The sequence below is a fragment of the Mizuhopecten yessoensis genome, unplaced genomic scaffold (genome assembly GCF_002113885.1).
Source record: "Mizuhopecten yessoensis strain PY_sf001 unplaced genomic scaffold, ASM211388v2 scaffold8037, whole genome shotgun sequence".
In the NCBI taxonomy this organism is placed as follows: Eukaryota; Metazoa; Mollusca; class Bivalvia; order Pectinida; family Pectinidae; genus Mizuhopecten; species Mizuhopecten yessoensis.
Window position 1 is genome coordinate 248,486 of NW_018407347.1, and position 72,089 is coordinate 320,574.

The window sequence follows — 72,089 nt, forward strand, 5'->3', positions numbered from 1 at the left end:
TAAGTATAATTGTGTTAGTATGACCAACACATAGTGTACTGTGACAACAGTATAGTGGTTGAATGCTGGCCAAGATGAGAAGAGGACTGATAGAAGCGGGGATCGTCGCCATCTGAGTCAATATAGAAAAAAAAACCCGAAGGAGTCACCGCCTTCAAAACCTTGGACAAGATTTTCCCTACTTGCTCTGAAAAATAAATATCGTGTTGTGTTATTCAAGTAGCATTTTATGTTTTCGATTCCATTTTCAGCAGAGTGGTTTAAGTAACTCCAGATGACTGTTACGTTAATAAGCCAATACAGTGTTACGTAGTAAATACTTTATGATATCAACAAATACCAGAATTTCGAAAATAAGGTTGTTCGATAATATCTGCATATAGTGGTGACACGGTTTATATAGATATTAATGTGTTTTCCATTTCATGAGATTTATATATAACGAGTCGAACTTTTTCCCCCATTTTAGCAGCCTCTGTTCAATCCGTTAATAATACACTGTTGTAACTAGATTCTACACCAATCATTTGATGGCAAATAGCATCAACAGGTAGACAAGAACATTTGTATATCATCACGACCCTTGTATGAAAAGAAAAAGTACACAGAGCTAAACATGTTCCACGTAATAATTACTTGAAATAGATTCTAGATATGAATGTTGTTTTCACATTATTAAAAGTTGTCACTCGACAAACAATTTTTTGGGGACATACTACTGTACGCATCATTTAGCTCGTCCTCCTGATCTACAACGGAATGCTCATGACACACAGGGACCTGAGAATTTGTTACAGCTATATTTGGACCTAAAGTAAGGTGTTCTTTTTTACCGAAAGCCGATCTAAACCACTGTAAAATTACTCTGAACACCTTTGTTTCGGTCCAAATATAGCTGTAACAAATTCCCAGGTCTCTGTGGGTGCTACGGGCGTTGTCATAGTTGCAACATCTTCGGTAACAATAGCGATGTACAAATTTCTCCGAGTGCAACAACAAGCACGCAGAAAATACTGCATATAGTCAGAGGACTTCTGCATTTAAAGGATGTGCATTTATCATTTTTTTCTTTGTCTACAGAAGACGTATATATGTAAATTTACGCTCATGTTATTGATATATTGAAGTGACATCGGTAGGGTGTCGGATCAGTAATGAAATTGATCCGAGTACAGATATATAATTGCCAGGGCACATAAAATGACATATACAACTTGAATTATGCCATTCTTGCAATCTGATCGAGATAAAAATTTGCCGAAAATTATATTTAAGTTGCCGATCAACTTTTTTTGTGTAGACATTTTTGCCAATGAATGATTTTTGACTACCAATTATCAAGTGAAAGAATGGAGATAATACAAATATTGATAGGGATGTTAAATTCCTAAATTATCAGCCTTTGGTTTTGGTGAAAAAGATTTGCTCCAATATGGATAATGCATGTCCAGTTCTCTTATAAATATGTTTCTTCATATTGAATTATGAAATATCTCATCCTGGCACTTTGGCAACAAGGAGCAGCCTGTTTGAATGTAGAAAGCCTTGAAGTTGGGATGCGCGCCATCACACGCACTTGTTTGGGACATATTAAATTTGGGCGAAACTGAATCAAGACCCAGAGCTAGCCCTGACAGTATTATATAATATCATACATTATGAAAAACATTATTATACAATGACATACATTGTAATATTACATCATATTAAAGTGAAGTACATTATAATCGATGTGTAATCGAATGTGCATTTTAATGTATTGCAATGTCATATATTGTAAGTAATGGTAGGAAAGTATACTACAATGAAAATGTATTATACAATGACATGCATTAACGTTTTCAGTATTTTTCAATGAGATGTATTGGATTTAAGCACAGTACATTTGCAATTGCATACCTCATTTAAGTTCAGTTAAGTAATGATAATACTACAGGAGCATTGAGTATAATATACTACAATGTTATACATCTGATGGGCATGTGAAGAGAGTAACGATTGCACAGTATGACATATATCATAGTAATACCGTAAAATACACACACACACATAAGTAAATGATCTGATATGGGTTTCCATTTTATATGAGATTTATGAAACTCGTCACGATTTTTTCATTTTAGCTCATTAGACGCTCGCCAAATTGAAAAATTCTTAAGGTTCGTTTCATAAATCTTCAATTTTTGATCGAGTTTAACATCCTTCGTATCACATTTGTGGCATAATTATTCCTCCAACGACACTTTTAATGCAACATTGAAATGTAAAAAGACGTCATTTAGTTGGCGTATTGCAAACTTGTATGTTTTGTCAGATCGTCTTCGGAATTCACCTGTACTTGCAACATGAATGATGTAAGGTTAAAGATGGACTGCACATGGAGCGATGATGCCAAAGATCGATTCACGGGGAATAATGCCAGGGTCCTTTATTAAATTGAAATATTCAGTACTTTTACATTCAATACTTTTACTCAACTATGTGGGTAATTATGAACTGTTAAATTCAATTGAATTATCAAAGAGCGATTTGACACTTTTAGTACCCTTGTGCACTTTGTATCTAGATTCCAGTGATCAGTTTGAGAGAATAACATCTTTGTCATTGTCATTGAAGTGAAATCAAGTTACATTTGTCTCTAATTTTCTTAATGGTCATATACAATTATTGTAGTACATTCAAACTGATGTGAACACTTTAAAGATATGATGTACTTATGTAATGAATGAAAATGTTGTTATTTTTCAATACGGTTTTATTCGAGATTTCTTTTTAGAAAAAGTCACTGCGAGTACATAAGACAAATGTACCAGAATGTGCCTAGAACTACGGCCCGTGATAATTCTTGTCAATCAAACAACAGCGGAGCATCGACAAGAACATCAACCAATCACCGCGAGTGCCCACCTCTCTACCGCGCCTGATTGACAGGTATATCAAGCAATGAAAATGTGCCATTTTCGTGTAAGGTCGGTGCACAGAACGCATCTTAACACATTTGAATCTACCTGAAACTAATCAACACGGCGTTATATTTTATCTATATATGTATTTGATAATGATTACTAATACTACTGGAACTATGAGTGAAATGTACTGATACCTAATATATTACGTTAATACAGAGAAGGTCTCTGGTTATGATATAAACGAACCAAAAACAAAAGACCTTCAGTTTATATATTATTCTCATTGTCATGGCTGACCTGAAGCAGAGACGTATATACTACGTACGGCTTTATATGTCTCTGTCTGAAGACAGGTAATACAATATTCAATATTAATTCAGATAATTCAAATATTTAACAACGTGATCAGGCTTTACCTTTTAGATAAGAAGGTTCTTAATTTTAGTAGTCACAGGTTCGTTATACGAGAGCAACTTTTCAGACTATACACCAAAGTCGTATACATTGTATCATATACTTCTCTGGTTAAGAATAACGCTCTATTTTTTTCCATTTTATTTTATACAGTTTTGAAACGTGGGAAGTCCAAATTGATATTAAATACAGTCGAAACAGAAAATAAGGTTCACAAGTCCCATCACGTTTATGATTTTTTTGTTTATTTAAAATTTAAAATGAGCGAAATGTTAACATTATGAACACCCTCATTACTCCAAAGAGGTTACAATGGCTATCGAGATCACGACAAACCTCAGAGACTAAGAAAACCGCCAGCAGAGAAGTTCACCTTGTAGGTTATTACATTCCTATAAACTTGACTCCCCGCTTTTACTCCTAGGATCATTAACTACGGAAAGGTTTTGTACTTTATTCACATCCAGCGACTGCTTTGATACCTATTAATAAAACACACATATCTGTACTTACCTTTGTTGTTTGTTGATATTACAATATGTTTATGTAGTTACGGCTTGCGGCATGACGTGCTTACCTTTGCATAGCTATAAAATATGAATGACTGCTGTTGACGATGGCAAGATATCCTATTACGATTTTGCATTGAATATGAACAAACAAGCTCAATTCTATGGTCAGCTTTTATGACAAGTTTGTAATTATTAACACTAATGATCCAGAATAGCTGTTACATGCTTCACGCTTTGATGAGTTGTATCACTAGGCGTAGACAGTGAGACGTAAAAACACTATGTTCCATACACACTCCATACGTTACAATACCTCTTAGTTATGTTATGAAATTAATAGGAATACAATGTTATTAAGTAGAGCGTCAATTTCATCGACATACTTTTTCATTTTTCGTAAATCGCATATTTCGTCGTCTGGTTGGCTCATCAGTGTCTTTTTTATGTCTTTCCTTTAGTTAAGTTGTCTGCTCGGCTCCTGTTCAGTTGTCTTTCCTTTAGTTAAGTTGCTCGGCTCCTGTTCAGTTGTCTTTCCTCTAGTTAAGTTGCTCGGCTCCTGTTCAGCTGTCTTTCCTTTAGTTAAGTTGCGCGGCTCCTATTCAGTTGTCTTTCCTTTAGTTAAGTTGCTCGGCTCCTGTTCAGTTGTATTTCCTTTAGTTAAGTTGTCTGCTCATTTGTCTTTCCTTTAGTAAAGTTGTCTGCTCGGCTCCTGTTCTGTTGTCTTTCTTTTAGTTAAGTTGCTCGGCTCCTGTTCAGTTGTCTTTCCTTTAGTTAAGTTGCTCGGCTCCTGTTCAGTTGTCTTTTCTTTACTTAAGTTGTCTGCTCGGCTCCTGTTCAGTTGTCTTTCCTTTACTTAAGTTGTCTGCTCGGCTCAGATTTAGCTGTCCCTGCTTTGTTCAGTTGTCATAACGACTTCTGTTTCGTTGCCCTTCTTTTCTTTCACTGTCTCATCATCACCCTTTTCGTTGTGTTTCCTTTGTTTTGTTGTATCCTCTGCTCCCTTTCGTTGGTTTCCTTTTGTTTTGTTGTATCCTCAGCTCCCTTTCGTTGTGTTACCTTTGTTTTGTTGTATCCTCTGCTCCTTTTTGTTGGGTTTCCTTTTGTTTTGTTGTATCCTCAGCTCCCTTTCGTTGGGTTTCCTTTTGTTTTGTTGTATCCTCAGCACCCTTTCGTTGGGTTTCCTTTTATTTTGTTGTATCCTCAGCTCCCTTTCGTTGTGTTCCCTTTGTTTTGTTGTATCCTCTGCTCCCTTTCGTTGTGTTTCCTTTGTTTTGCTGTATCCTCTGCTCCCTTCCGTTGTGTTTCCTATTGTTTTGTTGTATCCTCAGCTCCCTTTCGTTGTGTTTCCTTTGTTTTTTTGTATCCTCTGCTCCCTTTCGTTGTGTTTCCTTTGTTTTGTTGTATCCTCTGCTCCCTTTCGTTGTGTTTCCTTTTGTTTTGTTGTATCCTCAGCTCCCTTTCGTTGTGTTTCCTTTGTTTTGTTGTATCCTCAGCTCCCTTTCGTTGTGTTTCCTTTGTTTTGTTGTATCCTCTGCTCCCTTTCGTTGTGTTTCCTTTTGTTTTGTTGTATCCTCTGCTCCCTTTCGTTGTGTTTCCTTTGTTTTGTTGTATCCTCTGCTCCCTTTCGTTGTGTTTCCTTTTGTTTTGTTGTATCCTCAGCTCCCTTTCGTTGTGTTTCCTTTGTTTTGTTGTATCCTCTGCTCCCTTTCGTTGTGTTTCCTTTGTTTTGTTGTATCCTCTGCTCCCTTTCGTTGTGTTTCCTTTTGTTTTGTTGTATCCTCAGCTCCCTTTCGTTGTGTTTCCTTTGTTTTGTTGTATCCTCTGCTCCCTTTCGTTGTGTTTCCTTTTGTTTTGTTGTATCCTCAGCTCCCTTTCGTTGTGTTTCCTTTGTTTTGTTGTATCCTCTGCTCCCTTTCGTTGTGTTTCCTTTGTTTTGTTGTATCCTCTGCTCCCTTTCGTTGTGTTTCCTTTTGTTTTGTTGTATCCTCTGCTCCCTTTCGTTGTGTTTCCTTTGTTTTGTTGTATCCTCTGCTCCCTTTCGTTGTGTTTCCTTTTGTTTTGTTGTATCCTCAGCTCCCTTTCGTTGTGTTTCCTTTGTTTTGTTGTATCCTCTGCTCCCTTTCGTTGTGTTTCCTTTGTTTTGTTGTATCCTCTGCTCCCTTTCGTTGTGTTTCCTTTTTTTTTGTTGTATCCTCAGCTCCCTTTCGTTGTGTTTCCTTTGTTTTGTTGTATCCTCTGCTCCCTTTCGTTGTGTTTCCTTTGTTTTGTTGTATCCTCTGCTCCCTTTCGTTGTGTTTCCTTTTGTTTTGTTGTATCCTCAGCTCCCTTTCGTTGTGTTTCCTTTGTTTTGTTGTATCCTCTGCTCCCTTTCGTTGTGTTTCCTTTGTTTTGTTGTATCCTCTGCTCCCTTTCGTTGTGTTTCCTTTTGTTTTGTTGTATCCTCAGCTCCCTTTCGTTGTGTTTCCTTTTGTTTTGTTGTATCCTCTGCTCCCTTTCGTTGTGTTTCCTTTGTTTTGTTGTATCCTCTGCTCCCTTTCGTTGTGTTTCCTTTTGTTTTGTTGTATCCTCAGCTCCCTTTCGTTGTGTTTCCTTTTGTTTTGTTGTATCCTCTGCTCCCTTTCGTTGTGTTTCCTTTTGTTTTGTTGTATCCTCAGCTCCCTTTCGTTGTGTTTCCTTTGTTTTGTTGTATCCTCTGCTCCCTTTCGTTGTGTTTCCTTTGTTTTGTTGTATCCTCTGCTCCCTTTCGTTGTGTTTCCTTTTGTTTTGTTGTATCCTCAGCTCCCTTTCGTTGTGTTTCCTTTGTTTTGTTGTATCCTCTGCTCCCTTTCGTTGTGTTTCCTTTTGTTTTGTTGTATCCTCAGCTCCCTTTCGTTGTGTTTCCTTTGTTTTGTTGTATCCTCTGCTCCCTTTCGTTGTGTTTCCTTTTGTTTTGTTGTATCCTCAGCTCCCTTTCGTTGTGTTTCCTTTGTTTTGTTGTATCCTCTGCTCCCTTTCGTTGTGTTTCCTTTGTTTTGTTGTATCCTCTGCTCCCTTTCGTTGTGTTTCCTTTTGTTTTGTTGTATCCTCAGCTCCCTTTCGTTGTGTTTCCTTTGTTTTGTTGTATCCTCTGCTCCCTTTCGTTGTGTTTCCTTTGTTTTGTTGTATCCTCTGCTCCCTTTCGTTGTGTTTCCTTTTGTTTTGTTGTATCCTCAGCTCCCTTTCGTTGTGTTTCCTTTGTTTTGTTGTATCCTCTGCTCCCTTTCGTTGTGTTTCCTTTGTTTTGTTGTATCCTCTGCTCCCTTTCGTTGTGTTTCCTTTTGTTTTGTTGTATCCTCAGCTCCCTTTCGTTGTGTTTCCTTTGTTTTGTTGTATCCTCTGCTCCCTTTCGTTGTGTTTCCTTTGTTTTGTTGTATCCTCTGCTCCCTTTCGTTGTGTTTCCTTTTGTTTTGTTGTATCCTCAGCTCCCTTTCGTTGTGTTTCCTTTTGTTTTGTTGTATCCTCTGCTCCCTTTCGTTGTGTTTCCTTTTGTTTTGTTGTATCCTCAGCTCCCTTTCGTTGTGTTTCCTTTGTTTTGTTGTATCCTCTGCTCCCTTTCGTTGTGTTTCCTTTGTTTTGTTGTATCCTCTGCTCCCTTTCGTTGTGTTTCCTTTTGTTTTGTTGTATCCTCAGCTCCCTTTCGTTGTGTTTCCTTTGTTTTGTTGTATCCTCTGCTCCCTTTCGTTGTGTTTCCTTTTGTTTTGTTGTATCCTCAGCTCCCTTTCGTTGTGTTTCCTTTGTTTTGTTGTATCCTCTGCTCCCTTTCGTTGTGTTTCCTTTGTTTTGTTGTATCCTCTGCTCCCTTTCGTTGTGTTTCCTTTTGTTTTGTTGTATCCTCAGCTCCCTTTCGTTGTGTTTCCTTTGTTTTGTTGTATCCTCTGCTCCCTTTCGTTGTGTTTCCTTTTGTTTTGTTGTATCCTCAGCTCCCTTTCGTTGTGTTTCCTTTGTTTTGTTGTATCCTCTGCTCCCTTTCGTTGTGTTTCCTTTGTTTTGTTGTATCCTCTGCTCCCTTTCGTTGTGTTTCCTTTTGTTTTGTTGTATCCTCAGCTCCCTTTCGTTGTGTTTCCTTTGTTTTGTTGTATCCTCTGCTCCCTTTCGTTGTGTTTCCTTTGTTTTGTTGTATCCTCTGCTCCCTTTCGTTGTGTTTCCTTTTGTTTTGTTGTATCCTCAGCTCCCTTTCGTTGTGTTTCCTTTGTTTTGTTGTATCCTCTGCTCCCTTTCGTTGTGTTTCCTTTGTTTTGTTGTATCCTCTGCTCCCTTTCGTTGTGTTTCCTTTTGTTTTGTTGTATCCTCAGCTCCCTTTCGTTGTGTTTCCTTTGTTTTGTTGTATCCTCTGCTCCCTTTCGTTGTGTTTCCTTTGTTTTGTTGTATCCTCTGCTCCCTTTCGTTGTGTTTCCTTTTGTTTTGTTGTATCCTCTGCTATCTTTCGTTGTGTTTCCTTTGTTTTGTTGTATCCTCTGCTCCCTTTCGTTGTGTTTCCTTTGTTTTGTTGTATCCTCTGCTCCCTTTCGTTGTGTTTCCTTTTGTTTTGTTGTATCCTCAGCTCCCTTTCGTTGTGTTTCCTTTGTTTTGTTGTATCCTCTGCTCCCTTTCGTTGTGTTTCCTTTTGTTTTGTTGTATCCTCAGCTCCCTTTCGTTGTGTTTCCTTTGTTTTGTTGTATCCTCTGCTCCCTTTCGTTGTGTTTCCTTTTGTTTTGTTGTATCCTCAGCTCCCTTTCGTTGTGTTTCCTTTGTTTTGTTGTATCCTCTGCTCCCTTTCGTTGTGTTTCCTTTTGTTTTGTTGTATCCTCTGCTCCCTTTCGTTGTGTTTCCTTTTGTTTTGTTGTATCCTCAGCTCCCTTTCGTTGTGTTTCCTTTGTTTTGTTGTATCCTCTGCTCCCTTTCGTTGTGTTTCCTTTTGTTTTGTTGTATCCTCAGCTCCCTTTCGTTGTGTTTCCTTTGTTTTGTTGTATCCTCTGCTCCCTTTCGTTGTGTTTCCTTTTGTTTTGTTGTATCCTCAGCTCCCTTTCGTTGTGTTTCCTTTGTTTTGTTGTATCCTCTGCTCCCTTTCGTTGTGTTTCCTTTGTTTTGTTGTATCCTCTGCTCCCTTTCGTTGTGTTTCCTTTTGTTTTGTTGTATCCTCAGCTCCCTTTCGTTGTGTTTCCTTTGTTTTGTTGTATCCTCTGCTCCCTTTCGTTGTGTTTCCTTTTGTTTTGTTGTATCCTCAGCTCCCTTTCGTTGTGTTTCCTTTGTTTTGTTGTATCCTCTGCTCCCTTTCGTTGTGTTTCCTTTTGTTTTGTTGTATCCTCAGCTCCCTTTCGTTGTGTTTCCTTTGTTTTGTTGTATCCTCTGCTCCCTTTCGTTGTGTTTCCTTTGTTTTGTTGTATCCTCTGCTCCCTTTCGTTGTGTTTCCTTTTGTTTTGTTGTATCCTCAGCTCCCTTTCGTTGTGTTTCCTTTGTTTTGTTGTATCCTCTGCTCCCTTTCGTTGTGTTTCCTTTTGTTTTGTTGTATCCTCAGCTCCCTTTCGTTGTGTTTCCTTTGTTTTGTTGTATCCTCTGCTCCCTTTCGTTGTGTTTCCTTTTGTTTTGTTGTATCCTCAGCTCCCTTTCGTTGTGTTTCCTTTGTTTTGTTGTATCCTCTGCTCCCTTTCGTTGTGTTTCCTTTGTTTTGTTGTATCCTCTGCTCCCTTTCGTTGTGTTTCCTTTTGTTTTGTTGTATCCTCTGCTATCTTTCGTTGTGTTTCCTTTGTTTTGTTGTATCCTCTGCTCCCTTTCGTTGTGTTTCCTTTGTTTTGTTGTATCCTCTGCTCCCTTTCGTTGTGTTTCCTTTTGTTTTGTTGTATCCTCAGCTCCCTTTCGTTGTGTTTCCTTTGTTTTGTTGTATCCTCTGCTCCCTTTCGTTGTGTTTCCTTTTGTTTTGTTGTATCCTCAGCTCCCTTTCGTTGTGTTTCCTTTGTTTTGTTGTATCCTCTGCTCCCTTTCGTTGTGTTTCCTTTTGTTTTGTTGTATCCTCTGCTCCCTTTCGTTGTGTTTCCTTTTGTTTTGTTGTATCCTCAGCTCCCTTTCGTTGTGTTTCCTTTGTTTTGTTGTATCCTCTGCTCCCTTTCGTTGTGTTTCCTTTTGTTTTGTTGTATCCTCAGCTCCCTTTCGTTGTGTTTCCTTTGTTTTGTTGTATCCTCTGCTCCCTTTCGTTGTGTTTCCTTTGTTTTGTTGTATCCTCTGCTCCCTTTCGTTGTGTTTCCTTTTGTTTTGTTGTATCCTCAGCTCCCTTTCGTTGTGTTTCCTTTGTTTTGTTGTATCCTCTGCTCCCTTTCGTTGTGTTTCCTTTTGTTTTGTTGTATCCTCAGCTCCCTTTCGTTGTGTTTCCTTTGTTTTGTTGTATCCTCTGCTCCCTTTCGTTGTGTTTCCTTTTGTTTTGTTGTATCCTCAGCTCCCTTTCGTTGTGTTTCCTTTGTTTTGTTGTATCCTCTGCTCCCTTTCGTTGTGTTTCCTTTTGTTTTGTTGTATCCTCAGCTCCCTTTCGTTGTGTTTCCTTTGTTTTGTTGTATCCTCTGCTCCCTTTCGTTGTGTTTCCTTTGTTTTGTTGTATCCTCTGCTCCCTTTCGTTGTGTTTCCTTTGTTTTGTTGTATCCTCTGCTCCCTTTCGTTGTGTTTCCTTTTGTTTTGTTGTATCCTCAGCTCCCTTTCGTTGTGTTTCCTTTGTTTTGTTGTATCCTCTGCTCCCTTTCGTTGTGTTTCCTTTTGTTTTGTTGTATCCTCAGCTCCCTTTCGTTGTGTTTCCTTTGTTTTGTTGTATCCTCTGCTCCCTTTCGTTGTGTTTCCTTTGTTTTGTTGTATCCTCTGCTCCCTTTCGTTGTGTTTCCTTTTGTTTTGTTGTATCCTCAGCTCCCTTTCGTTGTGTTTCCTTTGTTTTGTTGTATCCTCTGCTCCCTTTCGTTGTGTTTCCTTTGTTTTGTTGTATCCTCTGCTCCCTTTCGTTGTGTTTCCTTTTGTTTTGTTGTATCCTCAGCTCCCTTTCGTTGTGTTTCCTTTGTTTTGTTGTATCCTCTGCTCCCTTTCGTTGTGTTTCCTTTGTTTTGTTGTATCCTCTGCTCCCTTTCGTTGTGTTTCCTTTTGTTTTGTTGTATCCTCTGCTATCTTTCGTTGTGTTTCCTTTGTTTTGTTGTATCCTCTGCTCCCTTTCGTTGTGTTTCCTTTGTTTTGTTGTATCCTCTGCTCCCTTTCGTTGTGTTTCCTTTTGTTTTGTTGTATCCTCAGCTCCCTTTCGTTGTGTTTCCTTTGTTTTGTTGTATCCTCTGCTCCCTTTCGTTGTGTTTCCTTTTGTTTTGTTGTATCCTCAGCTCCCTTTCGTTGTGTTTCCTTTGTTTTGTTGTATCCTCTGCTCCCTTTCGTTGTGTTTCCTTTTGTTTTGTTGTATCCTCTGCTCCCTTTCGTTGTGTTTCCTTTTGTTTTGTTGTATCCTCAGCTCCCTTTCGTTGTGTTTCCTTTGTTTTGTTGTATCCTCTGCTCCCTTTCGTTGTGTTTCCTTTTGTTTTGTTGTATCCTCAGCTCCCTTTCGTTGTGTTTCCTTTGTTTTGTTGTATCCTCTGCTCCCTTTCGTTGTGTTTCCTTTGTTTTGTTGTATCCTCTGCTCCCTTTCGTTGTGTTTCCTTTTGTTTTGTTGTATCCTCAGCTCCCTTTCGTTGTGTTTCCTTTGTTTTGTTGTATCCTCTGCTCCCTTTCGTTGTGTTTCCTTTTGTTTTGTTGTATCCTCAGCTCCCTTTCGTTGTGTTTCCTTTGTTTTGTTGTATCCTCTGCTCCCTTTCGTTGTGTTTCCTTTTGTTTTGTTGTATCCTCAGCTCCCTTTCGTTGTGTTTCCTTTGTTTTGTTGTATCCTCTGCTCCCTTTCGTTGTGTTTCCTTTTGTTTTGTTGTATCCTCAGCTCCCTTTCGTTGTGTTTCCTTTGTTTTGTTGTATCCTCTGCTCCCTTTCGTTGTGTTTCCTTTGTTTTGTTGTATCCTCTGCTCCCTTTCGTTGTGTTTCCTTTTGTTTTGTTGTATCCTCAGCTCCCTTTCGTTGTGTTTCCTTTGTTTTGTTGTATCCTCTGCTCCCTTTCGTTGTGTTTCCTTTTGTTTTGTTGTATCCTCAGCTCCCTTTCGTTGTGTTTCCTTTGTTTTGTTGTATCCTCTGCTCCCTTTCGTTGTGTTTCCTTTTGTTTTGTTGTATCCTCAGCTCCCTTTCGTTGTGTTTCCTTTGTTTTGTTGTATCCTCTGCTCCCTTTCGTTGTGTTTCCTTTGTTTTGTTGTATCCTCTGCTCCCTTTCGTTGTGTTTCCTTTTGTTTTGTTGTATCCTCAGCTCCCTTTCGTTGTGTTTCCTTTGTTTTGTTGTATCCTCTGCTCCCTTTCGTTGTGTTTCCTTTGTTTTGTTGTATCCTCTGCTCCCTTTCGTTGTGTTTCCTTTTGTTTTGTTGTATCCTCAGCTCCCTTTCGTTGTGTTTCCTTTGTTTTGTTGTATCCTCTGCTCCCTTTCGTTGTGTTTCCTTTGTTTTGTTGTATCCTCTGCTCCCTTTCGTTGTGTTTCCTTTTGTTTTGTTGTATCCTCAGCTCCCTTTCGTTGTGTTTCCTTTGTTTTGTTGTATCCTCTGCTCCCTTTCGTTGTGTTTCCTTTGTTTTGTTGTATCCTCTGCTCCCTTTCGTTGTGTTTCCTTTTGTTTTGTTGTATCCTCTGCTACCTTTCGTTGTGTTTCCTTTGTTTTGTTGTATCCTCTGCTCCCTTTCGTTGTGTTTCCTTTTGTTTTGTTGTATCCTCAGCTCCCTTTCGTTGTGTTTCCTTTGTTTTGTTGTATCCTCTGCTCCCTTTCGTTGTGTTTCCTTTGTTTTGTTGTATCCTCTGCTCCCTTTCGTTGTGTTTCCTTTTGTTTTGTTGTATCCTCAGCTCCCTTTCGTTGTGTTTCCTTTGTTTTGTTGTATCCTCTGCTCCCTTTCGTTGTGTTTCCTTTTGTTTTGTTGTATCCTCAGCTCCCTTTCGTTGTGTTTCCTTTGTTTTGTTGTATCCTCTGCTCCCTTTCGTTGTGTTTCCTTTTGTTTTGTTGTATCCTCTGCTCCCTTTCGTTGTGTTTCCTTTTGTTTTGTTGTATCCTCAGCTCCCTTTCGTTGTGTTTCCTTTGTTTTGTTGTATCCTCTGCTCCCTTTCGTTGTGTTTCCTTTGTTTTGTTGTATCCTCTGCTCCCTTTCGTTGTGTTTCCTTTTGTTTTGTTGTATCCTCAGCTCCCTTTCGTTGTGTTTCCTTTGTTTTGTTGTATCCTCTGCTCCCTTTCGTTGTGTTTCCTTTTGTTTTGTTGTATCCTCAGCTCCCTTTCGTTGTGTTTCCTTTGTTTTGTTGTATCCTCTGCTCCCTTTCGTTGTGTTTCCTTTGTTTTGTTGTATCCTCTGCTCCCTTTCGTTGTGTTTCCTTTTGTTTTGTTGTATCCTCAGCTCCCTTTCGTTGTGTTTCCTTTGTTTTGTTGTATCCTCTGCTCCCTTTCGTTGTGTTTCCTTTGTTTTGTTGTATCCTCTGCTCCCTTTCGTTGTGTTTCCTTTTGTTTTGTTGTATCCTCAGCTCCCTTTCGTTGTGTTTCCTTTGTTTTGTTGTATCCTCTGCTCCCTTTCGTTGTGTTTCCTTTGTTTTGTTGTATCCTCTGCTCCCTTTCGTTGTGTTTCCTTTTGTTTTGTTGTATCCTCAGCTCCCTTTCGTTGTGTTTCCTTTGTTTTGTTGTATCCTCTGCTCCCTTTCGTTGTGTTTCCTTTGTTTTGTTGTATCCTCTGCTCCCTTTCGTTGTGTTTCCTTTTGTTTTGTTGTATCCTCTGCTATCTTTCGTTGTGTTTCCTTTGTTTTGTTGTATCCTCTGCTCCCTTTCGTTGTGTTTCCTTTGTTTTGTTGTATCCTCTGCTCCCTTTCGTTGTGTTTCCTTTTGTTTTGTTGTATCCTCAGCTCCCTTTCGTTGTGTTTCCTTTGTTTTGTTGTATCCTCTGCTCCCTTTCGTTGTGTTTCCTTTTGTTTTGTTGTATCCTCAGCTCCCTTTCGTTGTGTTTCCTTTGTTTTGTTGTATCCTCTGCTCCCTTTCGTTGTGTTTCCTTTTGTTTTGTTGTATCCTCAGCTCCCTTTCGTTGTGTTTCCTTTGTTTTGTTGTATCCTCTGCTCCCTTTCGTTGTGTTTCCTTTTGTTTTGTTGTATCCTCTGCTCCCTTTCGTTGTGTTTCCTTTTGTTTTGTTGTATCCTCAGCTCCCTTTCGTTGTGTTTCCTTTGTTTTGTTGTATCCTCTGCTCCCTTTCGTTGTGTTTCCTTTGTTTTGTTGTATCCTCTGCTCCCTTTCGTTGTGTTTCCTTTTGTTTTGTTGTATCCTCAGCTCCCTTTCGTTGTGTTTCCTTTGTTTTGTTGTATCCTCTGCTCCCTTTCGTTGTGTTTCCTTTTGTTTTGTTGTATCCTCAGCTCCCTTTCGTTGTGTTTCCTTTGTTTTGTTGTATCCTCTGCTCCCTTTCGTTGTGTTTCCTTTTGTTTTGTTGTATCCTCAGCTCCCTTTCGTTGTGTTTCCTTTGTTTTGTTGTATCCTCTGCTCCCTTTCGTTGTGTTTCCTTTGTTTTGTTGTATCCTCTGCTCCCTTTCGTTGTGTTTCCTTTTGTTTTGTTGTATCCTCAGCTCCCTTTCGTTGTGTTTCCTTTGTTTTGTTGTATCCTCTGCTCCCTTTCGTTGTGTTTCCTTTGTTTTGTTGTATCCTCTGCTCCCTTTCGTTGTGTTTCCTTTTGTTTTGTTGTATCCTCAGCTCCCTTTCGTTGTGTTTCCTTTGTTTTGTTGTATCCTCTGCTCCCTTTCGTTGTGTTTCCTTTGTTTTGTTGTATCCTCTGCTCCCTTTCGTTGTGTTTCCTTTTGTTTTGTTGTATCCTCAGCTCCCTTTCGTTGTGTTTCCTTTGTTTTGTTGTATCCTCTGCTCCCTTTCGTTGTGTTTCCTTTGTTTTGTTGTATCCTCTGCTCCCTTTCGTTGTGTTTCCTTTTGTTTTGTTGTATCCTCTGCTATCTTTCGTTGTGTTTCCTTTGTTTTGTTGTATCCTCTGCTCCCTTTCGTTGTGTTTCCTTTGTTTTGTTGTATCCTCTGCTCCCTTTCGTTGTGTTTCCTTTTGTTTTGTTGTATCCTCAGCTCCCTTTCGTTGTGTTTCCTTTGTTTTGTTGTATCCTCTGCTCCCTTTCGTTGTGTTTCCTTTGTTTTGTTGTATCCTCTGCTCCCTTTCGTTGTGTTTCCTTTTGTTTTGTTGTATCCTCAGCTCCCTTTCGTTGTGTTTCCTTTGTTTTGTTGTATCCTCTGCTCCCTTTCGTTGTGTTTCCTTTTGTTTTGTTGTATCCTCAGCTCCCTTTCGTTGTGTTTCCTTTGTTTTGTTGTATCCTCTGCTCCCTTTCGTTGTGTTTCCTTTTGTTTTGTTGTATCCTCAGCTCCCTTTCGTTGTGTTTCCTTTGTTTTGTTGTATCCTCTGCTCCCTTTCGTTGTGTTTCCTTTTGTTTTGTTGTATCCTCAGCTCCCTTTCGTTGTGTTTCCTTTGTTTTGTTGTATCCTCTGCTCCCTTTCGTTGTGTTTCCTTTTGTTTTGTTGTATCCTCAGCTCCCTTTCGTTGTGTTTCCTTTGTTTTGTTGTATCCTCTGCTCCCTTTCGTTGTGTTTCCTTTTGTTTTGTTGTATCCTCAGCTCCCTTTCGTTGTGTTTCCTTTGTTTTGTTGTATCCTCTGCTCCCTTTCGTTGTGTTTCCTTTTGTTTTGTTGTATCCTCAGCTCCCTTTCGTTGTGTTTCCTTTGTTTTGTTGTATCCTCTGCTCCCTTTCGTTGTGTTTCCTTTTGTTTTGTTGTATCCTCAGCTCCCTTTCGTTGTGTTTCCTTTGTTTTGTTGTATCCTCTGCTCCCTTTCGTTGTGTTTCCTTTTGTTTTGTTGTATCCTCAGCTCCCTTTCGTTGTGTTTCCTTTGTTTTGTTGTATCCTCTGCTCCCTTTCGTTGTGTTTCCTTTTGTTTTGTTGTATCCTCAGCTCCCTTTCGTTGTGTTTCCTTTGTTTTGTTGTATCCTCTGCTCCCTTTCGTTGTGTTTCCTTTTGTTTTGTTGTATCCTCAGCTCCCTTTCGTTGTGTTTCCTTTGTTTTGTTGTATCCTCTGCTCCCTTTCGTTGTGTTTCCTTTTGTTTTGTTGTATCCTCAGCTCCCTTTCGTTGTGTTTCCTTTGTTTTGTTGTATCCTCTGCTCCCTTTCGTTGTGTTTCCTTTTGTTTTGTTGTATCCTCAGCTCCCTTTCGTTGTGTTTCCTTTGTTTTGTTGTATCCTCTGCTCCCTTTCGTTGTGTTTCCTTTTGTTTTGTTGTATCCTCAGCTCCCTTTCGTTGTGTTTCCTTTGTTTTGTTGTATCCTCTGCTCCCTTTCGTTGTGTTTCCTTTTGTTTTGTTGTATCCTCAGCTCCCTTTCGTTGTGTTTCCTTTGTTTTGTTGTATCCTCTGCTCCCTTTCGTTGTGTTTCCTTTTGTTTTGTTGTATCCTCAGCTCCCTTTCGTTGTGTTTCCTTTGTTTTGTTGTATCCTCTGCTCCCTTTCGTTGTGTTTCCTTTGGTTTTGTTGTATCCTCAGCTCCCTTTCGTTGTGTTTCCTTTTGTTTTGTTGTATCCTCTGCTCCCTTTCGTTGTGTTTCCTTTTGTTTTGTTGTATCCTCAGCTCCCTTTCGTTGTGTTTCCTTTGTTTTGTTGTATCCTCTGCTCCCTTTCGTTGTGTTTCCTTTGGTTTTGTTGTATCCTCAGCTCCCTTTCGTTGTGTTTCCTTTTGTTTTGTTGTATCCTCTGCTCCCTTTCGTTGTGTTTCCTTTTGTTTTGTTGTATCCTCAGCTCCCTTTCGTTGTGTTTCCTTTGTTTTGTTGTATCCTCTGCTCCCTTTCGTTGTGTTTCCTTTTGTTTTGTTGTATCCTCAGCTCCCTTTCGTTGTGTTTCCTTTGTTTTGTTGTATCCTCTGCTCCCTTTCGTTGTGTTTCCTTTTGTTTTGTTGTATCCTCAGCTCCCTTTCGTTGTGTTTCCTTTGTTTTGTTGTATCCTCTGCTCCCTTTCGTTGTGTTTCCTTTTGTTTTGTTGTATCCTCAGCTCCCTTTCGTTGTGTTTCCTTTGTTTTGTTGTATCCTCTGCTCCCTTTCGTTGTGTTTCCTTTGGTTTTGTTGTATCCTCAGCTCCCTTTCGTTGTGTTTCCTTTGTTTTGTTGAATTCTCTGCTCCCTTTCGTTGGGTTTCCTTTTGTTTTGTTGTATCCTCAGCTCCCTTTCGTTGTGTTTCCTTTGTTTTGTTGTATCCTCTGCTCCCTTTCGTTGTGTTTCCTTTGTTTTGTTGTATCCTCTGCTCCCTTTCGTTGTGTTTCCTTTGTTTTGTTGTATCCTCTGCTCCCTTTCGTTGTGTTTCCTTTGTTTTGTTGTATCCTCTGCTCCCTTTCGTTGTGTTTCCTTTGTTTTGTTGTATCCTCTGCTCCCTTTCGTTGTGTTTCCTTTGTTTTGTTGTATCCTCTGCTCCCTTTCGTTGTGTTTCCTTTTGTTTTGTTGTATCCTCAGCTCCCTTTCGTTGTGTTTCCTTTGTTTTGTTGAATTCTCTGCTACCTTTCGTTGGGTTTCCTTTTGTTTTGTTGTATCCTCTGCTATCTTTCGTTGTGTTTCCTTTGTTTTGTTGTATCCTCTGCTCCCTTTCGTTGTGTTTCCTTTGTTTTGTTGTATCCTCTGCTCCCTTTCGTTGTGTTTCCTTTTGTTTTGTTGTATCCTCAGCTCCCTTTCGTTGTGTTTCCTTTGTTTTGTTGTATCCTCTGCTCCCTTTCGTTGTGTTTCCTTTGTTTTGTTGTATCCTCTGCTCCCTTTCGTTGTGTTTCCTTTTGTTTTGTTGTATCCTCAGCTCCCTTTCGTTGTGTTTCCTTTTGTTTTGTTGTATCCTCTGCTCCCTTTCGTTGTGTTTCCTTTTGTTTTGTTGTATCCTCAGCTCCCTTTCGTTGTGTTTCCTTTGTTTTGTTGTATCCTCTGCTCCCTTTCGTTGTGTTTCCTTTGTTTTGTTGTATCCTCTGCTCCCTTTCGTTGTGTTTCCTTTTGTTTTGTTGTATCCTCAGCTCCCTTTCGTTGTGTTTCCTTTGTTTTGTTGTATCCTCTGCTCCCTTTCGTTGTGTTTCCTTTGTTTTGTTGTATCCTCTGCTCCCTTTCGTTGTGTTTCCTTTTGTTTTGTTGTATCCTCAGCTCCCTTTCGTTGTGTTTCCTTTGTTTTGTTGTATCCTCTGCTCCCTTTCGTTGTGTTTCCTTTGTTTTGTTGTATCCTCTGCTCCCTTTCGTTGTGTTTCCTTTTGTTTTGTTGTATCCTCAGCTCCCTTTCGTTGTGTTTCCTTTGTTTTGTTGTATCCTCTGCTCCCTTTCGTTGTGTTTCCTTTTGTTTTGTTGTATCCTCAGCTCCCTTTCGTTGTGTTTCCTTTGTTTTGTTGTATCCTCTGCTCCCTTTCGTTGTGTTTCCTTTTGTTTTGTTGTATCCTCAGCTCCCTTTCGTTGTGTTTCCTTTGTTTTGTTGTATCCTCTGCTCCCTTTCGTTGTGTTTCCTTTTGTTTTGTTGTATCCTCAGCTCCCTTTCGTTGTGTTTCCTTTGTTTTGTTGTATCCTCTGCTCCCTTTCGTTGTGTTTCCTTTTGTTTTGTTGTATCCTCAGCTCCCTTTCGTTGTGTTTCCTTTGTTTTGTTGTATCCTCTGCTCCCTTTCGTTGTGTTTCCTTTGTTTTGTTGTATCCTCTGCTCCCTTTCGTTGTGTTTCCTTTTGTTTTGTTGTATCCTCTGCTCCCTTTCGTTGGTTTCCTTTTGTTTTGTTGTATCCTCTGCTATCTTTCGTTGTGTTTCCTTTGTTTTGTTGTATCCTCTGCTCCCTTTCGTTGGTTTCCTTTTGTTTTGTTGTATCCTCAGCTCCCTTTCGTTGTGTTTCCTTTGTTTTGTTGTATCTTTGACTAGATATATATAACATTAACAGGTAAGCTGTATAGACATTCCATTAACTAGATATATATAACATTAACAGGTAAGCTGTATAGACACTCCTTTGACTAGATATATATAACATAAACAGGTAAGCTGTATATACACTCCTTTGACTAGATATATATAACAATACAGGTAAACTGTATAGACACTCCTTTGACTAAATGTAAATAACGTTAACAGGTAAACTGTATAGACAATCCATTGACTAGATGTCTATAACATTAACAGGTAAACTGTATAGTCAATCCATTGACTAGATGTATATAACAGAAAAAGGTTAGCTGTATAGACACTCCTTTGACTACATATATATAACATTAACAGGTAAGCTGTATAGACAATCCATTGACTATTTATATATAACATTAACAGGTAAGCTGTATAGACACTCCTTTGACTAGATATATATAACATTAACAGGTAAGCTGTATAGACAATCCATTGACTAGATGTATATATAACATTAACAGGTAAGCTGTATAGACACTCCTTTGACTAGATATATATCATATTAACAGGTAAGCTGTATTGGCAATCCTTTGACTAGATGTATATAACATTAACAGGTAAGCTGTATAGACACCCACTTCACTAGAAACATATAGCATACACAGGTAAGCTGTATAGACAATCCACTGACTAGATATATAAAATAGAAAAAGGTTAGCTGTATAGACACTACATTGACTAGATATATATAAAATTAACAGGTAAGCTGTATGGACAATCCATTGACTAGATACATATAACATGAACAGGTCAGCTGTATAGACACTACATTGACTAGATATAAATAACATTAACAGGTATGCTGTATAGACACTCCATTGACTAGATACATATAACATTAACAGGTAAGCTGTATAGACACCCCTTTGACTAGAAACATATAGCATAAACAGGTAAGCTGTATAGACACTCCTTTGACTAGATACATATCACATTAACAGGTAAGCTGTATAGACACTCCATTGACTAGATATATATAATATAAACAGGTAAGCTGTATAGACAATCCATTGACTCGATGTATCTAACATTAACAGGTAAGCTGTATAGACACTCCATTGACTAGATATATATAACATTAACAGGTAAGCTGTATAGACACTCCTGTGACTAGATATATATAATATTAACAGGTAAGCTGTATGGACAATCCATTGACTAGATATAAATAATATTAACAGGTAAGCTGTATAGACACTCCTTTGAATAGATACATATAACATGAACAGGTAAGCTGTATAGACACTCCTGTGACTAGATATATATAATATTAACAGGTAAGCTGTATAGACACTACTTTGACTAGATATATATAATATTAACAGGTAAGATGTATAGACACTCCTTTGACTAGATATATATAATATTAACAGGTAAGCTGTATAGACACTCCTTTGACTAGATACATATAACATTAACAGGTAAGCTGTATAGACACTCCTTTGACTAGATATGTATAATATTAACAGGTAAGCTGTATAGACACTACTTTGACTAGATATATATAATATTAACAGGGAAGCTGTATGGACAATCCATTGACTAGATATATATAATATTAACAGGTAAGCTGTATGGACAATCCATTGACTAGATATAAATAATATTAACAGGTAAGCTGTATAGACACTCCTTTGACTAGATACATATAACATGAACAGGTAAGCTGTATAGACACTCCTGTGACTAGATATATATAATATTAACAGGTAAGCTGTATAGACACTCCTTTGACTAGATATATATAACATTAACAGGTAAGCTGTATAGAGAATCCATTGACTAGATATATATGACATAACAGGTAAGCTGTATTGACAATCCATTGACTAGATGTATATAACATTAACAGGTAAGCTGTATAGACAATCCATTGACTAGATATATATGACATTAACAGCTAAGCTGTATAGACACTCCTTTGACTAGATATATATAATATTAACAGGTAAGCTGTATTAGCAATCCTTTGACTAGATGTATATAACATTAACAGGTAAGCTGTATAGACAATCCATTGACTAGATATATAAAATAGAAAAAGGTTAGCTGTATAGACACTCTATTGACTAGATATATATAATATTAACAGGTAAGCTGTATATACACTTCATTGACTAGATACATATAACATTAACAGGTAAGCTGTATAGACAATCCATTGACTAGATGTATATAACATTAACAAGTAAGCTGTATAGACACTCGTTTGGCTAGATACATATAACATTAACAGGTTAGCTGTTTAGACACTCCTTTGACTAGATATATATAACATTAACAGGTAAGCTGTATAGACACTCCATTGACTAGATATATATAATATTAACATGTAAGCTGTATAGACACTCCTTTGACTAGATACATATAACATTAACAGGTATGCTGTATAGACAATCCATTGACTATTTATATATAACATTAACAGGTAAGCTGTATAGACACTACTTTGACTAGATATATATAATATTAACAGGTAAGCTGTATAGACACTCCATTGACTAGATATATATAACATGAACAGGCAAGCTGAATAGACACTCCATTGTCTAGATATATATAATATTAACAGGTATGCTGTATAGACACTCCTTTGACTAGATATATTTAATATTAACAGGTAAGCTGTATAGACACTCCTTTGACTAGATATATTTAATATTAACAGGTAAGCTGTATAGACACTCCTATGACTAGATATATATAATATTAACAGGTAAGCTGTATAGACACTCCTATGACTAGATACATATAACATGAACAGGTAAGCTGAATAGACACTCCATTGACTAGATATATATAACATGAACAGGCAAGCTGAATAGACACTCCATTGTCTAGATATATATAATATTAACAGGTATGCTGTATAGACACTCCTTTGACTAGATATATTTAATATTAACAGGTAAGCTGTATAGACACTCCTTTGACTAGATACATATAACATGAACAGGTAAGCTGTATAGACACTCCATTGACTAGATATATATAACATGAACAGGTAAGCTGTATAGACACTCCATTGTCTAGATATATATAATATTAACAGGTAAGCTGTATAGACACTCCTTTGACTAGATATATATATATAATATTAACAGGTAAGCTGTATTAGCAATCCTTTGACTAGATGTATATAACATTAACAGGTAAGCTGTATAGAGAATCCATTGACTAGATATATATGACATTAACAGGTAAGCTGTATTGACAATCCTTTGACTAGATGTATATAACATTAACAGGTAAGCTGTATAGACAATCCATTGACTAGATATATAAAATAGAAAAAGGTTAGCTGTATAGACACTCCATTGACTAGATATATATAACATAAACAGGTAAGCTGTATAGACAATGCATTGACTAGATGTATATAATATTAACAGGTAAGCTGTATAGACACTCCTTTGATTAGATATATATAATATTAACAGGTAAGCTGTATAGACACTCCTTTGACTATTTATATATAACATAAACAGGTAAGCTGTATAGACAATCCATTGACTAGATGTATATAACATTAACAAGTAAGCTGTATAGACATTCCTTTGACTAGATACATATAACATTAACAGGTAAGCTGTATAGACAATCCATTGACTAGATGTATATAACATTAACAAGTAAGCTGTATAGACATTCCTTTGACTAGATACATATAACATTAACAGGTATGCTGTATAGACACTCCATTGACTAGATATATATAACATAAACAGGTAAGCTGTATAGACACTCCTTTGACTAGTTACATATAACATTAACAGGTATGCTGTATAGACACTCCATTGACTAGATATATATAACATTAACAGGGAAGCTGTATTGACAATCCTTTGACTAGATGTATATAACATTAACAGGTAAGCTGTATAGACAATCCATTGACTAGATATATAAAATAGGAAAAGGTTAGCTGTATAGACACTCCATTGACTAGATATATATAACATTAACAGGGAAGCTGTATTGACAATCCTTTGACTAGATGTATATAACATAAACAGGTAAGCTGTATAGTCAATCCATTGACTAGATGTATATAACATTAACAAGTAAGCTGTATAGACATTCCTTTGACTAGATACATATAACATTAACAGGTAAGCTGTATAGACACTCCTTTGACTAGATACATATAACATGAACAGGTAAGCTGTATAGACACTCCATTGACTAGATATATATAACATAAACAGGTAAGCTGTATAGACAATCCATTGACTAGATATATATAACATTAACAGGTAAGCTGTATTGACAATCCTTTGACTAGATGTATATAACATAAACAGGTAAGCTGTATAGACAATCCATTGACTAGATATATATAACATTAACAGGTAAGCTGTATAGACACCCCTTTGACTAGATATTTATAATATTATCAGGTTGGCTGTATAGACACCCCTTTGACTAGATAATATAACATTAACAGGTAAGCTGTATAGACAATCCATTGACTAGATATATTACATTAACAGGTAAGCTGTATAGACACTACATTGACTAGATATATATAATATTAACAGGTAAGCTGTATAGACACTCCTTTGACTAGATAATATAACATTAACAGGTAAGCTGTATAGACACCCCTTTGACTAGATATTTATAATATTATCAGGTTGGCTGTATAGACACTCCTTTGACTAGATACATATAACATTAACAGGTAAGCTGTATAGACACTCCTTTGACTAGATAATATTATAAATATCTAGTCAAAGGGGTGTCTATACTGCTTACCTGTTAATGTTATATATATCTAGTCAATGGAGTGTCTACACAGCATACCTGTTAATGTTATATGTATCTAGTCAAAGGATTGTCTATACAGCTTACCTGTTTATATTATATATATCTAGTCAATGGAGTGTCTATACATATAACATTAACAGGTATGCTGTATAGACACTCCATTGACTAGATATATATAATATAAACAGGTAAGCTGTATAGACACTCCTTTGACTAGATACATATAACATTAACAGGTATGCTGTATAGACACTCCATTGGCTAGATATATATAACATTAACAGGTTAGCTGTATAGACACTCCTTTGACTAGATACATATAACATTAACAGGATTGCCTGTACAGCTTACCTGTTAATGTTAAATATATCTAGTCAAAGGAGTGTCTGTACTGCTTACCTGTTAATGTTATATATATCTAGTCAATGGAGTGTCTATACATATAACATTAACAGGTATGCTGTAGAGACACTCCATTGGCTAGATATATATAACATTAACAGGTAAGCTTTATAGACAATCCTTTGACTAGATACATATAACATTAACAGGTATGATGTATAGACACTCCATTGACTAGGTATATATAACATTAACAGGTAAGCTGTACAGACACTCCTTTGACTAGATATATATAACATAACCAGGTAAGCGGTATAGACAATCCATTGACTAGATGTATATGACATTAACAGGTAAGCTGTATAGACACTCCTTTGACTATTTATATATAACATTAACAGGTAAGCTGTATAGACACTCCATTGACTAGGTAAACTGTATAGACACTCCTTTGACTAGATACATATAACATTAACAGGTCAGCTGTATAGACACTCCATTGACTAGATATATATAATATTAACAGGTAAGCTGTATAGAGACTCCTTTGACTAGATACATATAACATTAACAGGTCAGCTGTATAGACACTCCATTGACTAGATATATATAATATTTACAGGTAAGCTGTATAGACAATCCATTGACTAGATGTATATAACATTAACAAGTATGCTGTATAGACATTCCTTTGACTAGATACATGTAACATTAACAGGTATGCTGTATAGACACTCCATTGACTAGATATATATGACAATCCATTGACTAGATGTATTTGACATTAACAGGTAAGCTGTACAGACACTCCTTTGACTAGATGTATTTGATATTAACTTGACTAGATATATATAATAGTAACAGGTTAGCTGTATAGACACTTAACAGGTATGCTGTATAGACACTCCATTGACTAGATATATATAACACATACATGTAAACTGTATAGACTATAGACATTCCTTTGACTAGATAAATGTAACATTAACAGGTATGCTGTATAGACACTACATTGACTAGATATATATAACACATATATGTAAACTGTATAGACACTCCTTTGCCTAGATATATATAACATTAACGGGTAAGCTGTATAGACACTACATTGACTAGATATATATAATATTAACAGGTAAGTTGTATAGACACTCCTTTGACTAGATGTATTTGATATTAACTTGACTAGATATATATAATATTTACAGGTAAGCTGTATAGACACCCCTTTGACTAGATATATATAATATTATCAGGTTAGCTGTATAGACACCCCTTTGACTAGAAATATATAATATTAACAGGTAAGCTGTACAGACACTCCTTTGACTAGATGTATATGACATTAACAGGTAAGCGGTATAGACAATCCATTGACTAGATATATTTAACTTTAACAGGTAAGCTGTTTAGACAATCCTTTGACTAGATATATATAATATTACCAGGTTAGCTGTATAGCCACTCCTTTGACTAGATACATATAACATTAACAGGCAAGCTGTATAGACAATCCATTAACTAGATGTATATAACATTAACAGGTAAGCCGTATAGACAATCCATTGACTAGATATATTTAACTTTAACAGGTAAGCTGTTTAGACAATCCTTTTACTAGATATATATAACATTAACAGGAAAGCTGCATAGACACTCCTTTGACTAGATGTATATAACATTAACAGGTAAGCTGTATAGACACCCCTTTGACTAGATATATATAATATTAACAGGTTAGCTGTATAGACACTCCTTTGACTAGATACATAAAACATTAACAGGTATGCTGTATAGACACTCCATTGACTAGGTATATATAACATTAACAGGTAAGCTGTATAGACACTCCTTTGACTAGATGTATATGACATTAACAGGTAAGCGGTATAGACAATCCTTTGACTATTTATATATAACATTAACAGGTAAGCTTTATAGACAATCCATTTACTAGATGTATATGACATTAACAGGTAAGCTGTATAGACAATCCTTTGACTATTTATATATAACATAAACAGGTAATCTGTATAGACACACCATTGACTAGATATATATAATATTTACAGGTAAGCTGTATAGGCACTCTTTTGACTAAATATATATAACACATACAGGTAAGCTGTATAGACACTCCTTTGACTAGATGTAATTAACATTAACAGGTAAGCTGGACAGGCAATCCTTTGACTAGATATATATAACATTAACAGGTAAGCTGTATAGACACTCCTTTGACTAGATATATTTAACATTAACAGGTAAGCTGTACAGGCAATCCTTTGACTAGATATATATAACACATACATGTAAACTGTATAGACACTCCTTTGACTAGATGTATATAACATTAACAGGTAAGCTGTACAGGCAATCCTTTGACTAGATATATATAACATTAACAGGTAAGCTGTATAGACACTCCTTTGACTAGATGTATTTGATATTAACAGGTAAGCTGCTTTATGGGCAATCCTTTGACTAGATGTAATGAATAATCAAACATTTACAAAGGACGTGCTTCAACAATAGTAGTTGCAACAGAAAACGGAACCAACAACAACATGCGTCATTTGAAACGGAGCATTAGAAAATAGAGGTACAAACATTGATAGACAGCTGCATGATCCAAGGAACGTCATCGTAAAAGAGTTGTAAGAACAATCCAGACTTAGACAAACATACCGACAATGGTTTGGTGACGACATACTAATACACATGTTCTACAAAATGTTGTCTGCCGGTCGATAGGATTGATTCTTAAGCCTAATTCCCGAGTTTCGAGGCGATACAACATATACGAATATAAGACATACTGCAATTTTGTTAGTTGAAACAGACAGACATTTTCGTCACCACTTAGAAAAGATTAACAGTTTACAAATGCTACTTACAGGACACACATAGAATATAAGTATAATTAGCTTCATTTCATTTTCATTATAGCTCCTATAAACAACCGGAAGTGTGAGGGAAAATAGCAAAGAATGTAAAATTTTCCTCTTTAGTGTTCCTTTGTTTAATTTTGCGTCCACACAAATCGCCCCCCCCCCCCCACTTTCATTTGCCCACCCCCATGGTCACTACTAACAAACTGAAGAAGCGTGAAGCCTGTTTTTATATCCAACCTTTACCATCTTTATTGATATAATTATCTGTATTAAGTTTCATTCTTCTCTTGTTGCGTGTCCTTGTGCTATCTTACACTCTAATACACAAAGTGACTTATGTGCGACTTTTTGACAATAGTGTCAACTTCCCGAACGTATCTCATCGATTTCCTTCATCTTTCGAAACTAGTTGCATCTGAAGCTAGGAGTAAAACTCATGGGTTCTTACTGAAATTGTCACCCGGCTGAAATGATTGTAAACATATTTTCTCACACGTTTATTATTGAGATAAAGTGGGAAATTAAAACACAATTCAGAATATTGTGATTTCCCCCTCACGAGGCACTCATTGCACGGGTATAGAAAAAGTTTTCACATTAACAAAACTATCTTTTAAGTATTATGATAAAATGATAAACACAGACTGACCAGAATGATGAAAAGGTGCATTGTTAACATGGATTGATAGAAAAGACAGACGAAAGGAAATATCTCAAATGATACAAAAGAGAAGCGGATCAGTTGGTTTCTTCATTGTCAACATCAATAATTCAACATTTTAATTGATAAAATAAGAATATTTGACAAACGACATTAAGGCACGTCTAACAAGATGTAAGACGTGTCAAATATAAAAAGACAACCCACTTAAGTAAAAAAGATATACTGTTTTAATGTGATATATAAATTCATTAGTAACGAAGTGATACACAGCATAAATATAGACAAAGGAACATCAATGTTAGGAGGTAAATCTGTTCAACAACAACAAAAACTTAAGAAAAACGGAAAACAAAATACAATTGATATTACGTTAAACATACTCGAAATAACATACAGCCTGTATAGCGACAAATAACGTTTTGTTAAAAACTCTTGTGGAACATTGTGGAAGTAAGATAAAATAGATATAACGAAAGCTATTAAGGTCTCATAAGTAATAATGGCAGTATGATATAATATGGTAAGTTGATCCAAACTAACAAACATCCCATGAAAGACCACTAAGCTATATACACGACTGCACGTTTTACATACCAGGTATTAGGACATTAAGGTCAGTTTAATAGCTGTAATGTCTTGATACATCAACATAAGTATAAAAATAAGTAACTTTAAAAATCCCCTTTTTAGTTGCATGGTCAATATGGTGGAAATACAAATTTGCTTGAAACAAGTTTGTTTATCAAGGACTAAGATTGGTAGATTGTTAGAATTCGAGTGGTCCGTGGGCTTGCTGGGTGGTTGGCTCCTGGACAATGATATCGATATCAGAGACAAACATTCGACAGTGCGCAGGTATACAATAGTACGGTATTGATACAAACGCGTCACCTGCAGCCTTCCACATATTGTATGACGGATATCTACCTTACAGCACGCACCCAGCAGCTCTCTGCAACAGTGACAGCTGCCAAAGGTCTGCCTGTATAACTGGGTACGTGTTTCCATTTGGACGTGGTATCCACTTACTCAATATGACTCTAACACTTCGTAGTCAGGCATCAATGGTGGAGCTGTAACTGAAGGATTGAATTTGTGGGCCAGGTTACAGAAAAAAGAACGTTGAAATACCCCAGAAAGTAACTTAAATTATATGGGAACTATGCCTATTGTAAGGGCAGTGTGTTCATACGGCTGAATAAGTAGTTATTTGTTACTTTGGAATATCAGAAACTGTCAGAAACAAAAGGTAAGTTATTTGATATGATATGACATTATGCCTGATTTCAAAATGAATAACAAAGATACAAGGAATGTTGAATATGTTTTTAACGAAAGGAAATAATGTTCTAATATGATAAGTTTGTCACTACATCAAAGGTTAATTCACAAGTATTTCGGATGTTTTTTTTAATTGTCAATTTGAATTCTGATGGATGATTTCCTTTACTTTTTCCAAACACAAATCTTTATTTTGAGTTAAATATGAAAAATCTTGTTTATTTTACTACGAGCACCAGGACACTATAGTAATATTCATATTGCTTTGGCCATCGCGTAATAATTACCAACTGAGGCCATATGATAAACCCTTAGACCCACAGTACAGTTATATAGGTGTCAAGTGTTTATTTAACCGTGTTGACAACAAAACAGTGTCTTATTGGAGATCTTAAGTTAATACACTTCATTTAAATGTGAATTCAGGACCATGGCAGATTTTAATTGTGCAGCAGTTCTCTGTTAGAAAGGGTCTTACAGAAACTACAAATATTAATACGTCGTTAATGGTGTTTTCAAACAGATCCTTCAAGATGTCCCTAAATCTTAAGAACAAACATTGGTAATATAATTGAATATTGATTTATATCTTCTGGACCAATTATCATTTGGCTTTCAATAATGGTAATATTCATAATCATTTCTTCAAATATAGTTGTTAATCAGATTGTTTCACGAATATTTTTTTCTTATATTCTAAACTCGATGCCAACTTTTACAAACATAAGTTAGTGTATCTGAGTTAAACCTTGTTGTAATGCCGCTAGATTGTTGGCGTTATGAATGGGTTTCGCAATTTACAAAGGGAGACGATTCGAGAAAATTATAATAGAATATGATTAAAATATTATTTTTGTAAATAAAAGACACTGTCATTTTGTAAAAAAATAGAAATAACTATATACAAGTTAATTGTTAAGAGAATATCATCGAACTGCTTAATTAAATATTCCTATAATAAACTTGTTAGATTGCCAAAAGCGTATCACTAAGCATTATTTTATCCTGAGTATGAATTTTTCCTTTTTTTAAATATGGCTGTGACATAAGGGTGAAGACCATTTAGTCCCCGGTGAAGGGCTAAGGCCTGAAAACTTGGATCTACATTGACTGTTGATATGTATCTTGTTACATTCTCTGATTAACATGTCCTTAGTATATCTCTAAATTAACATAAGTGTACATGTCGCGAGAAACAAATAGTCACTTTGACTCTCGAGGAGATACTATCACTATTACAAGTTGCATGCAGATGATGACACTATTTTCTTTAACCATTTTCTTTTAATTATTTTACGCGAAATACATCTCACAGTTGTGTGTTTTATAGACTTTCAGTCCTGATGTTCTTTTCCACGGTGCTCAACCGAAAATTCAAAAATTAACTTTTTATCGTATACGATATAGTTAACTGTCTGATTGCTTTTACATGACGGTCCTCGATGTGAACCGTTTGCTTGGTAAGTGCTTTCAATAATCAATTTGCAATAATCGAAGCGTGTGGGCTTGAAAAATAATCAAAAACATGAAATAAACATCAATATATGGTTAAACTTTAGTTTGTGTGGGGGTTCATTATACATTTTCCTTTGTTTTGGTGTCACCTCAGTTCCTGGTGTTGTCCTACCTGTTTATGTCCCCTCAGTGCCCTGTGTTGTCCTTCCTTTTGTATAAGTGTCACCTTAGTTCATGTTATTGTTTCCTTTTGATTTTATGTCTCCTCGGCTCCTGTTGTTGTCTGTCACTTTTTTATGTCACCTCAGTGTCTCTTGTTGTCCTTCAGTTTGTTTTATGTCACCTCAGTGCCTGTTGTTGTCTTTCCTTTTGTTTTGTTGTCTCCTGAGTTCTATTGTTGTCTTTCCGTTTGTTTTGTTAACAAAACGTATCATCTATAGTTCAAATACTGTCTTTGGTTGAACACGTGGTAGAATTTGTTTTGTTACCTTCGAAACAGTTATAATAATATTTAGATAACGAAAGAAAGTTTTCCAAAGAATTATAAATTGAAACCATAATTCAGATTTCAAAGTAAGTTTCAAACTTTGCTTTAATCTTGCTAGAAATACAGTTCCGCGAACGTTAATTAAAGATGAATTTAACTCGTCTAACCTGTCTATAAGTCTGCCTGGCTGCATGCGTATGGAGTGTCAAATAAACTTACCACTCAATCTCTCCGATGTCACATACAAAACACATATAACTATGTACAACAGACCAGGGCATGGTTATCTGTTCATATAATACCTCTCTCTCCATCTCTGTGTCTCTGTCTCTGTGTGTGTGTGTGTGTGTGTGTGTGTGTGTGTGTGTCTCTCTCTCTCTCTCTCTCTCTCTCTCTCTCTCTCTCTCTCTCTCTCTCTCTCTCTCACACATGACTGAACTGAACTGAAGTTGATTACCGTTAGTAACTTCTGTGTGGCTTTGGTGTTACCGATTCCTGTGGGAGTTCCCTATCACCAATTACATATAACAATCGAACCGATCCATCACAAATGCATTTATTTATTGACAGCTAAACATGATAGTGGTACAGCCGAGGGACCTCGTGATGTAGACTACAATTGAAGGATGGATTCAAATTGTCGGTTTACAAATACAGAACAGTGGTATCGTGAAACGTGACAGAGACAAAGTCGATGGGTGAAACGTGACTAAAGATTAAGAGGAGGTCTGAATCAGGACATTGATTCGGCGGTCTAAATATGACAGATTAAGACAAGAGTTAAGATGTGATCGAGACGAAGGAAAGAGCTTGATCAATACTAAAGGAAAGGGATGAAGCATAGCAGAGGTAAGGATGAGATGTTAAACGAGGCAAAATAAAGGCAAAAGAAGAAAGAATCGTGGCAGATATTTCAACACTTGGTGACTATTCAAAGAGACAAGGACTAGAAGGAAACGTAAACGGAATGCACGAGTGAGGAAACATAAAAGAAGAGGGGGTTTACCGTATGTAAGGAAAGAGGATAAATCCTAAACAAACGAACGAGAAAAATGTTGTTGAATGACGTGGAAAGAAATGTAACAGGCATTCAATTAAATGACAAAAATTAACATTGGTGAATATGAAAAGTGAAACGTCGCAAGTAAAAGTTTCACACGTATAAAGAATATGGCGGAACATGAGACAAAGCACCCAAAAAGAGTCATTTAATTGAAACTAATGAAGGAATTTTGTGTCTTTCCTTTATGAGGATTGTTTCAAACTAAAACAGAAGTGGATATTTTTACAATAAAGAGGAAAATCTGAAATCAATACTGTATCGAGTGAAGACCGAAGTCTCAAATGAAATATTAATTGTGTTTTGCCTAGACTATCAACGATTAAGTAGTATGGAGATGGGTTCGAGTGGACTGTTACTGGTGATGTTACTCCATGTCTCCATGGGTAAGTATTATTGACTCTTGTGTCACTGGTTATAACTTTTCTCAAATTTATACAATATTATTAAAATAGCCTTATTTATAAGTATAAGGATTTAATTAATTCCAGTGTAATTCTGGCCATTTTGTAGTACGAACAGAGCTGTTGTACGTTTAGCATTTTCAATGTTTTTCTTTCGCAGAAGTATTTACTTTTTACAGTATTATTAACCCTGGAGTTTTAACCCATCATCATCATCATCATCATCATCATCATCATCATCATTCTAAATTTCTTCTTAGGGTTGATAAATATGGATTTTTTTGAAAAGTTCTTTTTACACAACCAATAGGAATTTCTATGTGACGTTTCGATGACTAGTATGGTATGTTAACTGTCGCCTTCATCAGACAAATGATCAGTGAAGCGTATGCACACAAAAGTGTAAAAAACGTGTAAGTGTTGTCCACAAAATCGATGTCGGTTCGTCTACGCCGTAGGCGTTTTACAATAGTTGTTCTATATGAACCGAAATGACTCGATTCAGCTACGCTTTTTTAATACTTTAACCTAGATGTGCGAGAGTCTTTAAGCCCCCTTATCTCGATTTAGAACTGGCCCACTTCTGCGTATCCAAATGGTTTCCTTTAACTGCCGCTTGAACTGATTGCTCTCTCTGTCCAAAACTTTGGAGGCATCCCATTCAATCACATGCTTTTTTCTGATCTGGTGAAGTTCCTACCTTCTTGGGTTTTCGTATCTTTCCGGTGTTCACCAAGGCGGATCCCTAATCGCCTTCCAGCCACTCTAATATACGATGCGTCGCAGTTTTTTCATCCGATTTTGTATACGCATTCTACGACTTTTTCTTTAGGTGTTTTATCCTTATGGTGTACTAGGATATTCACGTGGGGCTTCATGACTGTTGCTATGCCATGACCGCGATATATCCTCTAGATGGTTTCGGATATACCCTTTATATATGGAATGACTACTTGGCTTTGGTTTTGTTCTATCCTTGTTTGGCCTTTTCTTGTTCTTTCCCTTACTTTGACACTGTTTTTGTACCCGTTTTAGGGCCAGTTCCGGAAATGCGCATGTTCTCATTGCCCTAGCGATGTGATTCTGCTCTTGTTTTTGTCCTGTTGTTCTGTGACTCTAGTATCACATCTGTTGAGCAATGTGCGTACGACGCCTAACAATCAACATCATCATCACCCGTCCAATGAGTTTCATCAGCAGCACAATAGATATTGTTATCAGTGCTATTCGTATCAACTCGATTGATAACAGTATAATTCTATTATCAACACAGCATCACCAATCTACACAATAAATATCATCATCTGCACCATAAGAGTAACTGCATAATACCCACTATATATGTACTGTGTAATTTCTTGATAACATTCCCATTCTATTTTTACCTAGAAGAGTAAATGCATTGCTCAATTATTAAAACTATTTTGTTGCTACTCTGATTAAGTCGTTCTGTTTATGAAAACAATTCTAATATGAAAATGATTATATTATACTGAAAGGGAATTAGCAATGCATCTAAATCAATATTAACATTTTGCATAACGACTTTCCCCTATTAAAAGGAACACAGTTTCTTCAACTTGATTACAAAAAGTACAAAGAGTTTTAACGTTTATAATAAAACGCATATTCGATTGTTTTCAACGACTCTCTGCAAAGCAAGTCACGCACAAAGAGTATAAAGACAACTATGTTGGATATTTGGATGGATGATTAGAACCAGGACAAACCTAGACAATTACTTACTAGATATTTCATTATAACAGTGACTATCTACGACGACAGAAAACATGGCATATCATTGAAACCCCGATCCAACCTTCTGTTTATTTTATCGTCTGGGAGAGTTGGCATATATAGTTTATATAGGAAATGAATATGTGTTTATCGATTGAAATCGAACGCTTCAATCCTCTTCAGAATTCCATTGAGTGAATTATTGATACAGAAACTAAATCTCCATTTGAAATTTCGAAATTGCGACATTAATCTTTCAAGCATGGTTTTATAGCACAATTTTAAAATCTAATGTTGTTTATCGATTTCATTTCATGAAATAAGCTGGTTACCAATAAGAGATTATAGCATGTCGAATGCAAATGAACTATCCCCTGTTTGTTAGGTAGGTTGAGCTGATAAAATGATGCTTAAATTATATAATGATCAACTCAAACCCTTGTTTAAGCTTTCATCACAATGTGATACAATAATACAAAAATGAAATAATATATATGTGTATTACAAAACTGTAATGTAAACAGTGTTTAAGCACTTAAGATACTTTTCATAGGTGTTTATTTTGAAGAAGGTCGTGAAATACAGTCAAACCTGCTTGAGCGGTCACCTGAAATAAGCAGCCACCTCCTCTATGTGGTCAGTCTGTGGTCCACACGATAGATAAAAAACTATATAATGAACCTGAATAAGCAGCCACCTGTCTAATGCGGCCAGCAGTCACAAAACTCTGGCCCGAGACGTTATCTCCACCTGTATTCAGCGGTCATTTTGTCCAGAAATTGACATCAAGAAGATCATAATATATTAACAAGAACACATCTCAATAGAGCAAAGCTAATACCAATGTGTAATTAAAAACCATAGGTTATAAGGTTTGCCACGTTGAATTGACAAGTTGTTTACACAGCGATTTTCAGCTTGCAAATTAGGGCAGGTCCTACCGACCCATCAACAATGTTTTACAAACAAAACAATTATTCCCACCTTGTGTACTCAATCAGCTTGTGATTTTCAAAACAAGTATGATCTTTTGTGGTATCTGTACATACTTGATTCAAAGCTACTCAGGCATAATATGTTGTTTTTTTTCATAACTGTGTCCTGATTTATTTCTATAATATACTTAATTGGTTTGTAATAGCTGTGCGAGATCAGGACATTAGTGTTAACCTTTCCATACGGCGCATGGGTGCTGAGAATAAACCGTTACAATAAGTTGAAAGCTCAAAGATTCTTGCAAAGTTCTAGATTTATTGAGTGATTGATATATAAGTGATGAATTAACTAAATACTGATATATCATTTCATTAGAAAATTATTTGAACCACATAGATCAGAATACATAGCAATGCAGATTTTCATTAAAAGTAGATCTACATGTAGATTCCAGTACTGGTGGTTGTCTGCTATCAAAAAAACGTATGTGGAACACGTGAGTAGCCAAACAAAAATAAATTCATCATTTCAAGAAATTAATCACCAAAACGTCTTTGTATTTTGTTGATTATGCATTTATATTCAAGTATGAAATCGTACCCCTGTTGATGAAGCGAGAAAAAATCAAAATAACATAGCAGCCTATATTGCCGGGAAAATGTCCTTATAACCCGTGGATGTATGAAAACTTGGTTGTGATTTTCGAGTGAGCCTGGTTTTAGCAGCCACCTATCTTAAGCGGCAAATTTCTGCCGTTCCCTTGGGTGGCATCTTAATACAGGTTTGACTACAGTGCTATCCTAATTAAAATGCACAAGAAGTCTTGACGCTTGTAATTGTGACGTCACAATACACGAATACCATTAACCCGTGTCTTAACTAGCATTGGTAAGTACGGCAGATAACTTGTCAACAAAATATAGTTCCTACAGTGTAATTAACGGGTTGAATTACTAACGTCATACTCATTTGGAAATAATAAGCTCCGACTCCTTTGTTACCGTGCTTTTTAAGTATATCAACCGATTACATTTGGTATACAGGAATAACCGGTTATTGCGCACTCCCATTATTTTAAACAAAGCAATTAATCAAATGACTAATATCTAATTACTCAAAATGAAATAAAAGATGAAATTACTGAACTTCTGTTATGAGGAACGAACTAATAACGCGACCTACAAATCTAACAACGGGAGTGATTTGTAAATTAAGATTGTTATATTACATGATATGGACATAGAGGCAAGTTATTGACTGCATCCATCGTCTATCCTGTTAAATATTGTTAAATCTCCCATTATGTAAAATGAAGTAAAAGATAAAATCACTAACTTCTTGTTGTATTAAATTAAGTAACATCTCAAATTACTAACCTGTGGTATAGAATGGAGTTATATGAAATTACTAACCTATTATAAAAAATGGAGAAATATTTCAAATCACTAACAACTTACAGTATATGAAATTGAGAAATATATCAAAACACTTACCTCTTATTGTATGAAATAAAGAAATATATCAAATTACTGTCCTTTTATTTAAAATGGTGAAATATATCAACTATTATATAAATAGAAGTAATAGATCGAATCACTACACTCAATTGTATATTGAAGTTATATATCAAATCACTAACCTCCTATTGTATAAAATGAAGTACCAGATTACATAAATAATCCCCTGTAATGTAAAATGTAGTTATAAATCAAAGAACTTTCTTCACTTCATTTAAAATACACTATATTACTTTTATCACATTATGAAAGGTTTGCGGTTGCGTTTCAAATCGATATACAGTTCATGTTATGCGTTGATCTGAAACCTTTGGATTTAACTGATTTCATTGTGTAAATAAAGTGAAGTGGTTTATATTAACATATGACGTGTACCAGCTATCCTTGCAACCGTTTACTATAGGTTTAGATAGAAATTATATCAATCATGTTGTACGTTTTATTTTAAATGTATCGATCCGCCTATATCTGACTGCTACTGTGGAAATGGTTTATTTAGTAGAAGATTCATTTTCATAATTAAAGTGATAAAGTGGAACCATTAATCTAATAATGCAATTTATAAACCACTTTACCTCCGGCGCTATTTCATGAAGAAGGTCATTAAGGTGCTATTACCAATAATTTGTTAGTTATTTTTATGGATGCATTTAATGTAGATACATTTTTTTACAGTTACAATTGTTTTCATTTGAGTATTTGGAATCAAAAATAAAAACAAAACAGAACTTCTAGTGGTCAAACTTAAAATTTATTGATGTCCGATTCTTACACTTTACAAATGTTGCTACTTCGGTTTTGTAAATACACGGAATCAAAATGAAAAGTGAATACCTTACTGAGGAGAATATCTCGAAACCCGAAAAACTCTGTGTTAATGAATGGAGTTTTGTGATTCGGAACCAATGGTCACCATGAAGAATTCCACATTAGTAGCTAACACCTCAAAATAACAATAATAAAGGAAAAAAATCAATCAAATCAAAGCATATAAAATCGAAGCTTTATGTAGAAATACTTATGTATATCACAAGGCTAATAATACAACTGTACAGAATAGTTTGTTTTATTAACTGAATAATATCTGTTTACTAGGCCTAAATATACAATGTTTCCTTAACATCAACACAAACCTAGTTCAAGACGGGTTTTTTTAATCTTGAGTTGGGATTTTCAAGATTATCTTGTGTGTGTTGTGTGTTGTGATAAAAATATAACGTTGCTCAGTTTGTATGCTGTGAGAAGCTAACTCCGTTTGTTACTATTAGCTTACCCTGTGTTTTGTAATTAGGTCACCATGTGCGTTATGATTAGGTCACCCTGTGTTTTGTTATAAGCTTACCCTATGTTTTGTAATTAGCTCACCCTGTGTTTTGTGATTAGCTCACCCTGTGTTTTGTAATTAGCTTACCCTGTGTTTTGTGATTAGTTTACCCTGTGTTTTGTGATTAGCTCACCCTTTGTTTTGTAATTAGCTTACCCTGTGTTTTGTAATTAGCTCACCCTGTGTTTTGTGATTAGCTTACCCTGTGTTTTGTGATTAGCTTACCCTGTGTTTTGTAATTAGCTCACCCTGTGCGTTATGATTAGCTCACCCTGTGTTTTGTAATTAGGTTACCCTGTGTTTTGTGATTAGCTTACCCTGTGTTTTGTAATTAGCTCACCCTGTGTTTTGTGATTAGCTTACCCTGTGTTTTGTGATTAGCTTACCCTGTGTTTTGTAATTAGCTCACCCTGTGCGTTATGATTAGCTCACCCTGTGTTTTGTAATTAGGTTACCCTGTGTTTTGTGATTAGCTTACCCTGTGTTTTGTAATTAGCTCACCCTGTGTTTTGTGATTAGCTTACCCTGTGTTTTGTGATTAGCTTACCCTGTGTTTTGTAATTAGCTCACCCTGTGCGTTATGATTAGCTCACCCTGTGTTTTGTAATTAGGTTACCCTGTGTTTTGTGATTAGGTCACCATGTGCGTTATGATTAGGTCACCCTGTGTTTTGTGATTATGTCACCCTGTGTTTTGTGATTAGCTTACCCTGTGTTTTGTGATTAGCTCACCCTGTGTTTTGTGATTAGCTTACCCTGTGTCTCTTGATTAAGTCATCCTGTGTTTTGTAATTAGGTTACCCTGTGTTTTGTGATTAGGTCACCATGTGCGTTATGATTAGGTCACCCTGTGTTTTGTTATAAGCTTACCCTATGTTTTGTAATTAGCTCACCCTGTGTTTTGTGATTAGCTCACCCTGTGTTTTGTAATTAGCTTACCCTGTGTTTCGTGATTAGCTTACCCTGTGTTTTGTGATTAGCTCACCCTGTGTTTTGTGATTAGCTTACCCTGTGTTTTGTGATTAGCTCACCCTGTGCGTTATGATTAGCTCACCCTGTGTTTTGTAATTAGCTCACCCTGTGCGTTATGATTAGCTTACCCTGTGTTTTGTAATCAGCTCACCCTGTGCGTTATGATTAGCTCACCCTGTATTTTGTAATTAGCTCACCCTGTGCGTTATGATTAGCTCACCCTGTGTTTTGTTATTAGCTTACCCTATGTTTCGTGATTAAGTCACCATGTGTTTTGTAATTAGCTGATCCTGTGTTTTGTGATAAGCTCATCCTTTGTCTTATGATTAGTCCACCCTTTGTGTTATGATTAGCTCACCCTGTGTTTTGTGATTAGGTCACAATGTGCGTTATGATTAGCTCACCCTGTGTTTTGTGATTAGCTCACAATGTGTTTTGTGATTAGCTTATCCTGTGTTTCGTTATTAAGTCACCCTGGGTTTTTTGTGATTAGCTTACCCTGTGTTTTGTGATTAGGTCACCCTGTGTTTTGCTATTAGCTTACCCTATGTTTTGTGATAAGCTAACCTTGTGTGTCGTGATTAAGTCCCCCTGTGTTTTGTTATTAGCTTAGCCTGTGTTTTGTGATTAGCTCACCCTCTGCGTTATGATTAGCTCACCCTGTGTTTTGTGATTAGCTCACCCTCTGCGTTATGATTAGCTCACCCTGTGTTTTGTGATTAGGTCACCATGTACATTATGATTAGCTCCCCTTGGGTTTTGTGATTAGCTAACCCTGTGTTTCGTGATTAAGTCACACTGTGTTTTGTTATTAGCTCACCCTGTGTTTTGTGATTAGCTCACCCTCTGCGTTATGATTAGCTCACCCTGTGTTTTGTGATTAGCTCACCCTCTGCGTTATGATTAGCTCACCCAGTGTTTTGTGATTAGGTCACCCTATGCATTATGATTAGCTCACCCTGTGTTTTGTGATTTGCTTTCCCTGTGTTTTGTGATTAGCTCACCCTATGCATTATGATTAGCTCACCCTGTGTTTTGTGATTAGGTCACCATGTGCGTTATGATTAGCTCCCCTTGGGTTTTGTGATTAGGTCACGCTGTGTTTTGTTATTAGCTCACCCTGTGTTTGTGATTAGCTCACCATTTGTTTTGTGATTCACTTACCATGTGTTATGAGATTAACTCACCCTTTGTTTTGTGATGAACTCACCCTTTGTGTTTTGATTAGCTCACCCTGTGTTTTGTGATTAGCTTACCCTGTTTTTGTGATTCACTTACCATGTGTTATGAGATTAACTCACCCTTTGTTTTGTGATTAGGTCACCCTGTGTTTTGTGATTAGCTTACCCTGTTTTTATGATTCACTTACCATGTGTTATGAGATTAACTCACCCTGTGTTTTGTGATTAGCTCACCCTGTGTTTGTGATTAGCTCACCATTTGTTTTGTCATTCACTTACTATGTGTTTTGTGATGAACTCACCCTTTGTGTTTTGATTAGCTCACCCTGTGTTTTGTGATTAACTTACCCTATGTGTTATGATTAGGTCACTGTGTTTTGTGATTAGCTTACCCTGTGTTTTGTTATTAGCTTACCCTGTGTTTTGTGACTAGCTTACCATGTGCTTTGTGATTAGCTCACCCTGTTTTTTTGTGATTAGCTCACCTTATGCGTTATGATTAGCTCACCCTGCGTGTTATGATTAGCTCACACTTTGGGGTATGATTATCTCACCCTTTGTGTTTTGTTATTAGCTTACCCTGTGTTTTGTGGTTAGCTCACCCTATGTGTTATGATTAAGTCACCCTTTGTGTTATGATTAGGTCACCCTGTGTTTTGTGATTAGCTTATTCTTTGTTTTGTGATTAACTTACCCTATGTGTTATGATTAGGTCATTGTGTTTTGTGATTAGCTTACCCTGTGTTTTGTGGTTAGCTCACCCTATGTGTTTTGATTATGTCACCATTTGTGTTATGATTAGCTCACCCTGTGTTTTGTGATTAGCGTGCCCTTTGATTTGTGATTTGTTCACCCTGTGTGTTGCAATAAGCCCATTCTAGGGAGCAACAGTGGTCACGTGATGAAGGCGTCTGACCGTCTACTTTCACTTCACATCTGCAGCAGGTTCGTAGGCTGGACACGTTCATGGGGCGGTCGCAAGACACTGTTTAGAGGTCAGCGAGTTTTCTCCGGGTTCTCGGTTTTCTTCCACCACCACAACCAGGCTTGTCCTTAAATGACTATATATGTTAATAATACATTAAGCACTAACAAATAGCCCACATTGTGTATTGTGATTAGCTCAATCTGCGTGTTTACTTATCTCATCCTGTGTTTTGGGTCTAGCCTACCACTGTGCATTTTGAAAAGCTCATTCTGTATGCTTTGATCGCTTTACAATGTGTATTGTAATTAGCTATACTTACAGTTATGTCCATGCATTCATTTTTCATTACAATATTCAGTTTTAATTATGAGTTTAGACAAATATTTGTCATTCCCTTTCGTCGGCTTTAATTGCTAATTTGATCATGTCTCTCTATTCAACTGCTGTTACTTGTATTCACTTGTTTGATTGTGTGTGCCTTCATTTGCGTCCTTTTCATTTTGAAGTTGGATTTCTGATGACAATCGCAAAGCTTTTGTATTTTACCAATAAAACAAACGAAGAAAAATGCACCCTAGGTCCTGTATTTATTAAATCATGTATTTTAATTGGCCTTTATATCTCATGATCAAATAGCTTAATCCATAAATGAAGACATGTACGACCTTTCATCGGTGAAAATGACGCTTAAATTGGTTTTGTACGGACAGATTATACATAAAAATAATGTGCATCAGGAGAATATTAAAGCATTTACCACTGCTTCATGTTCGTATATGGTCGAATATCGATATCTAACTTAATATTACATGTTCCATGTTCGTATATGGTCGGATATCGGTATTTAACTTATTATTACATGTTCCATGTTTGTATATGGTCGGATATCGATATTTAACTTATTATTACAAGTTCCATATTCGTATATGGTCGGATATCGATATTTTATTTATTATTCCTTATTCCATGTTCGTATATGGTCGGATATCGATATTTTACTTATTATTCCTTATTCCATGTTCGTATATAGTCGGATATCGATATTTGACTTATTATTACATTTCCATGTGCGTCTGTGACCGGACATCGATATTTAACTTATTATTACATGTTGCATTACCACTGCTTCATGTTCGTATATGGTCGAATATCGATATCTAGCTTAATATTACATGTTCCATGTTCGTATATGGTCGGATATCGATATTTGACTTTTTATTACATTTCCATGTTCGTCTGTGACCGGACATAGATATTTAACTTATTATTACATGTTGCATTACCACTGCTTCATGTTCGTATATGGTTGAATATCGATATCTAACTTAATATTACATGTTTCATGTTCGTATATGGTCGGATATCGGTATTTAACTTATTATTACTTATTCCATGTTCGAATATGGTCTGTTATCGATATTTTACTTATTATTCCTTATTCCATGTTTGTTTCTGGTCGGATATCGATATTTAACTTATTATTACAAGTTCCATATTCGTATATGGTCGGATATCGATATTTTACTTATTATTCCTTATTCCATGTTCGTATATGGTCGGATATCGATATTTGACTTATTATTACATTTCCATGTTCGTCTGTGACCGGACATCGATATTTAACTTATTATTACATGTTGCATGTTCTTATATGGTCGGATATCGATATTTTACTTATTATTACATGTTCCATGTTCGTATAAGGTCGGATATCGATATTTAACTTATTATTACATGTTCCATGTTTGTATATGGTCGGATATCGATATTTTACTTATTATTCCTTATTCCATGTTTGTTTCTGGTCGGATATCGATATTTAACTTATTATTACATGTTGCATGTTCGTATATGGCCGGATATCGATAGTTAACTTATTATTACATGTTGCATGTTCGTATATGGCCGGATATCGATATTTAACTTATTATTACATGTTCCGTGTTTGTATAGGGTCGGATATCGATATTTTACTTATTATTACATGTTCCATGTTCGTATATGGTCGGATATCGATATTTTTCTTATTATTCCTTATTCCATGTTCGTACATGGTCTGTTATCGATATTTAACTTATTATTACATGTTGCATGTTGGTATATGGCCGGATATCGGTATTTAACTTATTATTACATGTTCCATGTGCGTATATGGTCGGATATCGATATTTTACTTATTATTCCTTTTTCCATGTTCGTATATGGTCTGTTATCTATATTTAACTTATTACTACATGTTCCATGTTCGTATATGGCCGGATATCGATATTTAACTTATTATTACAAGTTCCATATTCGTATATGGTCGGATATCGATATTTTACTTTTTATTCCTTATTCCATGTTTGTTTCTGGGCGGATATCGATATTTAACTTATTATTACAAGTTCCATATTCGTATATGGACGGATATCGATATTTTACTTGTTATTCCTTATTCCATGTTCGTATATGGTTTGTTATCGATATTTAACTTATTATTACATGTTCCATATTCGTTTATGGTCGGTTATCGATATTTAACTTATTATTTCATGTTCCATGTTTGTATATGGTCGGATATCGATATTTTACTTTTTATTCCTTGTTCCATGTTAGTATATGGTCTGTTATCGATATTTAACCTATTACTACATGTTCCATGTTCGTATATGGCCGGATATCGATAGTTAACTTATTATTACATGTTGCATGTTCGTATATGGCCGGGTATCGGTATTTAACTTATTATTACATGTTCCCTGTTCGTATATGGTCGGATATCGGTATTTTACTTATTATTCCTTATTCCATATTCGTATATGGTCTGTTATCGATATTTTACTTAGTATTCCTTATTCCATGTTCGTATATGGACTGTTATCGATATTTAACTAATTACTACATGTTCCATGTTCGTATATGGTCTGTTATCTATATTTAACTTATTACTACATGTTCCATGTTCGTATATGGCCGGATATCGATATTTAACTTATTATTACAAGTTCCATATTCGTATATGGTCGGATATCGATATTTTTCTTATTATTCCTTATTCCATGTTCGTATACGGTCTGTTATCGATATTTAACTTATTATTACATGTTGCATGTTCGTATATGGCCGGGTATCGGTATTTAACTTATTATTACATGTTCCCTGTTCGTATATGGTCGGATATCGGTATTTTACTTATTATTCCTTATTCCATATTCGTATATGGTCTGTTATCGATATTTTACTTAGTATTCCTTATTCCATGTTCGTATATGGACTGTTATCGATATTTAACTAATTACTACATGTCCCATGTTCGTATATGGTTTGTTATCGATATTTAACTTATTACTACATATTACATGTTGCATGTTCTTATATGGTCGGATATCGATATTTTACTTACTATTCCTTATTCCATGTTCGTATATGGTCTGATATCGATATTTAACTTATTACTACATGTTCCATGTTCGTACATGGTCGGATATCGATATTTTACTTATTCTTCCTTATTCCATGTTCGTATATGGTCGGATATCGATATTTTCCTTATTATTCCTTATTCCATGTTCGTATACGGTCTGTTATCGATATTTAACTTATTATTACATGTTCCATGTTCGTCGATTACCGGATATTCATAACTAAATTAATTTCCAAAATACGTTTATGTGCGGATATTTATATTAGATTTAATTTCCATGTACGTTCACGTTAGGATATGGATATTTAGAATTTTTCCATTTCTCCATGAACGTTTATGCTAGGATATGGATATCTAGATAATGTCCATTGTTCCATGTACGTTCACGTTAGGATATGAATATCTAGATTATTTTTCTATTGCTCCATGAACGTTCATGCTAGGATATGGATATCTAGATAATGTCCATTGTTCCATGTACGTTCACGTTAGGATATGGATATCTAGATTATTTTCCATTGCTCCATGAACGTTTATGCTAGGATATGAATGTCTAGATTATTTTCCATTGCTCCATGAACGTTTATGGTAGGATATGAATGTCTAGATTATTTTTCTATTGCTCCATGAACGTTTATGCTAGGATATGGATATCTAGATTATTTTTTTTTTGCTCCATGGACGTTCATGCTAGGATATGGATATCTAGATTATTTTCCATTGCTCCATGTACAGTCGCTGAAGGTCGGATATTGATATCATAATTACTTTCAACTGCCCCATGTTCGTTTATGGTTGCTATCTGAATTATTTTCCACGGCTCCATGTAAATCCTTTGTCAGATAATACCATGGTCCGTGTACGTTTATAATAAGATATTGATATGTAAACTGTTCTCGATTGCTCCATGTACGTACATTGTCAGATATGTGTCTCCAAACTAATTCCAATTATTCCAAATTCGTACATTGTTGGATATTGATATTTTTTCCAAAAATCTATGTATGTACATTGTCGAAAATTAATATTTGTTTCAATCTCCTAGTTAAACATATTAGAAAATAGAAAGCCAAATATAACGCCACTGAGGAATATATCTTTGAATGTAACAGAAGTGTAAATATTATCTTGATACATACAAGCAACATTCGGCATCATTCAATGTCTTTCATAGAAAGATTGTATTTCTCTGTTAATTCAATAAGTTACAAGGTAAAACACTACATACTGCAAATATTGCTTAGCAAGAAAAAAATGTATAGATAGATTTATGAAGAAATCGTTACAAACATCAATGGCTAGCAAGAGAAGGGAAACGGTTTCATTTGGGTAATATTGCTTTAGGGGTATTTCTAGGTCTTTAAGAGAAATGTTCATTATGCATATGTACACACATTCATGTTAAAGATAAAATAAGTTGTTTTAAGCAAATTAAAAGCATTTCATTTAACTTAAATGGTAAACATGTCAGGAAACTTAACGTATTGTAACCTCATGAATGTTGAGTAAATAAATTCGCTTCTTGAAATGAATGCAAAGTTGAACGTTGGCATTCATATTGATTGTAAATGCCGACCGAAAAAAATATTCCATACTTTCATTCACAATTTACATGTCATCTCGATGTGGCAGGGTTTTATAGTATCATAGAGTGGTAATACTAATGCATTTGACAACGAAGCGTACTTTCTCGGAATTATGAGAAAACGGATACGACATATGATACAAGATTAAGTTCTTTATTACTTTGAGGTTTACTTGCTCATGAGTAGATGCAGAAAACTTGTAATCTTGACAATGGACCATAAAATGTTTAGCCTCCAATTTAGGATTCTTCTTTTTTCTTCTTTTCTTTTTCACCCCTTTTTCTTCCTCTCCATTTTCTTCAATTCTGTCTTCAGCTGAATTATTTGTTAGTTTGTATCGACTATTCTAGCCTTGTGTGTTGACGTTTCGATTATTTTAGCCTTTTGTGTTGACGTTTCGACTATTCTAGCCTTGTGTGTTGATGTTTCGACTATTCTGGACTTGTGTGTTGACGTTTTGACTATTCTAGCCTTGTGTGTTGATGTTTTGAATATTCTAGGCTTGTGTGTTGACGTTTCGACTATTCTAGCCTCGTGCGTTGACGTTTTGACTATTCTAGCCTTGTGTGTTGATGTTTCGACTATTCTAGCCTTGTGTGTTGACGTTTGGACCATTCTAGCCTTGTGTGTTGACGTTTCGAAAATTCTAGCCTTTTGTGTTGACGCTTAGTCTATTCTAGCCTTTTGTGTTGACGTTTCGACAATTCTTTCCTGGTGTGTTGACGTTGCTAAATATTTTATTTTACTTATCGCCGACGTTTAACGTGTGATAGAGGATATCTTTAATAGTGTGTTTAACACACATAGCATTTGCACACTTCTACCCCCTAACCTTTCGATATCTCCATGACACAACACTCGAGGTCGTTATCTAAGGATATTAGTTTGAATGCAATATATATCTATGATATACAGTATGGAAAGTTTACACGACTTGGTTGTATCCATAATTAATGGGATTTCCACGATAAGTTAATTATTTTTTTTCAGTCATGCGTGAACTGCATATGTAGAGTAAATCAATAAAGCTGAACAAAAGTAAGGCATTTTCCTTTGAGAAGGCGGGAGCAGTGTATGCAGATTAAGGTTGTTTACAGCATGGTGACAAAGGCAGAACTGTAGTATTCAGACTATTAAAATTACCTTATGACAGTGATGGGGCTGCAATTAAGTTGCAATATATTCATTGCTAACATATTGTAAACACAATAAGGGAAATAAATAAATAGATATAATATTTGATATTTGATTGTGCTTGGTGACAATAGAGATATGCATTTTTTTATTTTTTTTTGTAATTTTCATTAATGAATTGATATTTAACAACAAAAGGAGCACAGTACGGAATTTATCAAATAAAAACGTATACCATTGTTATTTTCATAAAAAATAAATTGTTTGAAATATATTGGACGGAATCACATAATCTCTATTAATCTCATGCCTGATACCCATGTACAAGACCCTTTGATGTAAGCCGAGGCTTGTTTTGATAACAGGAAAGAGAAAATATATGGTATAACATCAGAGAATTATTTGTCCCATATAACCAACATATGTTTCTAGGGAGTTGTTAAACGAATCCTGTTTGGTCACTCATTGTACCTGTTGTCTTTATTGTATTGTTGTATTGTTTATTCACTTTCAGCCTTACGGCCCATAAGCATTACAGCATAATACAGAGTAATTAATGTGTACATGTACAATAAGGGTGTCGAAAACATTACACAAATATTGAATAACATGTAACATAACCTACATTGTACAAGACAAGCTGATTTGATAGATGGCGGACAGTTGTACGCACATGAGAATACAAATGACAAAAGAAAAGTATTAATGAGATGATTAATTGAAGTAATGTACATGATTGAAAGATTGGAAGAATCTCAATCAAATGAAGTAAGAAGTAATCAGTTTTTATCTGGAGATAAAAAGAAAAAGCATGCACATGATAATTAAACAATGCACATTATGTCGAGCGTAATAGTTATAGCTTTATACTATTTGAAAATAACAAAATAAAATAGGAAAACCATCCAGCACTCGTCGGGGAACCTCTTTATTATGACTATATATTGACAATATACTTCATCTTTGAAAACAGGATTTCTTGCATACATGCTTGTGATATTTAAAGCACGAAATCTCGAGACGTAAGATTTTAATGGTATTCCTTACGGTTGCATGTAAAGCTTCACCTAATATAAATTATCCCTTGGGTCTCTCATTTTCAGGCTAGCATAAAAAATAATCAAACTCTTTCTCACAAATATAATAATATATATTCCAAAAGATGTTAAAATCTACCACCAATATACATAAAAAATTGAAACCTATTTCCTGAATATGAAAGTACATACTTAAATCTATCGCATAATTATTTTTCGCACTAATTAGTTCATTGACATTTAAGTGGTTGATAGTATATGTTCTAGTCTTTTATCGCAGAATGAATAAATAATACCAGGAAGCGGTCTATGGAACTCTGTTCTTTATACACATATGACAGGCGGAACACATTACTGATAGGCGGCTTTGTAAGTACCTGTGTACGTCAGGCAGGTTTAAAGGCGCCCAGTTTGCGGATTGAGCGAACGAGTGTGAGGACGTATCTAGTATATATGAGTGATACTTTCTTTCAACCCATATATCGAGAAGTAGTGTTCACTATGGCCAGTGCAGGACAACTTGGTCAATACGGACTCAAAGCCTCCGTCGGGCAGTCGCCAGGTACTGTCCGCAGGTCGATGGTTTTTATCCGGGTACTGCGGTTTTCCTCCCCCATCAAAACCTGACTCGTCCTGATATGACCGTTAATAAAAAGTGTGTAGAGGAATGTATTTCGAAAATGCCCATTTTTGTGAACAAAATTAATTTTAGTGATCGGGTCTTCGATTTTTTTTTATATTATTATTACACTCTATTTTTTTAAAAATAATATAATGACCTCTTGATATAAATACAATTCCGATGTTGTTTGTAACACAATTCCGTGTGTTTTAGTCAATATTAACAAGATGCTTATTGTTGATGAAAATTATATTTTTGTGATATCAAGAGGTCCCCCTTTTGTTTTGGTGTTTTATTAGATATCGTAATTATATTTTCTTGGCGCCTTTTAAGATGGGTTAATTTTGTGTTTACTTAATGGTATACTGTTGCTATATTGCCCTAAGTATAATTAGGTACAGTGACTCAGTTATGCATCAATTGATTGATGTATCCATTTCAAGTTGTGTTGTTAGCAACACATTGTTAAATGGCGTTAATGCTTTGGTTGGGTAAACAACAATAGATTAATGGCGTCAAGGTAAAAAGTTACCGTTAATCATACATTTTTTATAATCACAGACAATTAAACCACAATCAGCATAGAAAGGTCATACAGGGTCAAAAGGTACACGATTAATTAGGGGTTAATACAAAGAACGCAAAAAGGGTTGATCCGGAGAAGCCCAAGGTAGTAATCTAAGCTTATGCACAAACACATAACGTTTCCATGGTGACATTTTATCGTTCCAATGAGCATAAATGGCGCATTGGTACAACCTATCAAACAGCTTGTCATTAAACTCAAAACGGTCTTTCATGGTTTAACTAGTTTGTGTGTGTAGATTTTAACGTCCAGACAATAGCGGAGGCTGTATGATAGCAGGTCACAAAGTACACGTATCACCTCACAGAAAATACTCGAAATCTAAGCCAGGAAACACATTCTTTTTTTAACTTTACCTGTCGATACAGGAAGCAAAAAAAAAGTGACCATTTTCTACACCACATGGCCTTTTCGTTCATTTAGTAATACTCACCACTAGAATCTAAAGAATGTATGGTCGCCATTAGGATCTCGAAAGGAAATATACTATTTGTTGGTGTGACACAAAGGTCAATGTGTTTGATTATGCTCATTAGAGTACCTTGTGGTTTGGTTATCACTACCCGAGCTCTCGATGTGAGGACAAGTCGTTTCTTGGATTTATCCTAGATTTACATGGCGGGTGTCCTCGATGAAGCAGAAGACGGCTCTGACCGGAAGTATATATTTCGTGTTTATATGGACTCTAGATTAAAAACATAGCTGATGAATTGGATTGGATTCATGCTCTAGCGCGCGAGGAGGCTAATTGACGAATGCAAACATTTCACGAATATTAGTTCCATACACAAATTTCTTTCAGTTTTGCGATATCCTCATCACAATCGCGAATAATTGAAGTATTCGCGAATGAAGAATATTTTATTAGTTCGCGAAATAAAGCAATTTGAATCAATTCAATAAAAAATACCTGACGTCAACAATCAACTTAAATTAATATTACTGTAATTTTGTGAAACCGAAATAGAAAACGACACATTATGAACAACCTACTTGACGTTTAAAATAACACCACCGGTCGCCTTTAAACCAAGAATAAATAGATCAATTATGTTTTATTTGTGTCAGCTTTTAAGCATGTACTTAATCGTTACGCAGAAACAGACATTTAATGAAAAGTTCACCTTTGTTCATTTACAATTTTTTCAAAGAACAAATATGTGCCTGGAACCATTTTCTCACGACCGTGGTCACTTTGTACAGTACGGTATGTTGATAGAGAATGTATCGCTTGTATGTTTGATTTGCTCTTGTCAATGACATGTATACGATGAACCCTTGATTACTAAGACTTCACAAAACAATACTTGGGTCCTAGGAACCAGGTATTGGAATATGTTGTATAATTTATATAGCGAAAAGACTGGCGTTGACGCAGTCAAACTAACCCCGACAACGGGGCAGTTTGTATCCGACCTCTGTGTAGTGTCTTAAGCTGTGGTCACATCATACGGTCACACACGTAGTTGACCTTAGTCCATGTGAACGTAGTTGACCGTAGTCCATGTGAACGTAGTTGACCGTAGTCCATGTGAACGTAGTTGACCGTAGTCCATGTGAACGTAGTCGACCGTAGTCCATTTGAACGTAGTTGACCGTAGTGTCCAACGGTCAACTAGGTTGAAGTAGGTTCAAAATCGGCAAAAGAGGAAATATAAAGAAAGTAGGGTGAACTACATGTAAATACGGGTAACTTACGTTGAACTTCGTAGAACTGAGATAAAAATAGCTAGGGTAAACTAGGGTCGCACTTCGTCTAACTACGGGCAACTACGTTAAAATACGTCTAACTACGTTTAACTAAGGTCACCTACGGTCTACTACGGTCATCCCCACTACGGTCATCCCTACTACGGCCATTCCCACTACGGCCATCCCGTCTACGGTCTACTACGGCCAACCCCACTACGGCCATCCCCACTACGGTCATCTCCACTACGGTCATCCCCACTACGGTCTACTTCGGTCATCCCCACTACGGTCATCCCCTCTACGGTCTACTACGGTCATCCCCACTCCGGTCTACTACGGTCATCCCCACTACGGTCTACTACGGTCATCTCCACTCCGGTCTACTACGGCCATCCCCACTACGGTCTACTACGGTCATCCCCACTACGGTCTACTACGGTCATCCCCACTACGGTCTACTACGGTCATCCCCACTACGGTCTACTACGGTCATCCCCACTACGGTCTACTACGGTCATCCCCACTACGGTCTACTACGGTCATCCCCACTACGGTCTACTACGGTCATCCCCACTACGGTCTACTACGGTCATCCCCACTACGGTCTACTACGGTCATCCCCACTACGGTCTACTACGGTCATCCCCACTACGGTCTACTACGGTCATACCCACTACGGTCTACTACGGTCTTCCCAACTACGGTCTACTACGGTCATCCCCACTACGGTCTACTACGGTCATCCCCCCTACGGTCAACTATTTGCGTTATCGTAAGATGTGACCGCGGCTTTCAAATCTTATTATAAAGATATCGTACAGTTGGGAGAAGCTCTTGATGAAAATACCGCTTATTTTGGGAGAATTTAAAACCAAATGGAAATTTTGAAATAGTTCAATTTGTTATTACTATTGCACATCATTAAATTACTTTACACAAACGTTTTGGGTTTTGGTTTTGAAATTGAATGTACTACATGTATCTATTTAATTAATTTAACAACAACATACAGTTGTAACACATATAGGAAGAAATGATGATACAGTTTGATAGGAGCACGTGTTATTTAGGGACTGACAGCGTCAAATCAATAGTATTTTTAAGAATAAAAAAAAATCGAAACGAACACCATGATTTGATATAAACATTTCATATGAACGAAACAAGGAAAGAACTGTTAAACATAGCCTTTTGTCCAATATATTGACCTATTAATGAAATGATCGAAACTAACATATACGTTGTATCAGTTAGATAAAAACTAGTTAAATATGTACATTGCAATATGGTTTAAGTTCTCTACATAGTATCGCTCAGGAACAAATTTCCAACGGTCAGAGCAGTGAATGTTGCCATTATGTGTATGTTTAATTTATATATTCTATATTGTAGGATTCTCCGTATTGAATTCCAAGCGTTTGTTTCCAACATCGATTGGAGGTAGCGGCAGCCGAATGACGTCAACGAATGAAGCTAATGTTGAAGTAAACATCCACCTATCAAATCAAAAAGGTTCGAAAGCAGATACGGCGTCCTCCATGGAGGTAAATAAAAACGTGTTAATGAAACAAACTGTCGTCAAGCAATCAAACTATCAAAAGTCGACAAAGTCGCCTCCCGTCAGAACACGGTTGTTGCCCGCTATAATTACTGACCTCGGGGTCGATGAAACGGCTGATATTATTAAACAAATACAGCAGCAAAATGTGGATAAAATGTCTGAGGAGGATGCTAGTTTGAATAACATACACATATCTAAAGAACACGATGTAGATAATGTAGACGATGCAATTGAAACCAACAAAATGTTCCCAGAACACGTAAGGACTAAGCGTTCTACAAATGACACAGCCGCTGCGTCATCTTTTCTTGATGATCCAAACAATGTGGCCATGTTCATCGTTCTACCAGCCATAGTGTTCGTTTATGGGGGATGTATCTGCATCTACTGTGTACATAAATGCCAGGATTACGTGGAGAGAGTGGAACCCCTAAAGGTTATCAAACAGAAAGTATTCGGGCTACCTCCGGAAACTCCCGAGCCGCATAGCAGAGAATGGATGAAAAGGTTCATGAAACGAAGACGTCCAACAAGTTCGCGGAGTTTACCTGACCCCGAAAGTACGCAAACGAAAGAGTTCGATACAAGGTCAATATTCTCAGACACGGGCATTTCGTACTTTAGAGATACTACAAACAAAAGTGCATTTTCAGAAACGGATATAGACTCCGGAGTCCATTCGGAAGGAAGTCGAGCAAACGATAACGTGATTTACGTTGACGCAGATTCCCCAGACATTCAAAACTTAAATGACATGACCGTGGAAGTGAGACGAGTGGAGACATCAGAGATTGCGGTTCAGACTGAAGACATCCATATCACCACCACTTCCTCTTCCGACATGTGTGTCTTTACATGTGAAACCGGTACTTCAATGCATGAAAAAACCCAACCTAAGAAAATAAAGAAAAAATCTAATAACGTCAGTTCCAGATATCTAAGTTGGCTAAGATCTGCCCGCGAATTGCGTGAAGTATTAGACAATAACACCGAGCCACGAACCCTACACCAAATGCTTAAAATTGCGGCGGGGAAAGAAAACACAGAACGGCAAGACGGAACAGAGTCTGACCCGGAAGTGAATCAACAAAATACCAAGCAACCAGAAAGAAAGGTCGAAAAGAAACCAGAGCCTAAACGGCAGACCAGTTCTCCAATAATCTCTGTAGAACCGTATCAGAACGATTCTTCGTACATATCTATTCACAAGAAAAAAGCAAACTTGTTGAAGCAACATGGAAGCTTTAAAGGGTCGTCAAACGCCGTGACACCCCTAGAGACAAGGCACACGAGTGCCTCAACCTCCTCCTCCCGGGTTACAGACTCACCCCCGGGGGACGGCCCGCCTCCCTATTACAGATTAGGGGACGTGAAGGGGCCTTCTTACATGTCTATGTATAAAAAGAAACCGATTGTTGCAAAAGAAGGTGGGGGAGGTCGAGGATCTGGAGACGCCACGAAGTATGTTGGCATCAACAGTAGTGATACCGACTCACTAGTGTAATCAAATGTTGCTTAGCTACCTTCATGCATTCTGTGATATGTACAGCAAAATTTGACGTGTCAGCAAGCACGTGCACACGTAAATATGAAATTCTTTATGTCATATTGTAGTTTATATTTATTTGTAACTGTAGTGATTCCCAACATGTTTCTACTCTGTACAGGCCATGATTAGTTTTTTTCCTATGAAATTTCTCTATATCCATACAAATTATTCATAGATTATTGGCATTTCAGACGGTTAGAATATTTTGATATTTGTCCTGGTAATATTGCAGAAAAGTGTTAACATAAGAAGTATGGACCAAGCAAATCAAGGTCACTAACCCTAACCGAACCAATTCCAGGTCCCTAACCCTAACCTAACCACCTCCAGGTCACTAACCCTAACCGAACCACCTCCAGGTCACTAACCCTAACCGAACCAACTCCAGGTCACTTACCCTAACCGAACCAATTCCAGGTCACTAACCCTAACCGAACCAACTACAGGTCACTAACCCTAATCGAACCAACTCCAGGTCACTAACCCTAACCTAACCACCTCCAGGTCACTAACCCTAACCGAACCAACTACAGGTCACTAACCCTAACCGAACCAATTCCAGGTCACTAAACCTAACCTAACCACCTCCAGGTCACTAACCCTAACCGAACCAATTCCAGGTCACTAACCCTAACCGAACAAAACTACTGTTTTTGAGAGACAACGCTGAGCGGTGGGACTGTCTACCTTAGTACATGTATAACTCTCCTGATTGTAAATTTTCATAAATGTATCCAGTGTTTAAGTGTTTTGAATGTTTCCGGTACTTTATGCAATATACACTGTTTATCACTTATTTTTAGCGAGTATTTATTTTCGTGAATGATTATGTTCGAGTCTGTTCTTCCAACGCCATCTTCTCGTGAAATTTCATTCACGAGAAATTGAACGTTTTTGTTTCATTGTAAGTAAATTAAAAATTCGTGAGAACTTATATTTACGATCCTCTCTTCTCGCGAAAATAAATATCTCTCGAGATTTAAAAGATTTACAGTAAAGCATAATTTAGTGTGATATATTTAAATATTTATGATGATATATTAATACAATCAAGCTTAATCTAATCCAGCTACTTGGATTCAAGTGTCCACAGTATCTAGTCAGATGTTTCTGGGGACATATTTCATTTTCTATTATCTTTTAAAGGGGTCTTTTAGTAAAAAAATAAAATTATGCAAACCTTTTACCTGAGAATGACGGTTGCTTGAGTAACGTATAATAATTAACATTGTGATTGACCACGTTTTCACAGTCAGTTTAATTGTTTTGTTTAATATGAAGAAACGTGTTCATTACTAGCTGATAATCGGTATTAATGCTATTTTTGTTTTAAATATCCGTCTCGATTTAGAGATTATATAAATGGTGTTTGGATCAGCGGATCACCACATTGATATGTTATTCTGTAAAGCACACACATATAATTTATAACATGCCTGGTACCTCAATTAGTCGGTATGTAATACAATTGCAAACGATTTTGTTTTACGTTTGACTTTGCCTTATGACAGAAAAGCTATCTAGTAGCATACAGGATCCCGTTATTCTATTTGTGTATTTGTGTGGATATAAATTAGTGGTAGTTCTTACAGTGAAAAAGTTCCACTGTCATGGCATCACTTTAAAATTTAAAAAGTATTTAAATAAAAAAAAATCATAACAGTAGCATATGATACATGAATCGAAACAGATTATATAACATTCAGTAATGTATAATACATTCTCGCTCTCTCTCTTACTCGCACACGAAGGACGTGAGGGGTTTGATATATTGAATACAGAAATAAAGACACACATTTCTTTTATACACAAAGAAGTAAGGGGTTCGCGCACATAATTGAATAGTTATTAACCTTCGGGAGGCATAGATATAAATACACGTGTTTCTCATCCATTGAAAAATACCATTCACCACAATACTTCCTTTCGGGGAATATGTTTTTTCTAATATTAATTACTTCCTGTATGTACCTCCCTCAAATGTAATCATTGTTTTAAATCAATTCCTTATTTTTAAGTCAGAACACACTATTTAAATGTAGGTATGAAAACACTCTGGTACTATTTGTGGTAGATTCCTGAAATATAAAACTAACGAACTTTCCCGGGGTAACTAGGGGTGTTGATTGTCATGCGTAAAATTTAAATCCATTAAACAAGTTACAAAAATTGATACTGCGTAAATCTGAACCCGCTAAATTTAAACTCATTACAGTATAGTTACCTTAAAATTACAAAGGCAACAGTATCTCATTGCATTCGGTGGGAAATCAGTAAACTAGGACATAAATCGACCCCAGATAAAATGCCCCCTACAAATCAGGAGTTTTAGAAGGATATTACGACAGACCAGTTATATAACTATAAAATACACCTGCTTGTTTTCTTTTTATTTGTTTTCTAGTTTGGAAACATCAGGTTTGATTATTTCATTAATATTTAATGGTGTTTTTTTTTTAAATCTCTAAAATGGTTGTGTTTATAAAAATCATTAAATATTCATTAACTTTACGTTCAGAGCCTTTCCTTGTGTTGTGCCTGGTAAAATATAAAAAAAAGTTTCAAACGTCATTTTCATCGAAAAAACCTATGTGTGTTGGTTAGAAAACTGTCAGGTCTCCACTTTGAAGCTGTAATTAGTAGCACGTTAGGTCGGATGTGGCAATGTTACTGCAGAGTGTCGCGTGCTGATGGTACAGATACATAAAAGCTCGATAGAGGGCGCTACCGTATGAAGTTATGTAAGCTCGACCAAACTAAACCAAGTGACGAGTTGATATCAAACACGGTTCGGGGAGATTGAGCTACGCTATCAGGGTATTGTAATCGATTTGGGTAGTCAAAGCTAAATCAATGTCCTACTCCGTTGTCGACTGCTAAAGCATGGGATCTAGCTAACGTTTACATGAACACATTATAACAGTTATTTCCATATGGAAAATTACATAATTTATAGCCTTATTTTGTTACTTCCGACTTCAAACAGATAGCGACAGATGTTGTGTTGTACAAGCAGGCAATGTGTAGAGACGCGGTCGTTGCTAGGGCGTTAACCTCACGTGCAATGGGAGCCAAGAAAAAAATGAACGATTGGGTGAATATATTTGAATTGTCGTATTACTGAGTGCTATATTTAGTTGTAAAAATGTTTGCTGATATGTAAGCAAAGTCGTTTTATCTATTTATAACAACACTATTAGATGCTCTCATTGACACAGCTAATATATTTTATACATAACGTGGACGCATCAAGTTAGGTAAAACTATATATAAAATGTTTCATAGACTGTAAGTAATGTTAGGTATGAAAATTAAGGAGTACAGGTTTTCATCCGTTTATTCAAAAGTAATCGTTACTTATATAGTAGGGACAAAAAAATGCAACTACCAAATCTAGGTTCGAACCCAGTGCCTTCCGAACTGTAGAAGGACGGTCTACCGAGTTCGCTACCAGGTCACCGACGATCGACCCAGTCCAATTTCGCTACACTTATACCAAATAAGAGGGGTTCCATTTGTATCTACAACACAACAGGACGAGGAATCATAACATAATAGCATTTATGCTGAATCTCGTGTTACTAAGACAAAGTTATACGCTTTGCAGTACCCACAGAGTGTTCAACAATAGCAATGGCCATACATTTCAATAATACATACGCTACATGTATTTTGTATTATTGACATTATAAAAAACAACAAGTCTGCAAAGAAAAACTCAAGTGCAGACTTAGACAGATGTGTTTTACATATTTCATGAGCGTGGCTAATGTGCCTTCGTGCCGCAGGTGTGAGACCTTTTCATCAAGTAATTGCTTCCTTTCGGAACACCTCGTTCCAAGTGTCACAGATTTTGTGACACACAGCAGGGATATTGTTACATACAGGTAACAAATGAAGGGAAAGCAGTACTGGTGTGATACGCCCTTAATAAGCCTAGCTCCAGTACCAGACTCTATCAAATGATCTAGATTTCGTATTGTTTCAGATAATGGCAAGACGTTTCAGCAAAGAACTCCCGGTTTAGTATGTCATTTAGAAGACATCCTGGAAATTCCGTGGAATACTCTCACTTACGTTCTCAGCACACCTGTAATATATCATGACAAAATCGAAGGCTCTGTACGCCTACAGTACAGTAGACTAGTTTCATAATTTGGTGTACATGTAGGGAGTCGCGCGACAACGTAACTGTACAATTGATCGACTTTGAAGTAGGATGTCGCTTCTCAGTAATAGGACAAGTATCAACCTAGAGATCTGTCAGTTTCACGGTCGCAGTCTATCCCTTCTGTTAGAGGGAATCTACACATTTAACTACCTTTGATCATCAAACACATTTTTACTTGAAAATTAGTTACCTAATGATCCGAAATGATTCTAGAGATTTTTTGAAAATGTGTCCTTATAGGTACATTGAAGCAATATTTTATTGAATTTTATTTACATATTAACGTACTACAGTGATGAGTCAGATGTTTTACCCTTTTTCGTTTTGTTTCTGTTTGTTTTTGTGAATTTGCTTTTTTATTTATTTATTTACAACTTATGCCACCATTCGTACACAAAGAACAAAACTAAATCACCTAAATGCGCTCGTTTGAATTCCATTGTGACGTTGCATGGTGAAATGAACTGTCATTGCATCAATTTCTCGAACTAAATGTGTGCGAGCGAGAACTCTTTCATGTTGATTAAGGTTATATCTACAAGGTAAGGTTATATCTACAAGGTCATGTTATATCTACAAGGTAAGATTATATCTACAATGTAATGTTATATCTACAAGGTAAGGTTATATCTACAAGGTAAGGTTATATAATGTTATATCTACAAGGTAAGGTTATATCTACAATGGTAAGGTTATATCTACAAGGTAATGTTATATCTAGGTAAGGTTATATCTACAATGTAATATTATATCTACAAGGTAAGGTTATGTAAGGTTATATCTACAAGGTAAGGTTATATCTACAAGGTAAGGTTATATCTACAAGGTAAGGTTATATAATGTTATATCTACAATGTAATGTTATATCTACAGGATAAGGTTATATCTACAAGGTTAGGTTATATCTACAAGGTAAGGGTATATCTACAATGTAATGTAATATCTACAAGGTAATGTTATATCTACAAGGTAAAGTTATATCTACAAGGTAAGGTTATATCTACAAGGTAATGTTATATCTACAAGGTAAGGTTGTATCTACAAGGTAAGGTTATATAAGGTTATATCTACAAGGTAAGGTTATATAAGGTTATATCTACAATGTAATGTTATATCTACAAGGTACGGTTATGTAAGGTTATATCTACAAGGTAAGGTTATATCTACAATGGTAAGGTTATATCTACAAGGTAATGTTATATCTACAAGGTAAGTTTATATCTACAAGGTAAGGTTATATAATGTTATATCTACAATGTAATGTTATATCTACAAGGTACGGTTATGTAAGGTTATATCTACAAGGTAAGGTTATATCTACAATATAATGTTATATCTACAAGGTAAGGTTATATAATGTTATATCTACAAGGTAAGGTTATATCTACAATATAATGTTATATCTACAAGGTAAGGTGATATCTACAAGGTAATGTTATATCTACAAGGTAAAGTTATATCTTCAAGGTAAGGTTATATCTACAAGGTAATGTTATATCAACAAGGTAAGGTTATATCTACAAGGTAATGTTATATCAACAAGGTAAGGTTATATCTACAAGGTAATGTTATATAATGTTATATCTACAAGGTAAGGTTATATCTACAATGTAAGATTATATCTACAAGGAAAGGTTATATCTAGGTAAGGTTATATCTACAAGGTAATGTTATATAATGTTATATATACAAGGTAAGGTTATATCTACAAGGTAAGGTTATATGTACAATGTAATGCTATATCTACAAGGTAAGGTTATATATACAAGGTAAGGTTATATCTACAATGTAAGGTTATATCTACAAGGTAATGTTATATCTACAAGGTAAGTTTATATCTACAAGGTAAGGTTATATAATGTTATATCTACAATATAATGTTATATCTACAAGGTAAGGTTATATCTACAATGGAAGGTTATATCTACAATGTAAGATTATATCTACAAGGAAAGGTTATATCTAGGTAAGGTTATATCTACAAGGTAATGTTATATAATGTTATATCTACAAGGGAAGGTTATATCTACAAGGTAAGGTTATATCTACAATGGAAGGTTATATCTACAATGTAAGATTATATCTACAAGGTAAGGTTATATCTAGGTAATCTACAAGGTAAGGTTATATCTACAAGGTAAGGTTATTATCTACAATGTAATGCTATATCTACAAGGTAAGGTTATATATACAAGGTAAGGTTATATCTACAATGTAAGGTTATATCTACAATGGTAAGGTTATATAATGTTATATCTACAAGGTAAGGTTATATAATGTTATATCTACAATGTAATGTTATATCTACAGGATAAGGTTATATCTACAAGGTTAGTTTATATCTACAAGGTAAGGGTATATCTACAATGTAATGTAATATCTACAAGGTAATGTTATATCTACAAGGTAAGGTTATATAAGGTTATATCTACAATGGTAAGGTTATATCTACAAGGTAAGGGTATATAATGTTATATCTACAAGGTAAGGTTATATCTACAATGTAAGATTATATCTACAAGGTAAGGTTATATCTACAAGGAAAGGTTATATCTAGGTAAGGTTATATCTAGGTAAGGTTATATCTACAAGGGAAGGTTATATCTACAAGGTAAGGTTATATCTACAATGTAATGCTATATCTACAAGGTAAGGTTATATATACAAGGTAAGGTTATATCTACAATGTAAGGTTATATCTACAAGGAAAGGTTATATCTACAATGTAAGGTTATATCTACAATGTAAGATTATATCTACAAGGAAAGGTTATATCTAGGTAAGGTTATATCTAGGTAAGGTTATATCTAGGTAAGGTTATATCTACAAGGTAATGTTATATAATGTTATATCTACAAGGGAAGGTTATATCTACAAGGTAAGGTTATATCTACAATGGAAGGTTATATCTACAATGTAAGATTATATCTACAAGGAAAGGTTATATCTAGGTAAGGTTATATCTACAAGGTAATGTTATATAATGTTATATATACAAGGTAAGGTTATATCTACAAGGTAAGGTTATATAATGTTATATCTACAATGTAATGTTATATCTACAGGATAAGGTTATATCTACAAGGTTAGGTTATATCTACAGGTAAGGGTATATCTACCATGTAATGTAATATCTACAAGGTAATGTTATATCTACAAGGTAAGGTTGTATCTACAAGGTAAGGTTATATAAGGTTATATCTACAATGTAATGTTATATCTACAAGGTAAGGTTATATCTACAATGGTAAGGTTATATCTACAGGGTAATGTTATATCTACAAGGTAAGGTTATATCTAAAATATAATGTTATATCTACAAGGTAAGGTTATATCTACAATATAATGTTATATCTACAAGGTAAGGTTATATCAACAAGGTAATGTTATATCTACAAGGTAAGGTTATATCCACAAGGTAAGGTTATATCTACAAGGTAATGTTATATAATGTTATATATACAAGGTAAGGTTATATCTACAAGGTAAGGTTGTATCTACAAGGTAAGGTTATATAAGGTTATATCTACAAGGTAAGGTTATATAATGTTATATCTACAATGTAATGTTATATCTACAAGGTAAGGTTATATCTACAATGTAAGATTATATCTACAAGGAAAGGTTATATCTAGGTAAGGTTATATCTACAAGGTAAGGTTATATCTACAAGATAAGGTGATATCTACAAGGTAAGGTTATATCTACAAGGTAAGGTTATATCTACAAGGTAAGGTTATATAAGGTTATATCTACAATGGTAAGGTTATATCTACAGGGTAATGTTATATCTACAAGGTAAGGTTATATCCACAAGGTAAGGTTATATCTACAAGGTAATGTTATATCTACAAGGTAAGGTTATATCTACAAGGTAATGTTATATCTACAATATAATGTTATATCTACAAGGTAAGGTTATATAAGGTATATCTACAATGTAATGTTATATCTACAAGGTAATTTTATATTTACAAGGTAAGGTTATATCTACAAGGTAAGATTATATCTACAAGGTAAGGTTATATCTAGGTAAGGTTATATCTAGGTAAGGTTATATCTAGGTAAGGTTATATCTAGGTAAGGTTATATCTAGGTAAGGTTATATCTACAAGGTAAGGTTGTATAAGGTTATATCTACAATGTAATGTTATATCTACAAGGTAATGTTATATTTACAAGGTAAGGTTATATCTACAAGGTAAGGTTATATCTACAAGGTAAGGTTATATCTACAATGGTAAGGTTATATCTACAAGGTAAGGTTATATAAGGTTATATCTACAATGGTAAGGTTATATCTACAAGGTAAGGTTATATCTACAAGGTAAGATTATATCTACAAGGTAAGGTTATATCTAGGTAAGGTTATATCTACAAGGTAATGTTATATCTACAAGGTAAGGTTATATCTAGGTAAGGTTATATCTACAAGGAAACAGGTCATGAAAACAGCTTATTATACACATGTATATAGAGTTTGGTTCCCGGTGTCATTTTCTTTTCATTCCGAGTTTGACATCTGTTTTGTCCAGTAGTATGTATGAACAGATACACAGATTTACTTTACTATATGACTGGAATATCATCCGCTGTCAGCTCAGTTCAATAAAAGAAACACGCATGGGACATCTATTTTAATTTCACTGAATTAATAATTCATCATTAATTTCCATGTCACATATTGAATGTCATAATCAATTAATCTGTGGAGGCACATTTCTGCCATCGTCTTACGACTTGAATTACGGATGTCGACATAACGAGCTGTCGATTTTCCGTTATCCGTTTTGCGTATTGTAGAGTTATCTTCTCTTGTGAGCAGGTATTGATTGTTACGTCGTTGGTTTGTGTGAGAAAATTACGTCGTTTTCTCAAAAATTGATGACGTTACTCTCAAAAACAAATGACGTAACAATCAATACCGGCTCACAAGAGAAGATAACTCTGCAATACGCAAAGACGGAATAGGGTATGCCTAATTCAAGATGAACTGTAGGAAGCCATCTTGGAAGCCATCTTGGAAAATGGCAGCCATCTTGAATGCAGCATGCTGTGTAATAAGCAGGCTCTGAAAATGACGTCACCTTGCCACTCAATTATGAGAAATTCAAATTGGTTTTCAACAAATAGTGTGATACTTTTGTGAAAGCTTATATAATTAAGTCAACCTACCAATAGGCCTCATTTTAGGTTTCTCACATCGACATCTTTTGAAAAGAAAATCTCCTTCTACGCAGAGACTTATATACGTACATGGCTTNCCCCCACACACACACACATTTTTGGCAGTCACACTCTGTGAGATATTTTTTAATTATTTACGATTAATTATCTCGACTATGTTGAATGTCACAATCGAATGGTACATGTGTACTATATGACAAATTACTGGAAAACTAATTTACCGTTCGTGATATATTTTGTGGGTTAACGCAAAAGTCTTAAGCTAAATTATTTATTTTGGTCTTCAGTTTTGATATTTGTAATATCAGAGATCCTAAACTAAATATTACAATGGACAAACAATTTCGCTGGTTCCGTTTTTATCTGAAATATATAGACAACTATACGTAGAACTGGACGATAGGTACGTGTAGCTGTAGTTGTCAGGGAAAGCTTCTGCACAATTTTAATTACTCTTTTTTTCTGATTATCTTAATTTTTATAATATTTTGCGGTAAACACAGTAAAAATGTAACTTTATCTGAAGAAAAGGAAGTAGTTCGTTAATGTGCTCGTTAATAGGAGGAAAACACAAACGAGCGGAATAACTGTATTCACCTAAAATGTTTGCTTCGTGTTGTAAATAAAAACAGCTTTTATATATAATATGATTGTACAAACAATTGGTATTTTTTATTTATTTAACTATAATTTAAAACACCGTGTAAGTGAATTCATATACTTTTTATAATTCAGCTTGTTGTCGTTTTTTTTAATGTTTCGAAAACTGTGAAGTGCATGGCATTTTTTGCGTTTTATCTCTAGATTTTATTCGCGTGAGCATACTGATGCTACTAAATATATATTACATATTGTCTCTGATAGTTACTCAACATGTTTCTCAAGATGGGTGTGACCTAGAGGTCCGGTGACATTTACTCCCTGACGAAGGGCTAAGCCCGAAAGCTTGGAAAAGAGCGACTTACAAGTTCATTAACATTGTCTCATTGTTTCGAGATAATGGTGTTTGACTTTAATTAATCAAACCTATTTATTTGTCTTGCTTTGTTTTCGTTGGTTACCTGAATTTACATTTATCATATTCATGTAAAATAAATCGTTAAATAAAAAACGCTGGAACATTCCAAGAATTTGTTTTAGTTTACATATATGATACATATCTCCGTGTACCGGAAACAGAGACGTCCTTAAATGACCTTGATGTTCATAGTACGTTAAACCAAAATCTAAACCGAACAAATGTATCATATATCACCGAAAAATGTTTCGTGATACATGTATTTCACTGTAGAGAAAATATCGGGAGAAACCGGTAATTCATCACACGAAAAAAGTCCAAACAAGTTAGGTTTTCACTATAAGCAAGTGTCCAGACAAAAATAATAATAAAAATAAATACTAAATTTCCTGTTAAACAGTGTTTCACTGTTTCTGGTCTTATTATTACCATCCCCTTTAATTAGTCTACTACCGTGGCGATGCCGTTCTCGTCCCCTTTGATAGAGAGTATTTCCAAAGCTACAATAAACAATATTCCCACTGAAGTTTCGATTTTCCTTAAATTTAATTCATCTAACGAATACCTGGTACAGTACAGAGAGAATGTCCTAGGTTCTCGGCACGCTCTGATTCTATAGAAGTGCACAACCGCATAGATTACCGTATGTACGTATGCCTGACACACAAATCAATTCCAAACAACAAATGAACGACCGATGTATAATTGATTCTAAATCAACCTTCGAACCCGATATTTTGTGATACATTGCCTATACCTCTGGCAATGGAAATGTAATTTTACCTTTTTTTAAACATTTAAAATGTTACTGATATTTGTGGTCGTTTCCTGGTATTGATTATAACGAATCCAAATACTAAGCATCATCAACTTAATGAATTTTATTTTATTCTTCTAAATTCATTTTCTTTTAATTTGTGAAGAAATATTATTTTTCTGAATGTATCAACTAAAACGGATATTCTTAACTCTAAGATATCTTCATTTTTTTAAAAATGTATTCTTAATCCAAATACGAAATCTCTAAGCTAATGGTGAGGCCGAAAAGATAACTCTGAAAAATCAACCACGCTTGTTCGATCGAAATTCCTTTATCATTAAAACTATACTAATGGAGTCACCTTAGAATGTGATACCGTCAAACCCAGAATTACAAACAAACGGAATACAATAGGGACAAATGGAACAACGACACAATAGGGAAAACAACGCCATCTGTCCTCAAAACCGGAAACCCGGATGTACGTGATGCTAGGCTGACATATATACGTCGATTGTCATTACCACAAACCTGTAAGTGTTCACCCATATACAACAGGACATAAAGGCGTCAGATAATCGTCCAAGGCTGCTAGGATACTCGAGTGTATCGGACATATGGGACAAGTTCGACACTGCCATTTAATCCCCTTGTTTTACAGTGTGTAAAGTGTATTGTATCGTCGGTGGAGAGCACGGGACTATTGTCCGTTCGGTCGATTGTTTAAATATGACATAAACGTGTATTGGAATTCTCCTTGCGGTTGTAGTCTATGTACATGTATATATACACCAACCCGTTTCCGTATTTTACTTTGACTTGCTTTCAGTTCGAATTCACATTCATAGTCAATAGTAACGACAAGAGATCCATTCAACGTGAATGTGTAACTATACATATTGAACGTATGTATGCTGACTACAGGTGTAGCAACTGAAAGCTGTGCTTTGATTTTATTTACCATCTTTGGTATTTTAATCTTATAGAAAAATAGATAAAAACACTCCGGTGAACCCCCAATAGGAAAACAGCCGCTGCAATCGGGAACAGTGCTTAAACAGTGATTATATGCTCCGTATATATATGTATAATATTGTCTAAAAGAAATGTGTTGCAATCGTTACCGCAGTTCGATTGAGACCGCACTAGAATCACCATCCGATTGTACTATCAAATAATCCCGCGGTTCTAAAAGAAACGGCGGGAATTATTTGTCTTTAAAGCCTCCTCAAACATAGGCGAATCCATTAAACGCAGCCTGACGAATTGGGTAAATTTGTCAATTCTGGCGAATCTTGACCGAAAATGTTTGAAAATGTGTTACATAATTTGAAATATAACGAAAGGTAAACGTAGGGGAACTATTTGTTGCAAATGATTTACGAAGTGTGACGAACGGTTACTGTTATTCGCTAGAATGCGTTGGGTCGCGCAAACAATCTTTGTTCTTTCCGTTAGCGATTAGGAACACAAACATGCGAACCGAAGCGCAACCATGCGCATGCTTCCGACGCCGTCCGAAGCTTTCCGAAAGGGTATTTCCGCATCCGGCCGTTACCGGACGCTATACAAGACTAACGAAAACCAGGTAGGGTCATTTGCCTTCTAACTTTCTCCGACTCGACACCACGTCGTATTGCTGTTTGATTTTCAACTTTTTGAAGTTTTGTAAGTGGAAGAATGCCTAGGGGAAATAATTGCATCCTTTCGTCACCAAATTGCAATCTTTCGTCACAAAATTGCATTGAATTCGTCACATAATTGCGTTAGTGTAATACGTCAAAATTCTGAATAAAACTTTTACAGAAAAATACATTTATGCACTTGAAATGTTTATTTTTTACTTAACCCTATGAAAATGCAATAATGTGACGAATTCAAACTTTCGTCACATAATTGCATTCTTTCGTCAGATATTTGCAACTTTCGTCACCAAATTGCAATCTTTCATCACATAATTGCATTACTCTTGAGTTAGAGTAATATGTCAAAAGTTTGGAGAAAACTTGCTTGATCTCTTTATATTTTGTCTTTCGGTTACAGAAATATACAAACTTTCGTCACATTACTGAGATAATATGAAATAAAATACAAATGTGTATTGACATATTATTTCCAGCACACACGCAGGCATACACACACATGGAGATATTAGCCAGGTGGCATAGGACTAGTAGTTAGCGCCTGCTAAGGTAGCTCGTGCGAATTCCTCATATTTGTATTGATTATTGTATATGCTAATTGTATTAATTGTATATCTTTGTACTGTAAAGCGTTTTAGAGTGGCTTATGTTAGCTAGATAGGGAAATTAATTTTCCATACACATACTACCTCATTGCTGTAAACATTTTATTCATCCAAATGTCTATGGTAGATGTAAATAATGTATCCATGATTTTTGTTCTTTTTATAAGTAAATCAGTTAAATACTGCAGCCTCAGGCGTTGTATATCTCCATTTTGACAAGGAATAACTAATAACAACACAAAACTGTTGAGATACTCAAGAAATTTAGATGCGTTATGATTCGCGTGGTTTCCTATGTCGTAGTTAACCTTCGTAATGACTCGTATGCAAGCGTATGCCGTTCGTTTTGTGAATGTCAAGCAATTATTATAATTCGCTTTCATTCGTCTTGGAATTTCGGATTCAATTAGCTATAATACGTAATTATTCGCTACATTTCGTACAAGTTCGCAAACTACCGCAAAAATTCGTCATGGGATCGTTCTCGAGAAACGGCGCCAATTTGGCATCTATGATCAGCTCATGGTTGAGCTCAGAAGAGAAGATCCTAGAACTTTCAAGAAATTCCTCTGCATGCCAACTGAAATGTATGATGAAATATTCGAGAGGGACTGTCATCGCCTCTGGAAACAACACCCCTGGTATAGGGAGCCTTGGATCAAGGACTCAAGTTAGCTGCAACTCTACGCCACCTGGTTTCTGGTGCCAAGTACTCAGACATGCAGTACTCCTGAAGGGTTGCTGAGAATACCCTCTCTGTAGTGATCAGAGAAGTCTGTCATGCTATATGTGAGGAATATGTTGATGAGGTTATGAAAGCCCCTTCCACACCCGAAGAATGGAAACAACTGGCTGATGGTTTCCTCAAGAAGTGGAACTTTCCTAATTGTGTTGCTGCCATTGATGGCAAACACATAGCCATCAGAAAGCCTGCCAGCTCTGGTTCCTTATATACTTTTGCATTTACAAAACTTCAAAAAAATTGAAAATCAAACAGCAATACGACGTTTGCGCGACCCAACGCATTCTAGCGAATAACAGTAACCGTTCGTCACACTTCGTAAATCATTTGCAACAAATAGTTCCCTTACGTTTACCTTTCGTTATATTTCAAATTATGTAACACATTTTCAAACAGTTTCGGTCAAGATTCGCCAGAATTGACAAATTTACCCAATTCGCCAGGCTGCGTTTAATGGATTCGCCTATGTGTGAGGAGGCTTTGATCAGCACGAGGAAGCAAGCAGCACGTGCTGTTGAGAATAGCCGGGTACACGTGGCTATAGAGTAGTTGGGTCATTCTCTAGCCGTGTACCGTAGAGTGCGGACAGTTTTTTTCTTTGTTTTATTTTTCATTTGTAATGACATATGCTAGCATGATGTCCATGAATAGGGTAATTATATATATTTGTGTTTCGACGTGTTGCGGGTATTTGTTTCGGAGAGCGTTTTTATCTATAAACTATAGCGCAGGTCCAGCGCTACGCCTCGACTATCCTGCCACGTGATCCTGCAGGAGATATAATTGTTTTCCCGCCAAGTGTATTCAAGGTTAACATTTCATAATGCAACATGTACATTGAATATTGGAACATGCAGGTTATCGAATGTATATTGTCATCTTGTTTCATTTTGTAAAACATATTAAACGCCGGGCTCTAAGGGCACACGGGCTAGTACGGCAGGGCACACGGGCTAGTACGGCAAATGGATATTTGTCTTATTGTTGTGTTTGTTTAATAATGGAGAGAAGACTATATATGCAACACTGTCACCGATTCTAATTTTGATTGTTGGTATAGCGGGGTAAGAACAGATATCTAGCTAGTATAGGATAATTGCTATACATAGTTGATCAAACAATCATTTCCATATCAGCCGGAGGGGCCCGAAGTTTGATACAGGATACGATATAAAACAAGTCATTTATTTATGTGATCGACAGTGCATTTATCTAAGTAAACATCACGGTGATAAGCAAAAGCACAAATCTAGCTAGCTGAGGCGTGGTTTTTTAATGTGTTGGAACGGAAGTTAAACGATGTCGGACAGATATGGCGTGTGCAGGTAATATAGATCAAACGGCACAGATGACAGTTGTTTTTATTAGCTTGAATAAGTTTTCATATTATATGAATTGATTCATATTCATAATTTAGTGTGGCTTTATGCCGCTTAAGTGCGCGTTACTAAATAATCAAGTACATTAGTGCATACAAGGAATAGTGATTTAATGAACACATATGAATATGTGTGTTTATATAACCCTAGTTCGCATACCGGAATAATGATGCATACTATATATATATAAATTGGAAAAAGTTGGTACGTATGTATAACTTTGTGACTTTTTCGTGTCACGCATGTAAAATTCTCCCTTTTAGCGTGGTTCGCAAATATGTTGTGATACTATGCTGTCACGAATGAATTAGCATTTACGAATTAATGAGTATGCATGTCTTAGTGCGAATTCTAGAATAGGTTTGTACTGAACATAAATATATCAGTGCGTATTCATAATTTGTAACCAAACAACTTAGACACATGTGTTTATAGCGCTGTTATTTAGATACGTTCTAGCGTATACACTTTTGAAGTCATATCATTGAATTATGTCACACTACAGTAAATTGTATAATACAAACTGATATTTACAAATTATGTCATAGTATTATGTATTTACTTATTCATTTTCATTGTTTTATTTAAATTTCAAATATTACCGTACATATGTTGCGTTTGACATATGTGCTGCTTTTGTACCAAACTATATATTATACCCACCGTTATGTAAGTATACATTTTTTACACATGTTCTGCCTTAGTATTGAACTTTACCCATCTAGTACAGAAATTATACGCTTCAGTTAAAACACAATTTTGTTTGTAAATGTGCTGTAATATATACATATATATTTTTTGGCCGTATGCTTAACACATGCGTATTATTATTTTTTTCCCCCTATTTTATTTGTTGATGTATATATTTGATACTTACCGGACATTTTGTATAATATGAATCATAGTCGATACCTGTAACCCTTATTTAGTGTGCTTTATATTCCATACTTACCGTACATTATGTTTAATTACATGTACCTCACTTTTTTTTCTCCTCCATTGTCCTAATGTTATATGCTTTATTTACTGTTTTATAACGAATAGGAATCTTGCCTAGTCCCTAAAACTAATCAAATAAAATGCTAGGCTCTGTTTAAACCATTATATACTTACCTTATACCACAACAGAGTCGTCTATCACCCACCTTCTATGGTTCACCATCCTGCTCTAAATATGTACATATTTGTGTTTTCTCATATTTCTATTCCTCTTTCCTTTTCCTTTTTACTCTCGATATATCTTTACCTATCACTTTATTCTTCAAATCCCACCTGTCACTCTTATTCCTTTCTTTCTTACTCTTCATATCCTGTTCATCGGATGACTTCATATTTTTATGAGCGTGAAACTACCACTGGCCACCTAGATATTACTAGTAATTGTCATTTTTACCCTCCTTGATGGGATGTTGTACTGATACATGGAGGTGTGCCATTGGTATTTATTATTGTAAAACACGTTCTATAGGCAAACGATTGAATTTTATTAACAAGACAGATTCCTTCGCCACGTTGTTTAAGACAGCTGTTTATTCAAGTATACTATTCGCATATCTAAGCTGTATGCAAGCTTTAATTAAGCAAAATAGTATTGTTCTCGTTTTATTGCTAAAACTTTTATTGTCATGCGATATTCATCAAATCTCCAGTCCGATCTTGTATACACATACATACGGATGCCTCAGTCTAACGGTAAATTATGACTGTATGAAAAACCTAATTAACCTTTTAAGCGTTTTTCTCTTTTCTTGCTTTCGAAATTCAAATTTTTCTGTTATTCTCCTGCTTCTTTTATTAATGTATATGGATGTTGAATCTAATCCTGGTCCGAGTTCGGGCGAGCTTTCAGTATTTCATCTTAACATTAGAAGTATTAGAAATAAGATGGATTATATTGAAGACATAGCAGGAGATTATGATATTGTATGTCTTACTGAAAGTCACTTAGATGACCATGTCCTCTCCGAAGATATACTTTTACCAGGATTCCATGCTCCTTTTAGACTAGATAGAAACTTTGCGGGGGGTGGTGTTATTGTTTATGTTAATAGTTTGTTAAAAGTAAACCGCTTAGCAAACCTTGAATATCATGGCGACGAAGCAATTTGGATACAAGTCATCTTACAGCATACCAGTTTTATTATTTGTACCATATACAGACCCGAAAATTCAGTCTTACCGTTCTGGGATAATTTGCGAGCATCTATATATAATGCTTTCGACATTTCACCAAATTTAATCATTACTGGGGATTTTAATGTAGACTTGTTAACTGTTGCAACAAACCATGTTTTCTTAGATATAATTAGTTCTTTTAGTTTATCAAATGTTATACTGGAACCTACACGTATAGGTCAGACTAGATCTAGCTTACTCGATCCAATTTTCTTAAGCGATTCTTTATCCTGTATTGACTCCTCTGTCATAAATATAGATAGAACAGTCAGTGATCACCAAGGCTGTATTGTTAGTGTAGAACTACCGTGTGCCTTTAAATCTGTGTATAAACGTAAGGTCTGGTTGTATAAAAGAGCCGATTTTGTAACGTTAAATAATCTTATATCACAGTACGACTGGAACGGGTCTTTTCTAAACTGTGAATCAGTGGATATTGCTTGTGAAACT

The 72,089-nt window shown here is 35.8% G+C and overlaps 1 protein-coding gene across 1 annotated transcript; it reads left to right on the forward strand.

Moving 5' to 3' along the window:
• Positions 1 to 28,427: 28,427 nt before the first annotated feature.
• LOC110454729 lies at positions 28,428 to 54,580 on the forward strand. Its single transcript, XM_021504403.1, has 3 exons — positions 28,428 to 28,754; positions 31,299 to 32,174; positions 52,242 to 54,580. Exons 2-3 carry the CDS (start codon positions 32,120 to 32,122, stop codon positions 53,912 to 53,914), a joined length of 1,728 nt encoding a protein of 575 aa, XP_021360078.1. The 5' UTR covers positions 28,428 to 28,754; positions 31,299 to 32,119; the 3' UTR covers positions 53,915 to 54,580.
• Positions 54,581 to 72,089: the final 17,509 nt, after the last annotated feature.

Coding starts and splice junctions, on each gene's coding strand:
- LOC110454729 (XM_021504403.1), top strand. CDS start 32,120: ATGGAGATGGGTTCGAGTGGACTGTTACTGGTGATGTTACTCCATGTC. Junction 32,175..52,241: donor GTTACTCCATGTCTCCATGG/GTAAGTATTATT, acceptor TCTATATTGTAG/GATTCTCCGTATTGAATTCC.